This window comes from Macaca fascicularis, chromosome 6, assembly GCF_037993035.2.
Source record: "Macaca fascicularis isolate 582-1 chromosome 6, T2T-MFA8v1.1".
Lineage (NCBI taxonomy): Eukaryota > Metazoa > Chordata > Mammalia > Primates > Cercopithecidae > Macaca > Macaca fascicularis.
In genome coordinates this window covers 100,360,386-100,432,474 of record NC_088380.1, presented here as the reverse complement: position 1 = coordinate 100,432,474, position 72,089 = coordinate 100,360,386, and the positions used below count along the sequence as shown (strand labels likewise).

At 39.3% G+C, this 72,089-nt stretch overlaps 1 protein-coding gene across 2 annotated transcripts; it reads left to right on the top strand.

Annotated features, from left to right (window-relative positions):
* Positions 1-21,032: 21,032 nt before the first annotated feature.
* On the top strand, positions 21,033-63,678 carry PCSK1 (proprotein convertase subtilisin/kexin type 1). Of its 2 annotated transcripts, none has more exons than XM_005557414.4 (14): positions 21,033-21,417; positions 24,992-25,096; positions 28,877-28,987; positions 31,506-31,652; positions 32,975-33,051; positions 38,778-38,866; positions 42,046-42,218; positions 43,600-43,812; positions 46,267-46,367; positions 53,762-53,995; positions 54,908-55,065; positions 56,492-56,625; positions 58,948-59,109; positions 60,649-63,678. In XM_005557414.4, exons 1-14 carry the CDS (start codon positions 21,238-21,240, stop codon positions 61,012-61,014), a joined length of 2,250 nt encoding a protein of 749 aa, XP_005557471.3. In that variant the 5' UTR covers positions 21,033-21,237; the 3' UTR covers positions 61,015-63,678. The 2 variants fall into 2 exon arrangements, with proteins under 2 accessions (XP_005557471.3, XP_015307198.3); XM_015451712.4 differs by lacking the exon at positions 21,033-21,417 and adding an exon at positions 21,825-22,021.
* Positions 63,679-72,089: the final 8,411 nt, after the last annotated feature.

Genomic DNA, 72,089 nt, shown 5'->3' with positions numbered 1-72,089 from the left:
GTTCCTGTATTAGTTTGCTGAGAATGATGGTTTCCAGCTTCATCCATGTCCGTGAAAAGGACATGAACTTATCCTCTTTAATGGCTGCATAGTATTTCATGGTGTATATGTGCCACATTTTCTTTATCCTATCTATCATTGATGGACATGTGGGTTGATTCCAAGTCTCTGCTATTGTGAACAGTGCTGCAATAAACATCCATGTGCATAATGTCATTATAGTAGAATGATTTATAATCTTTTGGGTACATACTCAGTAATGGGATTGCTGTGTCAAATGGTATTTCTGGTTCTAGATCCTTGAGGAATCACCACACTGTCTCCCACAATGGTTGAACTAATTTACACTCCCACCAACAGTGTAAAAGCGTTCCTATTTCTCCACATCCTCTCCAGCATCTGTTGTTTCCTGACTTTTTGATGATCGTCATCCTAACTGGTATGAGATGGTATCTCATTGTGGGTTTGATTTGTATTTCTCTAATGACCAGTGATGATGAGTCTTTTTTCGTATGTTTGTTGGCCGCATAAATGTCTTCTTTTGAGAAGTGTCTGTTTACATCCTTTGCCCACTTTTTGATGGGGTTGTTGCTTTTTTCTTGTAAATTTGTTTAAATTCTTTGTAGATTCTGGATATTAGCCCTTTGTCAAATGGATAGATTGCAATACTTTTCTCCCATTCTGTATGTTACCTGCTCATTCTGATGATAGTTTCTTTTCCTGTGCAGAAGCTCTTTAGTTGAATTAGATCCCATTTGTCAATTTTGGCTTTTGTTGCCATTGCTTTTGGTGTTTTGGTCATGAAGTCTTTGCCCATGCCTATGTCCTGAATGGTATTGCCTAGGATTTCTTCTAGGGTTTTTATGATTTTAGGTCTTAAGTTTAAGTCTTTAATCCTTCTTGAGTTAATTTTTGTATAAGATGTAAGGAAGGGGTCCAGTTTCAGTTTTCTGCATTTGGCTAGCCAGTTTTCCCAACACCGTTTATTAAATAGTGAATCCTTTCCTCATTCCTTGTTTTGTCAGGTTTGTGTGACAGGATTTTTTCTGAAAGGCAATAGTTTTCTAATTTCTTTTATGTATTCCTTATGTATTTATTAATTCATTCAACAGATATTTATTAAGAACTGCATAGTGCTAAGTGCTGAGTTAGATTCTTGGGGGTGGTATGGAGGTGGTAGATAGTACACAAAGATGTATAAGACTAGGTATCTGCCCTCCAGGAGTGTACAGTCTAAGATTACATAGAATTAATATAAGCGATTAAACAGATACCACAAGAGCAAATGGTAGGTGCAATTAAGCGCTGCAAGGAAAGACTGGAAGAATCGAAGAGGGCATAGGTCAGATCTTGGTGGATGGGCAGAATGTCACCTTATGAAGATGCTGTAGAAGCAGGGCATCCCAGGAGGAGGGAATTTTCTTTATATGAACTCTTACTCGGTTTAGTCTGATTCAATCATCATTTATTGAGTGACTGCTAAGATTAGCTACCTGGGACTCAGAGATAAAAATGAGCTTCTAGATTGAAAGATACCCTAAATGTCCAGCACAGAGGATGAAAATAGACCTGTGCTGAGGCTCATCATTGTGAAATTTCAGAACGCTAGGGGAGCATTTTTTAATTATTGAAAAACCTTCAGAAAGAAAATACAGTAGATAGTTATGAACTTCTCAACAAAAAAAAATTGTCAGCAGTAAGACATTGGAGCAATGTTTGCAATTATTCAGGGAAAATTATATTTCTCATGTGGAATTGTATATCTAGCTGAGCCCTTAAGTAACTATGAGGTTTTATATGGGTTTAGGGGGACAAGTGCAGTTGTATTACATAGATATATTGCCTAGTAGCAAAGACTGGGCTTTTAGAATATCCATCAACTGAATAACGTACATTGTACCCAATAGGTAGTACTTCAACCTTCACCTCCTTCTCACTCTCCCACCTTTTGGAGTCCCCGATGTCTGTCATTTCATTCTGTATGTCTGTGTGTACTCATCATTTAGTTCCCACTTGTGAGAACATGAGGTTTTGAACTTTCTGCTTCTGAGCCATTTCACTAAGAATAGTGATGTCCAGTTCTATGTATGTTGCTGCAAAAGACATAATTTTATTTTTTTGGCTGAGTAGTGTTCCATGATCTATATATCTATCTCCAGATACAGATATATAGATAGATAGATATCACGTTTTTAAAATTCAGTCGCCATCTCTTGATGGGCACTTAGGTGGAATCCATGACTTTGCTGTTGTAAATAGCTCTGTGATGAACAAACAAGTGCATTTGATAAAAATGATTTATTTTCCTTTGGGGAGATACCCAGTAGTGGATTACTGGATCAAAGGGTAATTCTACTTTTAGTTCTTTGAGAAATCAAATATGGGGGTATATTTCAGGCATTTTCAGACATACACTGTTTCTCAGGAATCTGCTAAAAACAGTACTGCATAAAAACAAGTGAAAATACCAAGATGGCAGGAGATATGGGGTCCAGAATATTGGCTCCATCTTAAGAGAGTGGTAAGAGAATCCATGATGATGATGAAGGGTTCTCCCACCAAGGTGCACCAGACATAAAGAGAGTCCTGTCCAGAGAGTCCAGGCCAGCAGGCTCTGGAAAATGTTCCCAGGAAGATGGCATTGATGGATTACCTAATGCATTTGAACATAATGAGAGAAGATTGGACAAATGGGTGAGAATTTAGGGATGAATTGGTGAGAAATACATAGAAAACTAAGCAAAAATACACATGGCAAAGTATTTTAGAAGAAAAAAGCAATCATAATAGATTATATACCTCAAGAGTGAATAGGCTTTGCATACCTAATCATGTAAACCAGCGGTTCCCAACCTTTTTGGCACCAGGGACTGATTTCATGGAAGACAGTTTTTCCATGGATGGTGCGCAGGGTTGGGGGTTGGTTTCAGGATGAAATTGTTCCACCTCAGATCATCAGACATTAGATTCTCGTAGGAGCATGAAACCCAGATTCCTCGCATGTACAGTAGGAGGCAGAGCTCAGGCGGTCATGCTTGCTTACTGGCGGCTCACCTGCTGCTGTGCAGCCCGGTTCCTAACAGGTCACGGACCTTTACTGTTCCATGGCCTTGGGGTTGGGGACCCCTGATGTGAACACTGAGTATGTGTCTATACAGAGTTGTGACATAACTATGAAGTGGAAGAAGTTACTGTGTATGGCAAGATTGCATTGATGGTTAAGGAGAGAGATGCTTTTAGACTACATAATGCCTAAAACTAAAAGTTATCAAGAAAAAAGAGAATGGCATTATTTAGAGATACGGAGGCAAAGTACGGAAAGCTATGAAAGTGGGAAGATTGTCTTGGAGAAGCTGGAAATGGGGCAGACGGGAGGGCAGAGGATTGTTGTTTTTCGTAATAAGCCTAGCAGAAGTAATTGATCTAACTAGGTGTATAAAGTAAATAAATAAAACACTAAGTATTTTTAAAGATACTATTTTTCTTCACAATTTATCTGGGGAGTTTAAGTCTGGGGGATGGTTGCATTTTTAAAATGGCATATGATCCAGTTAGGTAGCAAATAGAAATGCCTTTGAAGAGCTCTGCTTGACTACATTTTTTGATCAGTGATACGATATTTATGGTCCAGTATATTAGACCGGACTCCTCCCTTATGTGAATATAGTAAACCTGGGCATGCTCTAGCTATTCAGAGTTTTTGTATTGCTCTTCCTGAAAGTGACTAAACCCACCAAGAACTTCAAGAGTTTGCACACTAGCGGAAATGCATTCAAACATTCAGTTTGCTCTGTTCTGAAAAGGCAGCAAGTAGCAGAAACATTATAGTTCAAAGAATTCATGTAAAGCTATAACAGTCAATAGGGGGCAGGGAAACTGTTTCCATTGCAGCTAGCACAGTGCCTACTACTTGATAAAAGCACAATATACATTTGTTGAGTGAATAAATGAATGAAATACAGCAAGTTGGTTTTTGGATAGCTGACAGGATGGTCTTCATACGCCAGAGCAAAACATTTGGTCACTTGCTTTCACTTATCCTTTAAATCCAGCATTGCAAACACTTAGCCTCAAAACCCCAAGGGACATAATTAGAAACATTTTATGCATAGATTTCCTGTTCCATTTGGAGTCAAACCTAAGACTTTAAGATTTATAGCCCCCACACACGTTAATATGCTTTCTGGAATTCACCTAGGACAGCAATGAGTACGGCAGTAGCTTTCAAAATGCCTTTCTTTGTAAGGGCATTTCAGTGCATAAAAATATTCCAGACAGATGCCCTGAGCTGGTTTTTTTTTTTTTGAGACGGAGTCTGGCTCTGTCGCCCGGGCTGGAGTGCAGTGGCCGGATCTCAGCTCACTGCAAACTCCGCCCCCCGGGTTCCCGCCATTCTCTTGACTCAGCCTCCCGAGTAGCTGGGACTACAGGCGCCGCCACCACGCCCGGCTAGTTTTTTGTATTTTTTTTTTCGTAGAGACGGGGTTTCACCGTGTTCGCTAGGATGGTCTCGATCTCCTAACCTCGTGATCCGCCCGTCTCGGCCTCCCAAAGTGCTGGGATTACAGGCTTGAGCCACCGCGCCCGGCCCCTGAGCTGGTTCTTGTCCCTCATCTCTGCGCAGCCAGAATGGTCCTGGCTTTATCTTTTTTTTTTTTTTTTTTAAACATATGAGAGTTCCATCCAGAATGATGTCTCTAGCACTTAAAATGTTTGAAAATCACTGATGTAGGACAGAGTTATTCTAGCAGGGCAGGTTTTTACTTCTTGTTTTATGTTTTCCAGAAAGATCAGAGCGGACATGGGGTTTCAACACACAGTGGACAGCATTAGAGCCAATTTAATTAGAATGTCACTGGCAGGGCACCTCAGCTGATATCACATATATTAAAAATATATGTGATATATTTCACACACACACAACTCCTATATGCTTGAGAAGGCATCCAAGGGGTAACGTATACTTTACTTCTCTATAAATAAATGTAATTTTTATTGTAACTCATGTTTCCTTCTAAAATCAGAACCTTTGACCAAGTGTTCCCAGGTAAACCCAGTCAAATTATTCCTCAGTCATTTTCGTTTTAAACTCAGGCAATTTTAAGGTTCTGCCGTTGTCTATTTTCTGCCCATGAGTAACATTTAAATTCCACAGAGGGCTCATGCAGGCATGTATGTGGATGTGTGTGAATGTGTGGATGGGTGTGTGAGCGTGTGGATGAGTGTGTGGGTGTGTGTGCACATGTGTATGTGCTGGTATATGTAGTCAGTGGCTATTCTGTGCCTTCTGCTGGCATCAGCTGCTATTTAACTTCCTAGCCTTTGGAAATCAGTTCTTATGCCCACGACTTCTGCTACTGCCTGAGGTCCTAACATGGGTTTAAGCTTCCTCAAGTCCACTGGTGCTCTCTCAGCCACATCCAAGGCCCCAAGGGCCTGCACGCTTTCAGCTGTCACTATATCACTTGCAAGTCTGAGAGAAACTCAAAGCTGTGTCTCATGGCTTCTCACGCCTGGGCTCATTTTGTTTAATTCCTGCTTTGCCACCATGCTGTGCAGCACCTATCCAAGAGTGCTGCCACACTGAATTCTCCGATGGGAGCCAGGCATTCATGCCCTCTCCAGGTCTGTAATTTAACCAACATGCACCAGAATAATCATTTGGATTAATTGGGCACCTCTTCTAATTGGCCAATGCTTGTGATTTTCTGTTTGTTGAGTACTTAGGATCCTACCTTTCCTCCCATATCCCCCAAATGACAGGAAGCTCAGTCACCCTCTTTCTTCTCTAGATGTTGGTCTGAAGAGGACAGAAACTGAAGTGGCATGCTCATATTCCACAGATGCTTTTTCTTCTAGGTAACTCTTTTTTTCTAGCCCAGGCAACCTTTATCTAGTCTCTAGGATACGGCAGCCTGACTCTTCATCTATTCTCTTTCCATTCCATTGTTTATGGCACAAACCTTATGCCTGACGTCCTTTGGGCTTGGCTTCTTGCTGCTCAAAAGAAACTGGATCTTGAATATCAATGACCTTGACTTTATAGATTTCCGTCTCCACAGTGAGGTTTAAATTTTATTTTTAGAGATTCAAAAGCTGAGCACTGACTGCTTATTTTCTTTTTGTGTTCTTGGCTTAAAACCCTGCATCCTCTCTGAAGCAATTCCTGCTGCTGACTGAATAGGAAAGGAGCTTGGGGAACCCTGGTTAATATCTCAAAATATCATCCTGCCACAAACATACGAGTGATGGGGCTGTCCAGTCCCTCCTTTCTGCAAACACAGAAAAAAGGCCTAAAATTACAGAGACACAATTGGCCATGATATCCTTTAAAGCCATGTTAATGGTAGAGCAGTTTGCAATGTAATACAGGGTTATGAACAAATAGTTCTTGTACCACAGTAAAGTCAAGTTATATTAACAATAAGAATATAGGATTCTTATGTAGACCAAATGAGGGGTTTTCTCAGAAAGGTAATCTATGGAGTTCTCTGATTTTTTTTTTTTTTTTTTTTTTTTGTACACTAAAAATTATTTTGCAGCTGTGCATGGTGGCTCATGCCTGTAATCACAGCACTTTAAAGAGAGTCACTGTATCATTTGGAAGTCTGAGCTTGAGCTGAGGAGTTTGAGACCAGCCTGGGCAATGTAGTGAGACCTTTTCTCTACAAAAAATAAACAAAATTAGCCAGGAGTGGTGGCACATGCCTGTGGTTCCAGCTACTCAGCAGGCTGAAGTGCGAGGATTTCTTGAGCCCTGGAGGTTGAGGCTGCAGTGAGCCCATATCCACCACTGCAGTCCAGCCTGGGCTCCAGAGTAAGACCCTGCCTCAAAAGAAAAAGATTATTTTGCAGTTCTAAGTAGAACACTTCACCCCCACTACCCCCGGCCTTACCTAGATTCACACATACCATAGGATGGACATTGGGCTTCTTTTTGTTCAGAACCCAGCCTCAAAAAAGGCAGAAAAGAGAATGCCAGCGATCTGCCAAAAATGCACAAGACTGAGGAAATTTACAGGACAAGACCTGACTGGGAACTTAAGAATTCCAGAGTGGCGTGCTCCCGAAATAGAAGAGTGGAACATTGAGAGAAAAGATAAGATTTTAAAAAATATATGAGGAAACTGCGTGAAGAAGAAAAGACAGGTAAAGTTAGAAAACCAGGAACCATTTCAGATGACAGCCCATGGAGGTCTAGAGTACATTCAAAAGCGACCCATTATGTATCTGGGCAATGAATCCAGTTCTTTTCTGCATAGCAAGAATATAAAGTCGCTACATAAAGCCTTTCTTTTTCTTTCTTTCATAGCTCACTACTGCCTTGAACTCCTGGCCTTAATGCCATCCTCCCTCAGCCTGTGTAGTAGCTGGGACCACAGGTGCACACCATCATGCCCAGCTAAATTTCACATTTTGTGTAGAGATGGGATTTCACCACATTGCCTTTATTTTTTAATCTTCAACCAACCTCACTCTGCATGTTTTGAATTTACCATTGTAAGTCTGTATACATGCTCAGTTTGGGGACCAACGGCCAAGGTACTTCTTTAGAAAGAAAAGGAAGAGTTTCCTTCCTTCGTGGGCATTGGTAAATGTTTTCATCGTGGACATTAGGCTGTAAAGGACAGACCTCAAGAACAGGGAAACCAATAACAGTGTCCGCTACTCTAACACACATCCTAAGGACAGCTGGAGGCACATTTTTTGAAACTTCAAAAAGAATTTTATATGGGTTACAGAAATAGGTTTCCTTTTATTTTACATGAATTGAATGATATTCTTCAAACTTTGCTTGTTATGTACAAAACAAACTGTGGCAGACCTGTCTGTAGAGAACCACTAAATGCATATAAATGGAAAATTCCCAAAATTCAGGTTCACAATAAAGTTAAGTCACATCAGTGTGCCCCAATAAGAATCTCCAGACCCAGAACCCAGACAAAGACCTGGGTGTCAGAATTACTGACTAGGAGAATTATTACCTTACATGGTAGAATAAGTTATCTTTGGGCAATGAAACAGCCCGAAAAACAGGAAAGAAGGTAAGCCTGACCACTCTTATGGGCCTCTAAAACCTGTCAGATCTCTCACTTTCACAAGCTGCTGACCACCATCTCATCCCTGCGAAGTAGGAGAACAACAGAGCCCGTTCTTGGTCAAATGCATCCTTGTTAATGTTGCTCTCTTACCCGTTTGATGCTTGATACAGCTTATGAACAGAATTCATTGCTACCTGTAAGTTCTATTTCTTTTATTTAGAGTCCAGTGATAGTCTTCTAAAATCTGGGCCACAACACTGTGACCTTGGACAAATTGCTTAATCTCTAAACTCCAGTTTCCCTGTCTATAAAATGGACAACAACAGTAGCTTCTTTATAGAATTTTTCTGTGAGATTAAGTGAAATAATCCATTTAAGGTACTTAGCAGAAGGGTGAGGACAGAGACGTTGCTTAGTTTGCTACTATTATTAATGCTATTAACCTATCACTTTCCACTTAATGCATCAATATATTTCCATGTCATTAACTATTCACTGGCATAATTTATAATGGTTGCATAATTTTCCATTAAATGGGTTAAATATACTTTAACTTACCAAATACTGGGAGTCACTTAGAGTATATCTATTTGTTTGGCTACTATACTTTCAGGTAAAGTTGGTTGATTAAATATATGTGTCTCCTTTTATGCCCCACTAAAATCCCTCAAAAACTACAGAGAAGGGATTTTGTTAAGGACATAAACTTATGAAATGGGGAGAACAGGAGTGGAAGCAATCACAAAAATTATGAAAGCAAAAAAGCAAATAATTTAGCAGACCCAAGAAAATGAAATGTTAATCCAGCAGCAGGGAAAGCCAAGAATTAACCCTTTCTATGCCTCAGAATTTCCCCTGACTTAGGAATTGGCAGGCTCACCAAATAGCTTGAAATTGGGATGAAAATAGATGGGAAAATAAAAAAGATTGCTTAAAGGTCTATTTCAGAAGCAATCTTCCCCAGCTTCTCTCATCACTTTTTATTGCCAGAAAACCATCCCTTTGTCACCCAGCAAAGAGACTGAAGGTGTTTTCCCCAAAGACCAGGCACAGTTAAGTGTGGAGGCTTCACACCGAAACATGGAACTAAGTGAGGCACAGTGAATGCGGTCCTCAGGGTTCTTGTCCTTTTCTTCTGGTGGCTGGCCCTTTTTACTGAAGATGCAGGTCAGGGAGTCTTCTCTCTGGAATCCAACTAACCTAAGAGGATACATGTAAAGACTCTGGCATTGAGGTTTTCTCAACTCTACCTGGCCAGGCCATTCTGCAGCAAAACTCACAGTTGCCAGTTCCCATTTAAATGATTACAGCTTTTCTTTTCTCGCTCTCAAATGCGATCTACCAACATGGATAACTGGAAATTTGAGGAATGTCTTTACCATGAGAAAAGGGACTGAACTATACAGGAAAAAACATTATAGTGGTCTCCTTATTTTTGCCAAAAAAAAAAAGCAAAAAATAATAAAAAACAAAATAAGCAAACAAATAAAACCCCCTAGCATTAATATTCTCAGACATGAGAAGATATTGTAACCATGAGAGAAGAACAGGAAGAAATTAAAAGGAACATTTCTAAAATAAAAATGATATTTTAGAAATGAACAATATGATGGAGAAAATAATTCCAATTGAGAGAAAAATTTCAGAAATTTTGGCATAAAGAAAAAATGTAAATAAGAGAAAGGATAATTTTTATCTGTTATAGACAATGATTTGGTGGTAATATTTGAAGGCAAGAGGATATTTAAAATTATAGAAACCAGCAGATTGTACAGCTTGAGATAAAAAGAGAGAATAATTCAATTTGTAAAGTTCTTTAAACACCAAAACATAGAAAACAGTAAAACTTTTTAAGTACCAGAACATCAAGGCAGGTAGCAAGTTCTCAAACACTAAATTAAATGAGTCTTACTTCCATCATCAATACAGTGAAAAATCTGTTACATGAGGCTTATTAGCAAGTCATGATCTCAATGCACCTATTTTCGATGAGAAGTGAAGGCATAACCTAGACTCAGAGACTAGTGCAAAGAATGCCCCTTTATGTGAATTGGTCTAGTTAGTCTTTACAAGCTCCATAAGGGACAAGGTGGGGTGGACTCTCAACCCCTGTGGCTGCTTTTATGACAACTCTGATTCAACCGAAAGAAATTGTTGACCAAACTTAATTTGCTTTTACCTTCGTTTCTTATATTGCTGTGATTCATTTGGAATGCCCTTGAGGTTCTACATGTTATTAGATGCAGGAAATATTTTGACAAGATCAAGTATACCCTAGCAACATGAAATAGAGAATTGAGATAGTTAAGAAGAAATGCTAGACTAATATTTCACTTTCCCTAAAATATGCATGTAGTTGAGACTGAAGTAATCTTAAAATTCTCTGCTTCGTTTTACTTCTAGGCTTAATCTCTGTCCATGAATTGCAGAAGGATATAGAGAGCAGACAATTGTTAAACAAATTTGATTCATGTATATCTGCCCAGTAGAATCACCCGGCATGACCCATGCCACACCAATTAAATAACAATCTGTGGACTTAGGGCCAGGGCATCAGTGCTGTTTTCAAGACACTAAGTGCAGCAATAATTGATAACCACTGATAAAGTGACTTCAATGCCCATTCTTACTTTCTAAAGTTGGTGATTACAAAATATCTACTTTCTTTGAAGCTATACAGATATGGTATCTAAATTGGTGATCACAATTGGTTAGTTTAACTAGCTTCATAACTGGCACTTGGCTTTCTTGACTAGGTTCCCAGAATTTAGATGCAATAGGTTGGGTGTTGGGACAGGATGTAGAAACTGTTAACATTGTTCTTGGAGTGCCTGGCTGGCTTGAAACAAAAGATTGACATACATAATTTTCATTGGATTATAAGAATAATGATCCTGTATCTAGTAATACATCTTGATAAGAAAGACTTTAAAATGTACTTTCAGGGCATTATATTTGAATCCAGCATTAATAAGCTCTGGAAACAAGAATGGGCTATTTTACTCTTGGTGAGAGGGCCAGAGCCTTACGGTGATGTGTGAGCAAACGATCACCTGAACCTAATTATTATCTTCCTAATTGGCTCCTAGGAAGTTATGTATAAACATATTTTCTTTGAGTCATTACTCTGTTTTTTTTTCCCCAGGTTCAGCAGCATTTTCTCTGAAGAGATAAAAATAGAGCTACCTTAATAGTGGAAAATAACCTCAAGTAGTCTATTTGAAATGGTTACAAAAAGGAGAAGAAAAAAGAATGAGAAGAAATTGGATGGGAAGACAAAGAGAATGAAGAGAATGATGGTGACAACAATAATAAAGAAGGAAGAGGAAACGGAGAAAAAGAAGCAGGAGGTAGATCAGGAGGAAGAACAGGAGGAGAAGAAAGTGAAGCAGCAGCAACAGCAGCAGCAGTGGTAGGATAAGGGCCAATGCCAGTTAAGGCTTTTCACAGTGCTCCTTATGACCTCCAAGGGTATCTGTAGAAGTCTGTAGATTCCTGGGCCTCAGGCCATTCCAGAATCAGAATGGGAGGAGCAATGCTTAGGAAGCTGCATTTTAAACTACCTTGATACTTACTCCACGTAAGCATTATGCATAGTAAACCATTTGAAAATGATTGTCCTACAATACGCTGGGCATTAATGCCAGGGATACTGTCCATTTAACTCACTTAGTTTCCAAGTTCCTACTCTTACCAAAGCAACAAATGGTAATAATATTTTAGAATAACATAAACTTAGAAACATAGGGCTTCTGAGTGTAATCTAAAATCTTAGACAGTTCTCTTCAATGCAAAGCAAAGAAAACGGCAGAAGACAGACCAATCATAATGACAGCTAGATTTTGTTGAGTACTTACTATGGGCTAAGCCATGTTCTCAGCGCTTTACATAATTTAGTCCATTCAAATCTTATAAATAGTAAGCAGTATTATGTCCTGTTTCATGAGGAAGCTGAAAATTCAGGAGCTATTCCAGGCAACAGTACTGGTAAGGGGTAGACAGTACTCAAATACTTACCTGCTTAAAATATTAAACATCAAACTACTCCACATAAGTGGAAGGTAGAAGCACTGCAGACCTGAGTTAGCTCTGTGAGATTATCTATGCAAACTCTGGTAGCCTTATCCCTCAGTGGCACCTGCTAGAAAGCAACCCCGAGGTGATCAGATTATCTATGAAAACTCTGGTAGCTTTGCTTCCCTGTGACTCAGTTTACTTGTCTGTGAAGTGGGAATGGTAATAATGGTGTAGTGAGAAGCCAATACATGGAAATCTTTGTGAAAATTGTAAAGTACTATATGAACATCAGTTGTCATTATACTCCTACAATCATGGCTCTTGTAGGCTGGATCCAAACCTTCCCACAGGAGGTTGGGAAATGAAATGAAGTCATTGTGTTACTAATCAAACACCAATAGGCATAATCACAGAAAAAAATTGTTTCTAATATCAGGAGGCGAGCAAGGTGGAGGAGCAAGCACATTATTAAAAAGTGCCCCTTTTGACTATTTTCTTGGTGTGCCTCGTGATCTGACCTCTACTACGTTGAATGTCAAACATACTAATGCCTGCTTTCATACTTTATACATTTCCAGCATACTTAATAAGTTTACATAGTCCCTTTTTTCCTAAGGTGCCATTTTCAATAAATGTGTTTAGAGAGGGCAACTTTCTAGTCTTCCCAGAGCCCTTAACCCCATCGTTACTGATATTCCACCAAGAAATCAGATGCAAAGTGCTCCAAGAGGAAGGATCAGGTCCTCAAGTCAGACATGTGAAGTTCACTCTGTGAGACATGGTAAACCACTTCACTTGTCTGCATTTTAGTGAACTGGGGTTAATAAAACCTGCTCTGGCTCTCTCAATGGGCTTATGGGAAAAGCCAATTGGGAATGTATAGAATTATGAGAGAAAGAAAAAGAGAAGAAGAGTAACACACTAAAAATTAGTGAGTAGGAAAAAAGGGAGAAAGAGATGAGAATTGAGTGCCAGAGCTAGTCGGTTTTAGACTTTGAAATCATGTATCTGTCCAAGATGCCTCCCCACTCCAGAATTTGACAAACTTGTGTAACAAACTAGTATGTAACTAGGGTGCTATTTTCTCAATAATAATAACTATGATTTACTTGCACCAGACAATGTTGTAAGTATGTTATGCATAATAACCTCAATAGGTAAATTACTATTATACCCTCATTCTGTAAGTGAGGAAACCAAAGCAAAGACATGTTCAAAATGTGTCTGGATGTTCCCAGTTAATAAGTGGCAGAGCTGAGAATCAAATCCAGGTGGTCTGTTTTGAGTCTGCTCTTATATCTGTGTTTAATGCTTTTTGAAATAGTGTTCACCTAGAGTTTGGGCACAGTTTATCAAATAGTGCCAGTTCTTCCATCGACTCTTAACTAGCCTTGCAAATAGAATTAAAGCCATTGCCTCTGCTTTTTCCAGTTGTAGAGCACTAGGAAAGTAAATGCTGGATCATCAACCATTGCACTCATGAAATAATTTCCCATACCTATTTCTTTCCTAGCTTTCTTAACTCTAAACCCTGACATTTCCATGTGTATGTATGGCCCTACCCTGAATTACTGAGTAATTCTGACTGGAGAGTCAGAAGAACTTGAGTAGCCTTAAACAGACCCCCCTCACCCTGCTGCCATTTATCCTACCCACCTCCCCTACTCACAAGTCCATCACTTTCTCAAGTCCATGGGCTTAGAATAAACTTTTGCTACCTGCTCCTCGCCTTGGCATGTAACAACTCAGACCTGGCCAATACATGTTTGCTTGAGATGGGGAACCCACCAGGCTTGCTGGTCTTAGCTTCTCTCTCTTGCAGTGAGTAAACAGCTACAGCTGCAGTGTGGCCAGGTCTGAACAGCAGAGGGACAAGTCTACAGCAGGGTCTAAGGAAAGAGCTAGAGACACGGATGCATGCAGATACCATAACTGAATGGAATAAGGCAGGCATAAGAGAAAAGCTACAAACCCTCAATTGTCTCTGCTATTTTCCCCTTAGAGAGTTAAGGATTTCTGAACTCCATTGGAAGAAAAAAAAGGTGGGGTAAACATAATTGCAGAAATTCATACTTTGTCTCAGTGTCTGAGAATTGTAGGGGTCACAGTTTCCAGACTAACATTTTCTAGTTTATAAAGATAAGCCAGAAAACCAGATTTTTGTCAGGCATTTCCTGAGTTTCAGTATCAGAAGCTTACTTAGAACTTTTAAAGTAACGTGCTGTGGGCCAGCTCTGCTGTAGTAGCTTTGTTTTCTCTTTCAGTTTTACTGATTGTACAAATCTTTTGCCTGTCATAATTGCCTGTCATAACTGAAATCAAGATTGGTCCCTCTTCTAACCATAATTAAAGACAATTGTTGAAGGTCTGCTTTCCTCCACTTGTTTACAACAGCTTCAAGATTATATTATTTTAAACAACAAGCAGATTAATCCCTGTGTTCACTGGAGGGAGGTGAGAAACAAAGGGGAAGTTAGGGTCAGTCCATTATTATTTATCCTTCAGTAGCACCTGCTAGCAAGCAACCCCGAGGTGACCCGTCTCTTACAGTTGGTTCGGGGGTGTGAAGCCTCCACCTTTAACTGTGTCTGATTTCTCTGGGGAAAACACCCTCAGTCTCTTTGCTGGGTGACAAAGGGATGGTTTTCGGCAATAAAGAGTGATGAGGGAAGCTGGGGAAGATTGCTTGTGAAACAGACTTTAAAGCAATCTTTTTTTTATTTTCCAACCTACTTTCATCCTAATGTCAAGCTATTTGGTGCCTGCAAATTCCTAAGTCATGGGGAATTCTGAAGCATAGAAAGGGTTAGTTCTTGACTTTCCTTGCTGCTGGATTGACATTTTATTTTCTTGGGTCTGCTAAATTATTTGCTTTTTTGTTTTCATAATTTTTTGGGATTGCTTCCACTCCTGTTCTCCCCATTTCATGAGTTTATGTGCTTAACAAAATCCCTTCTCTGTAGCTTTTGAAGGGATTTAGTGTGAAGTAAAATAAGGCACATATATTTAATCAACCAAATTTACCTGGAAGTATAGTAGCCAAACAAGTAGACACACTCTAAGTGTCCCCCATTACTTGATAAGTTAAAGTATGCTTAACACATTTAATGGAAAATTATGCAACCATTATAAATTAGGCCAGTGAACAGTTATTGACATGGAAGTATATCAGTATATTAAGTGGAAAGTGACAGGTTAATAGCATTAATAGTAGTAGCAAACTAAGCGATTTCTCTGTCCTCACCCTTCTGCTAAGTATCTCAAATAGGTTATTTCACTTTATCTCACAGAAAAATCTCCTGACATGTGGAATGAGAAGTTATGAATATCACAAACATAAATGTCTATGAAAGTAAAATTATTTTCATTTTCTCCAAAAATATAAATTTGGAGAATATTACTACATTATGGCTGTCTGCATCATGAGTTTGTCAATCATTTTTGAACCAAAATATTATTTTTCAAATAGTGACTTTATAGTGAAGAAATCTGGTTGATGTGATACCACCTTAACCAACTGATCAGAGATAACATCACTAGTAATTAGACATATGGACACCATGTACCTCCTGATACAAGCCAATGAAAATGACATAACATCACTTATTCTTACAAATGTTTGATCCCAGCCTAATCATTAGGAAACACCAGGCAAACCAAAATTAAGGACCATAATATAAAATAACTGAATAGTACTCTTCAAAAGTTTTAAGGTTGTGAGAGACAAAGATAAAATATCCCAGTTTGGAGGAGACATAATAACCAAATGCAATAGGGAGTCTTAATTGAATACTGGACCTTAAAAAAAGATGTATTAATAGAACAATTGGAAAAATATAAAGGTCTATAAATGAGTTAAGGATATTGTATAAATGTTAATGTTTTGGTTTAACTAATAGTACTATGGTTGCACAAGATGTAAACCCCTTGGAAAGGCGCATGAAAGGTATGCACAAGCTTTGTGTACTGTTTTTTCTTAATTTTCTGTAAATATAAAGTTATCTCAAAATAAAAAGTTGGAAATATAAATTATCCTTTTTTTAGTTGGCCAACTATACTATATTCCATTCTGGGTGCCCCATTTTAAAAATTCTGTTATAAGATCCTATCTGGACAAGAGCAAGCAGAATGCCAAAGTCTTAAAAAGGTTGGGGATGTTTAACCTAGAGCAGAAAGAAGTTAGGCAAGATATAACAATCTGCCTTCAAAGTATGAATGGCTATCATGTATAAAAGAGATTGAGACTTGTCAGTGTGGTATTAGAGGGCAAAATTAGCATGTTTGACTGGAGGTAGTAATGAGGAAAGGTTTTATAGTATCATTATAAGGAAGGACTTTGTAACCATTTGCGCCAATCCAAACCAAAGAATGGGTTGCTTTGGGAGACCGGGAATTGCCTAACGACTTGATAAAAAATATCACAGAGGAGTGTCATGTATACCAGGTGTGTTAACTAGATCAGTGCTTCTCAAACTTTAATTGAGTATGAATCACTATGGACTCATTAACAATGCAGATTCTGATTTGGTAGTTCTGGGGTGGGGGCTGAGGGTGTGCATTTCCAGCAAGCTTCCAAGTGATGCCTATAATGCTGATATGTGGAGAAGACTTTGAGAAGCAAGGAGCTGTAAAGTATTCAAGGTCACTTTTCAGCACTAAAGTCTATAATTCTCATAGAAAGACATACTTCAGGAGCAGAGAAAGGAGTTACGTGCTGAGATTTTAATATGAAAATGACAATGTTTGAGAGCATAAAGGAAGCAAGAGCATTGCCTGCAAGCAGAAGCAGGGATGCTCTGAAACTCAGTAAATGCATATTTTAAAAGAACCTGTTAAAGCAAGAACCTAAATACTTGTATATGGCAACACTTAATTATCCATTTTCATTAGAAAAGATCAATTATTTCTAGCAAGTGGAATTTATGGCACTCACTGCTTCAATTTCAATAATTCAATTCAATATTAAATTCAAGATTTTGTGTTTATCTAGTTCATTGAGCAAAAGTCCTTCATAATTATTCATCTACCTCAAAGTCTTGGCAGCGTATAGACTTTGCTTTGTTACTCTTTTACTTCCATTTCTATAGGTCAGAGCGTCCCAACCAGTACAGTTAAAGATGTCCCTCAAGATATTTGGTCTTCTCATCACTTGGGAAGGCCTGGTAAGTAGCTTGTTGCTGAACTCTTGGAACTCAACCAAGCCGTGTCCACCACCTTGATGCTGTATTTACTTCAGCAACCTGCTGCAAGCATGTCTATTTCCATCATGTGAAAAGTGTCTGTGGATCTGGTGGAGGAGTTCATATTCTAAGTACTTACTTAGCATGGCACGTCCGCCAAAATTTGGTCATGGGAGGAGATATCATGAGAAAGTAATTCAGGGAATTCTGGCAGGTATATCTTTAAGTGACAACCCCAATATCAGTTTTTTGTGTATACCAGATACTTTTCTCAATTTGTGGTAAAATTGGTAGATGATAACTTCTCTAGAAAGTGTGTGTATTTTCCAACTTATAATTTCAATATTATTTTGTCATAGTTGACCTGTAAAATTTAGGTGGATTCTGAATCTATATGCATTCTCATATAAAGCTCCAATGATAAATTTGTCAAGAAAATAAAAAGAAAGACTGTTACATTATTTAAAATAGAATCTTACAAAAAAGTTTCATTGACAGCAGCTATTAAGAGTATAAAAAGATCATTTGTAATTAAAATGTTTTAATTAGAAATGATATATAGCCTTTTAAGCATAAAACTTCAAATAAAAACTGATATTGGTGAAAGCATATTCAGATTTCTCAATTTAACGTTATTAATATGCAATTTAATGTACTGCCCAAAATGTTATATTTTATTTTGTTATATAATTATAGCATATAAAGAAAATGTTATGAATTTCTTCACCCAGCTCCATACAGTTGTCTTCAAATTTCCTCCAGTTTACCTCAGTGTGCCACAGAAATGTTGTTATTTTCTATGTTGGAAAACACTGCTATAGGTAGATTTGCCCGTATAATATGTTCTGCTACCAAAAATCTAGTTTAATTACAGACTAATTCGTTACACCTTTGAGTTAATGTGCATTTACTGTTACCCACAGCAAACAGGTAAGTCTACATGACAACTGGAAAATATTAAACCTACGTTATTTCCTTATCCATTCTTTAACATCTCTTGAAAATCTAGGAATATTATTCTGTTATTCTGTGGGTCTAGAAATGCTCTTTTTCTTGTCCCAAAAGGTTACACTGTGTCCACTTTGTGATAAATATTGAGTACATTGTTTAGTATGCTCAGGAGTATATGTTTTATTTCATAATAACAAAATGTTTTAAACATCTGTTTCCTAAGACTGAAGAGATATGGTGATCTATAGATCTCCTTTGAGCATATTCTTACATCCTGCTCATAGTATCTTCTTTTATTCTCCAAGAAACCTTAATGAATGCTTAGCTGTATCACTGGGCATTTGTGAGCATCATGAAAGGCATGGCACTCACTTGATAACTTATAATGGAAACACATCCTCTTTAGTTCCTGGAGTATCCGGTTTTCTATATGAATTAATCACATGAATCAAATGCTATTAAAACCAACTTAAGGTGATAATTGGCTCTTCCAATTTATAATATGAAGTATAATACTGATGGGCCTGGAAGTCACTACCATGATCTACAAATCAGGATAGGACTAGTCCTTGATAAAAAAGTTAAAAATAGATTCTAAATCTACTTGCACCTCTAGTCTTGGTAGAAATTTATTTCTTCTGCATGCCAGAAGTTCTGGCAAAGAGGTTCATAGGATAAAAATCAGACAATAGCAGATTAAGTTACTGATATATGTATTGTGTTGATGAGGATATTATCTTTTGTGAGAGTTTACTTTGCCCTATTAGGTATATAAACCAAATGGTTATTCCAGGCTTATATGGTGCTCCATTTAAGAGAAATGTCTCATTAATGAGAGAAACACTGACCTTATTGCCAACACTCTGCCAAACTGATTTACTTGAACAATAATAAGAAAGGAACAAAAATATGTTCCTCCTCTGACACATCTACCATTATAAAACATTTGCCCTGGGCTTCTCTTGCCTTGCTAGTGCACAGTTAGCATCTGTCTGCTGTGAGAATGAAACACCCTTGAGAGCTCAAGGCCACAACTCGGGCTGAGGTGTGAAGGGAAAAGAAGACAGCTTACCCAGCCATCAACATTCACACATGTAGATTTACAGAACAGACAACAAAGTTATCAATCGGAGCCCATTCCATTTCATCTCGTGTGAGTTACATTGTTGTAAAACACTTCACCATATCACATGGCTTACTAACATTGGCATTTGTTTTTGTAAAGATGCTTTATGTTTAAATAAATTATCTAGTGCATATTTCTGCAAACGTGGAGGCTAATGAAAAATTAGCGCTACGGAGCCCCATCCTCCACCAAGTCTTGTCTCATTTGCTTCTTGTAAGGAACATCTCTTGTATCCTTTCCCCACTTGTTCATATGCTTTCTTTCCAACCTTCTCCCCTTTCTTCTATTTCTACAGCATAGATCGCGCCCTCAGGCGGTTGAGCTTAAAAAAAAAAAATCTTCCCAGGGGCAGCAGGCTCTCTCAATTTCACCGCCTGGCGATTTTACTTTTGGCCTGAGTCCAACACGTTCCCAAGAGCTGGACACAAGTTGTCACGATCATGAACCTAACCACACTCCCCTCTGCGGCCAATTTCCTATTTTGCTGTTCAAAAAAGGGAAAGGCACATATCAAAAGGAAAACAGCTTGGTGCTGGCCAGCTACAGAAGAGTGGACGTCTTTGGTGCTCAGAAGACAGGACGTCTTTGGTGGTCAGAAGACAGCAGCTCCTGCTGCAGTCCTGCGCGTGTCGCTGTCCAGACCTCGGTGCTGAATACCAGGCACTGGTATCTCCCGCCAGGTTCAATCCCTCAGGGCTCGAATAGGCTCCACCATGGGAGACTGAACTCACTTCCCTAGGGTGAGGGGTGGAGAATTCATTTAGATGTTTGCTTGCTCTCCTCCCACAGGAAACCATTTTTCCACAAAGAGGCATTGTGCATTTTATGGGAAAGTAATGGCACAGCTCCAGCTCAGCACCAAAGTGAAGAGCTCTACTGAGGCAAAATGGAAAGTCGAGGTAAATAAAAACTGCTCTTTCCCTCCCTGAATCAACACAACAGCTTTTGGGACCCTAGATCCCCTTGTTGACAAATTCTTAAAAATGTTTTTTTTAAAAATCACATGATTAATCATTTTACTGATAAACACCGTAAAAGGTGGTAGTGGCGCTGGCTTTGCAATATGGGAGTATAATTATTGATATCGTTTCACTGAGGTTGAGAAACAAAGGGGAGGAGGAAGTAAACCTGTAAACTAAAGTGTTTGGTTAAAAATTCATTTTTAAAAGTATTGCTTTAACATTGTCTTGGAGACATGCTCATTTTCTTAGGCAATTTAGAACAGAATTTGGGCAGTAGTAGCTTCCCTTCTTCTCCTTACCCTCCTAGCCTCTCTCTGATTTGAAAGACCTAAGAGTCTTGTTCTTCATAGCAGGTGCTGATACCCAAAAGGCCATTATAAGAATCCTATCGCCTCCCCCCTCCCTGCCACACACATGAGATAATAAATACAGAGAAAATGGATGGAAGGGTGGGAAAGCACTCCCAGCCTTTTATTCTTGGTAGTTATATTCAAATGGGGGCACTTCTCTTTGAAAAGTGAAGATGTTTCTCACGGTACAAAATTTATGGGCTGACAAGGAGCAGACTTAACTGATCCCAGCAAACAGTTCCTTCCTTTTCCTAATCCCTGGCTGCTTATTTTAGCCGCTTCTCCGCCCCGCCGGGAATACCATTCAGATCTTAGTCCAGGTAGATCTGACGTCAAGAGATGGCTTTCGTCGATTTGACGTGTAAACACTCATTTCCATTCTGGCTGGGAAGGGCTGGGGCTCCACTCAGCCTGGAGACCGAAGCGCTTCACTGAGCGCTCGCAGCCGCCCAGCCTCTCCTCGCGCTCCTCCTAGCTCTTCGCAGAGCAACCAGGAGCCAGGAGTGGTCCAGAGCCCGAGGGTGGGAAGGGGGAGTCTCTCTGGCTTTTCTTCTATCTTGCTTCTTTTTCCTCTCCCTTCCCACTCGTGTTGAAGCGAGTGTGTGAGCCATGGAGCGAAGAGCCTGGACTCTGCAGTGCACTGCTTTCGCCCTCTTTTGCGCTTGGTGTGCACTGAACAGTGCAAAAGCGAAAAGACAATTTGTTAATGAATGGGCAGCGGAGATCCCCGGGGGCCCGGAAGCAGCCTCGGCCATCGCCGAGGAGCTGGGTTATGACCTTTTGGGTCAGGTAAGAGTTTCCACTTTCAAGAAACTTTCTGGGGCCCCAGGGGACTGGCGGGACTGGAGCACGGTCTTCCAAGTGGGAGCCCCAGGTTACACTCTCCGGAGCCCAGTGTAGCAAAGAACAAGGAGCTGCTCCCGCTCTAGCCCCTGGCGCGCTTGGAGAGAGAGAAAGCTTGCATTATTTACTGTTTGGGCTGGGCGCAGCCAAGCAGAAGGAAGCCACTGCAGCTGGGTAGGGCTTAGGCTTACTGTTGGCCGCTCTAGAATTGAAATCCATTCCCGCGCGGTTTGGAAGAAAAATCCTTCCACGCTTGTTCAGAGAACTTGAGATGCACTCAAGCTCTTACCAACCAAGCGCCCCCGGGAGAATCAGTGCGCTCCCTCCCCCGGGACTGAGGCGGTCTGCGTCAGGAGCCGGCTGTTGCCTTCTTTTCAATATGGCAGCATCAGATCCAAGTCCTGATGCAAGGGGCTAAGCAGGCTTGGGGCTGTCCGCCCTGGCAGCCTGTAAGGGCACGCCCAGGGCATTGGAAGAGTGCCAGCTGCTGGGACTGGCGACCAGGAGGTTGGGAGGCCGCGGAGTAGCCTGGGAAGCTGGGGGAGAAATGGTGGGTGAGAGACACGGGACCATCTATCTCCGTACCCCTCTGGGGAGCTCCGGATTTTCACTGGAAACTTACAAAGTCCAAGCTTCATAACTTTGCCCGACCAGTCCCACTGCAGGGTCGAGATGCCGAACTGACTGTGGGAAAGGGATCTATTTCTTTCTTGTTCTTCAGCTAAGTACGTAATCGTTTTCCCGGGAATTTCAGCTTATTGTTGCCTGTCCAAGTGAAGGCTTGGTCAATAGGTAGCTGGTTGGAGGTGAGTGAGCGTCAAGACATTAAGTGGGAGACTGCTAATAGCTGAGCGATTCCGAGAGGACCCTAGGGAGTGTGACTTCTAAGCTAGAGCTTTCCTTTCCTTGGCTCAGAATCAAGCCCTAGCCCCCTGCTTGGGAAGTTGGTCTGCATTGAAGCGTGGGAGGAGGGAGTTGTAAAACATTTTGGCGCGTTTTTTCTGGAGGTGGTGGTTGAGACGCCGCTGGAGTCACGGATGAGTAATCGGCGGGGGCGTTGGCGATTTTGTAGACCGAACCCGCTGGGGAATTCTCCTGCTCTTGCTGGAGGCTTCATTCTTAACTTTATAAACCAAATTGTCTTTGAAATGCCCGGCAGGAAAATCTATGCAGATTGGCTTCCTGGTGTCCCAGCAGCAGATGAGTCTTTTGATTTTGGCCAGCCCTTGCCCTCTTGCCAGGCTCCGTTTTAGGGGCTGAGGAATAAGAGGGGGGAAAAAAACGCTCTCAAGTAATCAAGAATCTAGAGGAGACTAGCTTAGAGATTAATGATTGCAACTGATTGTAATTTGTGTAATAATAAAAGTTGTTCTTGAAGTCTCAATATTCATTGGTTGAAGGAATGAAAGTAGTAGGGAATTTGAGAGGGGTGAATGAAAACTGCCCAAAGGAGGAAACATTTGCACGGGGAAGAGGAGTCGGAGATTGCCAGGAGAACATAATGAGATTGGAGAAGACAGTCTAGGCATGGAAAACAGCTTGTGGGAAAACAGTGAGACATAATACAGTTTAGTAGTAAGTCTGGGAATCGCACGCAATTATTAGGAATTTTTGAGACCCAAAGAGAGCATGAGTAGCAGATGACATTGTGCTGGTGAATACTGTGGGCATCATAAAAATTATGTATGTCCTATAGGGGTAGACACTGGGGATTTAACTGTGTATTCCTTGAGCAGCTACCAAAAGGCTAAATAGCACTGGGAACTGTGTAGGAGGAGACTGGGGAAGACAGCAAAAACTAAATCTCTCTTCTTTTTCCCACCTGTTAGCTCTAGGCATGTATCTAAACCTAGACCATTCAATGTGAAAATTGCTTTTCAAAACAAATAAACAGAAATCTTAATACTAAAAAACAATACATCATCATTCCTGGGAGGATCTTTGGGTAAGGAATAGCATAGTCACAAAAGCATTAACAAATAGTGGGGAAAAACCATCCATATTTATATGTGATTTACAATGCTATATTTCCTCTATCCATTTTTAGTTAAAATGGTATTACTAACAAAAGTTTTAAAACAAACTTAACAAAAATTATTTTATTAGAATAATAATTATTTGTAGAAGACTGGTAGCACATTCCTGGTTCTGCTTATTTCTCTTTTTGTTTAATATTACTAAAATTACACAAATTTAGCATTACTATATTGGGTACCTTATTGCCTCAGGATAAAGCTTGGATTAAGATAGTGACAAGAAGAAAAACTAGTTGACAGCAGAGAAAACAGAGCTAAGCACTGGTGATCTTTTCCTATGGCTGCTGATTTCTCTCCCCAATTCCATCCACAGCTTATAGGAAGATTCACTGAGATTCAGGCTTGGAGCAGGGCCTAAGCTTCTCTATTTTAAAATTCTCTAGGTGATGAGAATCACCAATTTAAAGAACGTGTTTCTTCAGTAATATACTGTTGTCAATTGTTTGTTTCTTAATTTTTTAAATGTAGGGTTATCTAGAGGATTTGGTAGCTTCAAATTTAGTGCTGAGTAAAGGGAGACTAGCTCAAAAGGATAATGAATATAGTTCTAAATGAACCAAAGGTGTCAATAGCTACCCAGAGAAGTATACACACTCTTAAGTGGAACACCTGCCCTAAATGTAGCATGTTCCTTTCTGAAAGCCTTGAATTAGTGGGAAATCAAATGATCACTAATAGTGGCTAATAACAATTCATCACTATGAATTCAATGGCTACATTTTATAAAAACGATAATTTATTTTAGTGAAAGTGGCACTGACCATAGATAGTATCTAGGTGTTTGCCTGCTTACCACAAATAATTGTTCTTTGAACAGATATATTTGAACAAATGAACATTTTAATATGATATTGTCACACACACAAAAACATGTATTTCCTCCAATGTGTGTAAAATAGAAGCATCACTAGTCTCTTACTGTGAGCTAGTGAGTATACTGTGAGCTCAAGCAATATTCTGAGGGTCATCTTAAAACCTCTACCAGTGCCTTCTTCATGAAGAATGTGGATGAAGCTGGAGGCCATTATTGTTGGCAAACTAACACAGGAACAGAAAACCAAATATTGCATGTTCTTACTCAAAAGTGAGAGCTAAATGATGAGAACACGTAAATACATAGAGGGGAACAGCACATACTGGGGCCTTTTGGCAGGTGGAGGGTGGGAGAAGGGAAGGGATCAGGAAAAATAACTAACGGGTATTAGGCTTAATACCTGGGTGATGAAATAATCTGTACCAAAAAAAAAAAAAAAAAAAAAAAAAAAAAAAAAAAACCATGACATAAGTTTGCCTATGTAACAAATTTGTACTTGTACCCCTGAACTTAAAATAAAAGTTAAAAAAAGAAAAGAAAAATATTAACTTCAGATACAAGGAATGGGCTTAATAAAAGTTGCCTACCTCTAAGTTAGCTGAGTTTTAAACTAGTCCATATATACTTGTTTGGGAAAGTGGATATTTATTTTATTTCTTTCCTTTTATAGATTGGTTCACTTGAAAATCACTACTTATTCAAACATAAAAACCACCCCAGAAGGTCTCGAAGGAGTGCCTTTCATATCACTAAGAGATTATCTGATGATGATCGTGTAAGTGTTGTACATTTGTCTTCAAACCAATACTCTAACTTACCTGCTTTCTTTATGATTTCTAATAAGAACAGAAGCATTTTGCAAATGTGGTTCTTTTTTATTGTGACCAAGATTGTTTATCAGTAATGTTTCTAATTTCTTTCCATAAAATTATAATTGCACACAATAATAACAAGATTGGGTTGAATTGGTTGAGCTAAAGTTAATTTTACACATATATATGCACTTTAATTATATAATTACATATATATCTAAAGTTAATTGTATATGTACACTCACAAATTCAGTCTAAGAGCATGAAAGTGAATGTTTAAAATGAGGGGGCAGCACTAATAAAAATGTTTGACAATACAATCAATCAACAACCTTTTACTAGGTACCTATTATGTACCAAACATTTTAATACCAATATGGGCTCAAAGAAATACATGAGCCTTACTTTCAATAACATTTCAGCATAACTGAAAAAAAGGTCTATTATTTCTATTTGGTTTTGCTGTATAAGGAGCTAGTGTTTATGAGAGAACTGTAAATCCATGTCTTCATGAGACAAATGTTTCCATAAATATTCTATTGTTGGATCCAAACCATTTGATCTCTTTTCATCCTAGTTTGTATCTTGGTTCAATGATTAGGTAACAGCAGAAAATGTACAGAATAAATACAGGTAAATAAGGTAGAGGCAATTTGAATACATAGCTAATGTACCTATTGATTTTGAAGTCTATTTTCAAGGTGAACAAATATATTAGACAATGTTGACTATGTTGGGAGTATTGTAATTTTCATACAGTGTTGCCTTTTCTCAAGGATATGCCATACTGGAAGAAATTTATCCTGATTCCAATTTACACTGATATCTTGATATCTGTGTACATGATTTTTGTTACCTAGGACACCCTGGAGAATTATGGTGAGAGATCCTCTTGGTAAGAGAATTAAAAACTTCCTTTCAACTTCCCGGCCGGGCGCGGTGGCTCACGCCTGTAATCCCAGCACTTTGGGAGGCCTAGGCGGGCGGATCACGAGGTCAGGAGATCGAGACCACGGTGAAACCCCGTCTCTACTAAAAATACAAAAAATTAGCCGGGCGCGACGGCGGGCGCCTGTAGTCCCAGCTACTCCGGAGGCTGAGGCAGGAGAATGGCGTGAACCCGGGAGGCGGAGCTTGCAGTGAGTGGAGATCGGGCCACTGCGCTCCAGCCTGGGAGACAGAGCGAGACTCTGTCTCAAAAAAAAAAAAAAAATGCTTTCAACTTCCCAGGGGGGCAAAAAATATATGTGTATATATGTGTATATATATATACTTATATATGTGTGTATGTGTGTATATATGTATGTATGTATGTGTATATACATATATGTATATCTATTTATATATGTATGTATATATACATATATGTATATCTATATATATGGCAGAAATAAATATATATATTTGACATATATATGACAGAAATATATATATATATATATGAGACAGGTGATAGAACTGTTGAAAGTAGATGGAATTCATGGGCCTGTAAGATAATTTGCTGTTTTATTCATTCTGAAATGGATAGCATTTTAAAAAGGAGAAGAAAAAGACAAATTATGAGGGTGGGGAATGGGAATGACCTGGGTCACCAGTGTTGGAATATAAAAGAAACAACCACATCCTGACAAACAATGCTGTGAAGGGACCACGGACAGTGACCCGATAGCTCATCTACACCCATTGCTAGCTCTTGTCAAGTTATTGCTTGATGTGGAAGACCAAATCAGAGGCCCTGGACCTTATTACAGAAGTTTCTTGTCCACTGAGGTCTTCCCTTACTCACTTCAAGGCAGATGGCTCATTGCGTGTGGGCTCTGAAAAGCAGAACAACTTCCAGCACTCTGGCTAGGTTTAGTCCCCCGGCTAAGCAGGAGAGAGATTTCCTTCTTTGCCTAAATGCATGCCCAAACTGCATGCCCATTAATGCACATAGAAGTCAAACTGACCTGTCTTCTCATTTCATAGGAGAAAATTGGACAGAATAGAGCATACCTAACTGTTCTTCTTACTCAAAGTATCTCATGAAAATGAAGATGGCCCATTCTACTCTTTATACATCCCCTTGATAGCTGATTTTTTCGGGGAATCTCAAGACATTTATAGAAAAAAGCTAAGAATTTAGTCTCCAGCACAGGTATAACTTTGTAAAAAGTTAGCCCAAGAATAATTTTATTTTAGGAAGCAGTCTAGGACCATAGAAACTTGCATTGGAAGGTTGAAGTAGATGATCTTTAATGCTCTTTCCAGATCAAATTATTTATAATTAAGTACATGATACCTATTATGCATAATAGAAAGACACTACCAATTTTCCTCTATTCCATTCAGCCTGCTCTTCTAGAGATTAATATGTGATTCTGAGTTAATGACGTTAATCATAACACTGTTTTCTACAATTGGATGTTTATCTGATCAGATGGCAGAGTGCCTCCTCTTGTATCCCATTTCTAAAAAATTGCTCTTGGTTTTCATTTTATTGCTCTTTTTTGATGGAAGATAATATTCTTTCAAATCAGCTCTGTGAAATGCAGCAATAGTCTATCTTTACAAGTCTATTAATAAAATCTCCAAGTGTAAGTGACCCTCTACCTCAAAGATTAGTACTTATGCCCTAGCAGTCAGCTTCCAGAGATCAACTCAGATGATGGGCAGCATTCCAAGCATTGAGGTATTTTAAGCCAAAACAATTAAGCTTGAAAATACAAGCACTTTAAAAATAAATCATAGTGACTAATTTCTAGCTTTCAAGTTCTTCCCATTATTTTTAATAGGTTTGCAGTACATTTTTAATTGAAAATTCAGGGCAGTCTTAGTGGATGGTTTTATCCTTCAGTTGCAAATTATTTTTCAGTTTTTATTTTTGGAGCTGATTCATGAGTACTCTCACATTAACAATATTCCACCACACACTGAATTGTCATCATGCACTGAGCAGAAAAGATGTGTTTGGGGTATGAAATAGTCATGTTGCCAAGAAAAATAAGAATATAGAATTATCTTATAATGAATATAACTACAAGGCAGTCCCTCACTCTCTTAGGGCTTCAAGTATAATAGGATTATGCTGTAAATATGGGCCAGGTAATTTTCATATTGTCAGATCTCTTTGCATAATACATGAGACTGAATTAATGGTAAGTGTGCGTGGTCAGTAGTGCTATTCATCACCCAGGATATGTTTCTCATATTAAGTACTTTTAAGCAGAGGTCGAAGCACAGGGGAGGGATAGTTGCACATTTGCATGGATACAACGCCATTCTTACTTTATAAAATATTTGCAATTTCTACCTTTTGTACGTAAAGAAAGAGAAATTAATCTATAAGAGCATTATAACAGCAGTCTCTTGGCTTGTTGACTTAATCCATAAAAGCAGACAAATTTTCAGCCATGGAGCCCTGAAACCTCAATATAAAAATGAGTATTATGGTCCATTTGCTGATGAAAGCAGACTGAACTTTTGCTTCCACTGAAACCACAATGTAAATAATTTGAGGGAATTATCATTTCACTGACTGCTTCTCCTCCCCCTAAAGGTGCACTTTACTGTAATAGAGGAAATGTTCATCTCCCCAGTGGGCAATCCCTTCTTCTCTCTGAGGTGCCAGTTTGATCTGTAGTCAAATGAAAATATTGCAGAGCTGCCTGAACTCTGCTAGGAAGGGTACTGGAGATAGTTAGAGGAAAGATACAGAGGTAGATATTTGACTTTTTATTTTCTTGCTATAAAAATCCTTGTAGGTGATATGGGCTGAACAACAGTATGAAAAAGAAAGAACTAAACGTTCAGCTATAAAGGACTCAGCACAAAATCTCTTCAATGATCCCATGTGGAATCAGCAATGGTACTTGGTAAGTACGTACAGAAGGACTGTGTGGGTGGCATCTGGGACCTGACTTCTTTATATTGTTACATTTGCAACAAGAATTTTTTTTTATGATGGAGGATTTCATAGGAAGCTATCTTATCTGGAGATTAGGGCTGATGGGACCTCCTTGATCTGTCTCTTCTGTTTTACTGAGTAAGGATGTCGGAAACAGTTACCTTTAGCTGCTGTGAAAAAATAGGTTGTATTTTTTGTCTTCTTAAGTTTATTTGGGGTAAGTGCAGAAAAATAATGTCTTGCAGGTTAGGGGTTCCAAAAACAGTACTTATGGCAAAAATCTCATTTGGTTAAAGTTATTCTTTAGAACTATTTAAAGCACTCACAGAGTATAGTGAACATAATTTGGCATATACAACCCTGAATGACAATTCTTATATGACACAGATGAGAATCTCTGAAAGAGGCGAAAAGAAGGAACACAAGAAAAGTCTATTGCAAATGTCTGAACTGGCAAACCATTCTACCTTTAAGATAGTTACCAAATCCTTGAGTGGAGAAATTGTTAAGTGTTGCTGTCTACCTGCAGGGTGTCCTCTCTTCTGTGTAATGTTATGTCTGTATGGTAGTAATATAGGCTAGTAGAAGGATCTGTTGTGAGAATGTTATAAAAGATTATTTCTCTACCTGCAGGGTGTCCTCTCTTCTGTGTAATGTTATGTCTGTATGGTAGTAATATAGGCTAGTAGAAGGATCTGTTGTGAGAATGTTATAAAAGATTATTTCTCTTGAAAAACACAAGCTAAGACTTAGATACTTTTGTTGCATAATGGATGGAAAAGGGGATCAGTTTCTTATGACACTATCTTTCTTTCTTTCTTTCTTTCTTTTCTTTCTTTCTTTCTCTCTCTCTTTTCTTTCTTTCTTTCTCTCTCTCTCTTTCCTTCCTTCCTTCCTTCCTTCCTTCCTTCCTTCCTTCCTTCCTTCCTTCCTTCCTTCCTCCCTTTCTTTCTTTCTTTTTCTTTCTTTTTTTTTTTTTGACAGAGTTTTGCTCTTGTTGCCCAGGCTGGAGTGCAATGGTGTGATTTCAGTTCACTGCAACCTCTGCCTCCCGGCTTCAAGCGATTCTCCTACTTCAGCCTCTGGAGTAGCTTGGATTACAGATGCCCGCCACCATGCCCAGCTAATTTTTGTATTTTTAATAGAGACAGGGTTTGTCACATTGGTCAGGCTGGTCTCGAACTCCTGACCTCGGGTGATCCACCCGCCTCGGTCTCCCAAAGTGCTGGTATTACAGGCATGAGCCACCGCACCCGGCCTCTTGCCACTATCTTAAGTATTTGCTCATTGCAGCAGAAGAGACTTATCAGTTAACACTTGTTGTGCATTTCCTGTGTGACGAACACTATTCTAAAATGTTTGATATGAATTAATTCATTTTGTTCTCATGATTATCTGTGTTGTAGAAATAGTACTTATGCTCATTTAACAGATGGAAAAACAGAGATATTGGAAAGTAGAATAATTTGCCAAAATCCATGGCTGCTAGTGGTGGGACCATAATTCATGACTCCAGAGTCTATACTCTTAACAACTACAGTCTAAAATTGCTCCTACAACTGACATAAAGGCCTTCTTCTCTGACTTTGGCCAACAATCTGTTGGCCAAACAGTTCCAGCCTCCTGTGATTCAGCTTCATACCAGCCTGATAAATACCTGTCACCCCACTCCCCCAACCTCTTTATGGGGAGGAGGGCACAACAGCAAGAGGGCAGTTCCTTCACTGACACTTTTGATTGTAGTTATTTATAGATTTCTTATTGACCCTTTCACCAGGTACCTGGCATTCTTTTACTGTCTCTCTCTCACAGGCTTAGAAATGTGCTTGTATCTGTGTTCTCTTGCTACCCAACTTATCTCCTGTACAGTCCCACACACTGACTATCAGAAAATGTATTTGAAAAGGAAAACCCTGAATTTCCTCTCACAGATACTTACCCCCTGAATCACTCATACTTAAAAATAGGCAATTACATTGCAATTCCTGAGGCAATCAAGTCTCCTGAGCATTCCAGGTTCTGCTTTTTCTTTTAGATGAAAAATTCTAAAACATTCATGAACGACTATGCACTAGGCAATATAATGAGAGCTCAATGTGGCAATGGAGAATCAGGATTTGGGGGGAGATGAAAACATCGACTATCAAATAGACCTTCCGTAGATGAAAGGGTTGAGCATGTTATTATAAATGAAAGACATTTAGGGATAAAATTCTTCAAAGCCACGTAGTTCAAAGAGAAGGAGCACAGGTGATTCATCTTTTCAAGTGATGTCCATTTGGGACAATTGGGAGAAGAGCAGCACTCTGGGGGTTCATTTGGCCCTACTCTCAACTTTGTTTTTTCATTTCACTGAATTGGCTTCTTCTAAAGAGTAGAGTGACCCAAGGAAAAAGAAAGATGGGTCTCCAGGTTGGAACTTAAGTGCCCATTTTGTAGCAAGCTAATTATGACTTTACAAATGCTTCTTTGTTTTTCTTTACCAGCAAGATACCAGGATGACGGCAGCCCTGCCCAAGCTGGACCTTCATGTGATACCTGTTTGGCAAAAAGGCATTACAGGCAAAGGAGTTGTTATCACCGTACTGGATGATGGTTTGGAGTGGAATCACACGGACATTTATGCCAACTATGTAAGTGTGTGCCTTCTCATGACTGACTTAGGGAGCTGTCTGTGCAGACGCACAGTTAGGGCTTTCCTTCTTTTCAATGGGATGCTGCTGTGGTGTCAGTCCCTGGGATTATGGGCCAAGGTTTTGTCCCTTCTCCTACTTCCCACTAGCTTACATGAATTTATTTTGTACCAGTAGGCACTGAAATAATTCAGTGGGATCAAAAATTGCACAAAAGTATATGTGTTGGGAGAAGGAGGGGCAGTGCCTATACCAATTAAGTTACCAAAATCCATTGACTTTGAGTTGCTCAGTGTTTGGGGGCATTAAAGTAATCAAATTAAGCCCCTTGCCTGAGATCATTTCCACAGTTTCCCTCCTCACCTCTTTTATGAGTCTATATCCCTGACATTGTAAAATTATATAAATGTGATTTCTTCCATGCAAATCCAAAGTGAATAATACACAATGCACCTATGCCAAGCTGAGAAAGGAAAAGTTTTCTAGAAATGGGAAAATAAATAAAAAAACAATTTGTTTCATTGTTTACGAAGCTTATAATATAATATGAACACCATCATATATCTTAGGTCTTTAGATCAGGAGGCTGGTGTTTCATCTTTAAGATTATCCCTTGTTTTTCTCTCATCCTTTCCACCTATCAAACATTCCCCGGCTATAATGCCAAGCTAAAGAGCTAAGGAAAAGAGAAGGACAAATAGTAGCACAGAGTAGAAATTAGGAATGATTGAAATATACGGAAAGCATTGAAAAGTAACAGTAATGGTATGTGGAAGGCGTTTAAGTGTAGCTATGGGGTTGGAAAAAGGAGTGGAACCTGGAAGCTTGTCTTGAATTTTAAACACCCTCTCTCGAATTAAATTATGTTTATTTAGTGTGCCTGGGAGGCTGAAGGAGAACACCATGGACCTGAGTCCCATCTCCAGCCACCTCTTTGCACCTATATTCATAAGAGAGATGAGTGTCAAAGTATCACTAACTAGCTTTATGGCCTTAGGGAAGTCATTTAACTTCTCTGGACCTCAATTTTCTCATCTGAAAACTGAGGTGACTGAACTAAGTAAACTAATTCCTTCCAGCTCCAATATCCTATGAGTGTCTGTGAACCATAGGCTTGGTAACATTCACTGAGAATTGAATGCTGGTTGTGTTCATCATGTCTGCCTGGTTTGTGGGTATAATAAATATTCAGTGACTCGGCCAGAAACGCTAAAATGCAGGCTTTTGAGCTATCAGCCAGGATGGGAAGGTATAGGGTACCTTCGGAAGTGATGCATTTTTTTTTTATGATGTCACAGTGTTGTTTTTTGTTGTTTCTTTAGGATCCAGAGGCTAGCTATGATTTTAATGATAATGACCATGATCCATTTCCCCGATATGATCCCACAAATGAGAACAAGTGAGTAAATGTGCAATTGGGTGAAATAAAGTACTTTACAATGCTTTTATCTTGTTTGAGAAAATTATACCATACATTTCATCCACATTTCAGCGCTCAGAAAATGTTAATGCACAACATCCATACGACAATATTTTGTTGCTTTTAAAACAGAAACCAAAGTTTCTATTTTTATATTCCCTTTAGTTTATAGAACCATATTTTCATTAAACTTCTTACATTATGAAATTCTCCTCTCAAATGTTACTGAATTGTTGTAGCTTTAGAAAGAATGTTTGAGACATAAAGAGTACACACTTTAAGCCCATCCCTCCCATCAATTCCTCTATGAATCTTTTACTCTTAGCAACATGCTTTATGTTAGTCATGAAAATAAATATATGTAAAGAAATGGATATGAACAATGCCCACAACTTCCGACGGTGGCTACAGTCACCCTCACCAGTTCTCTCAGAAGAGCATGGCCAGACTCCAGACAAGAGAAATGCCTCTGAGTTCTGACCCCTGAATCCAACGCAGTCTCCAGGGCATTGAGCCAGTGGGAAGTCTCCTCCAGAGTTCCTGCTGCTATAAGGCCATAGGAAAGAGAGGAGACAGCACCCGACTCCCAGATTAACTCTCTCTCCCTTGAAGCCACATTGTGGTGAGAGAGGCCAAGAGCCACAGAGGCCAAGAGCACGATCTTCTAAAGTGAGAGGTGAAAGAAAGACCCAGAGGCAAGAGAATTTCAACTTCTCTCCTAGTCCCAAAGAAACTTCACCCTCTAGGCATGTGGACCCTCAAAGTGTCCGTGCCCATGGGAGAAACCATCTTTGTTCATACCGATGTTCTCACAGACATTAAGGAGACATTCAAACTTTCCTCTTCATTTTCTCTACACAGAAGAGACTTGCACCAAAATGATCAAAGCCAAGGTCAAAATTAGGGTTTGCTACTACAAGTGAGGATGGAAAAAGCCAAGCATCTAATAGCTCTTGGTATATGTCACATGAATGCTTCTCTCTTCTCTCTGGATGGCTCTGTCTCTTGGACTGTTACCCAACTTGAGTCAGACAAGTCTGTCTCTGTCTCTCTCTGCCTCTCTCTCACTCCCTCCCTTCCTCCCTCCCTTATTCTCCCTCAGAACTCCAAAGCGGCTGGTGCAGTAATATGGATCTAAAGTTATTTCTTTCTTTGGATAGTCCTGCCTCCAGAAAGCCAACAAACCCCAGGATGGGAGGCTGGGGCACATGGACTTGGCCTCAACTTCTGGGTGTTTATTTCTTCCTTGGGGAGAATGGGAAGCTTGTGGATAGTTCAGGGATACGACTTCTTTCAGTACCATTTATTTCTTTGAGGTTGAGTAAAGGGGTTAACTGCAAATACCCCTTAGAGGTGAAAACATTCCGGTAAAAATACAATAGGAACCTCTGGCAGGGGTACCTTTGGAGGAAAGTGAGAGTGTCTCGAGAGCTTACAGCAGACCCTCAGACAAACTTTTCACTGTATGTCTGAAGCAGGATAATGCAGGACCAGTAGGGATTTCTACTGTTTTGGGGCACAGCCTTGTAATGTAGTTATGGCTTTGCCAATTCCCAGAGGAGAGGGTGACCTGGGGAAATCACTACTTCTCTCTGCCTCTACTCCATTTTCTTCCCCTAAAATGGGTGACGACGTACCTTCTCCCTATGTTTCTTAAATGAACTTCCTGAGGAAATGGGTAATAAGTACTTGGAAGAAAGTACTTGGGAAATCTGTTCCCAGACACTTGAGTGCAGCTGAGGTGACTTAGATGGAGGCACTGGCTCCTTCCTAGGCAGTATACGGTCCTTCCAGGCAGAGCCTGAGTCTGGCCTCAGGATCCAGTGTGGGTGATAACTTGTGTGATGGCTGCATAGTGGGTGAATTCTTGATGAACTGATATTCTCTGGAGTTTCTCCAGTCAGGAGATGGAACACTCAGACCTTCCTCAAAACAAAGGGGATCTCACAGCACAGCATTTATAATAGTTGTTTTATATATATGAATGTAATAATTATAATAAAATAAAATTTCCTTGACTCAGGGAGCTGCAAAGGCCCCAGGGAAGAAGCTCATATAATGCTATTTGTTTTGTGCCTGAAAGCTCTGAGCTTCCAGATCATAGCCTGCTGTGAACCTTCCACATAGCATTGAGAAAGCATGGCATAGCCCAACAGTTAAGAGCAGACTTGGGAGCCAAATTTAGGTCAAATTTTAGATCTGCCACTTAGTAGTTGGGTGATCTTGAGCAAATTATTTAACTTCTTTGTGCTTAAGTTTTATCATCTTTTGAAAAAGAATCTACTTCCTTGAGTTAGAGGTATTAACTGATTTTATATATATATATATGTGTAGAGAGAGAGAGTGAGGTATTAAGTGAGTTTATACATAATAAGTATTACATAATATATAAAATACTTCATTTAGAGGTTTTAAATGAGTTTATATGTGTATATATTAAATGATATATACGTATATATATTAAATGATATATATGTATATATATTAAATGATATATATGTATATATATTAAATGATATATATATATAAACTCACTTAAAACCTCTAACTCAATGAGGTAGATTATTTATCTCTATATCTGTCTATCTAGCATTTAAACAAATTGATTTGTTTAAAAATTATTCCACAAGATAGTTTAAATACTACCCTTATTCTGGTTAAAATATTCTTGTCACACATGCTATTTAAGCCATATATGTGTGTGTGTGTGTATATCTATCTATCTATCTGTCTATCTATGGCTTAAATAACATGTGCGACAAGGATATTTGGCTTGGGCATACATACATATATGGCTTGGACACTGGTACATAAAAAAGTTAAATAAGTGTTTGCTGTGGTGATGATAATGATGATAATGATCACAGCTATTCATTTAGTAACTGAGGTAGACCTCCTTTCAGTGAGAAATCAACATGACAAGAATAATATCATCTGATGGGAGCAGCAGAGACAAGTCAATTTTCTGAGCCAATTCAGAATCTGCTATTTGGAAATGACATAATGAGCAATTCTCTCTCAGGATCCTCTTGACTATCTACCAAAAAGGTGGCATCCTTATCATTTATCAGAAGGTATAATAAAAAGTAGAGTTGCCTCCTAGCATGTTGTCAGACATAAATCCCTTAGGTTTGGAAAATGGATGGCCCCGTTTTGTCTTGGCCTTTACAGCAATTGGAGAGGTATTATATCCCAATTCCAAGAGTATTATCTCTTTAAACTATCTGTATTGCTGTTGTTCTTTATTACCATGTAAATGAGATTAATAGAAGCTGCATTTGAATGCTACTCTGAAAGTCAAAAGAGGAATCACTAAATAATAAAAACTTAACAGTGCAGGTAATGCTTACTATTAAGCTGGCATAAATCTGTATTCAGTATTTCAACACCAATTACAGACTGTTTTTCTAGTTAAATAACAAGTGTGACAAGAATATTTTAACCAAAATAAGGGTAGTATTTAAACTATCTCGTGGAATAATTTTTAAACAAATCATTTTGTTTAAATGCCAGTTACTACCATTGTTCTAAGATAATAGAGAGTTCTTTTACTGCAGCACCTCACTTAGAAAAGAAAAAGAGCTGCAGCCTATAAAGAATGACATAGGAACACTTCTCTTTCTCTCAATGTTTGGAGGTGGAATGTGAGGATAAGAGGAGGAAAACATGTCAACACATATTTGTACCATGATCCTCCTGCAGCTTTCACTAGAGAATAGTCCTCCATATACAAGGAGAGATAAATAATAGGTGCTGTCACACTGCATCATTTTTTAGGACAAAGGCACAATCCTGGGGATGTCTGTCAGCAGGTTGATTCTGTTGGCTCAGGCTGAAGACTTGCGCTGGATTCTTTTGCTGACCTGAGCCCTGTCTCCCATCCTGTATACATGGAAATATATAAGAAGGCAGTGGTAACTTCTGGAAGTACATTTCTTGGAGATGACAACTGAATTACTCCTTCTACTAAGACAAAAAGCGTTAATCCATCCACAAAGCATAAGGTGCCTTCTGTGTGTTCAGATGTGCACACTTTTCTCAGAGAATGGGTGTGGTCAGGACGGCTTCAGTTGCAAATGAAAGAATCCTAACTCAAACATTAAGTAACAAAGGGATTTAAAAAATATTCACTCAAGTGATGTTCTAGTTTCTGATGTTGCAAGATCCAAGAGCTCAAACAATATGTTCTCAGGACATCAAGAACTCTGTTTCCATCTCTAGTGCTGCTCGCCTCCGCTTGGCGTCACTTTCAATAGAATCCTGCCTGGCAGAGCAAGACCCATATGACTCACATGGAACTTAAAGCTCATGATTCCCAAGAAAGAGTAGGGTTTCTTCCCTATAATCTGCATCAGTCCTTGAAAGCTGTCTGAGAGGAGGGGCCCCAAGATTGAAAAAAAATCACAAAAAGTCAGGAGAGTAAGTTTCCCAAAAAGGAAAATTCTAGCATACATAAAAGAAGCAGGTGTTTGCTGCATCGGGGAAGATCTTGAATTAAAGATAATTATAGTGTCCTGACTTAGAATTCCTAGCCAGGATTAACATGAAGGAGCAGGAATTTTATTTTGTGGAAGAAGACCAGAAAATCATCTTTGTTACTTTAGGAAAAAGAGAAGTCAAACAACTCTTCTTGAGGGCCCAGTCAATTTAGGAATTTTATATTCCATGCTATGCTGAATTAATAGATGGCCAGTATAGTAGAACTGAAATGGAACTGGTCAAAATTATTGCTCAGAGCTAACCCTTCCTCTCTTTCACTCTATGTTGGCATATCTGGTAGACTCCTCCAAGCCACCAACAGCCTTCACACTGTTACAGGTTGTTTCCACAACAGAACAAAATCATGAAATAAATGAATTCACATTAATGTGCTTTTGGCTTACTGACCCTCCTGAGTCAGGACAGTGGTGGGAAAAGACAATTATCATCCTCAGAATTTCAGAACTGATGCTTTAATGGTGGAATTTGGTGTTTTGAAGATGCATTTTTCTTCCAAATACTCTGAAATCATAAATTACTCTCTTTGCTTAACTGCAAAACCAATCATGTTCAGGCTTCTGGCCCCAGTTAGGATTTCAGGAGCATCTTGGCTTTCCAATTAGCTGAGAATGTCTTGCAAATATCTCAAGCTCCTCTTGGTACCAGATAATCTTCAGATATTTTAGTGTGCATATATTTAGAGGAGAGGAGAAGGGCTTAATAGGGACTTGTTCTATCATATCCTACTAAGGCTGATCAGGGATAATCCAATCCAAGTCAGTCACTAGGGAGAGAAGTGAGGAGCCACTTTGCTACCAAAAAGTACAAAGCAGAAGTCATTTCTTTGAAATTGTTTCTGAATGTCAGAGTTCTTATAATTGTATCAATAGTTAACACTTACTGGGTTCTTACTATCTGCCATCCACTGTTCTAAGTGCTTCACATATAATTTGTCATGTGACCAAGTCTTTGAGGACAAGTAACTTACCCAAGGTCACACCCTTAGTGAATGGCAGAAGCCAGAATTTGAAACCACATACTTTGGTTCTAGTACTTGTGCCCTTCATTTGAACATAAGTTTTATCTCATAGTGATCTAAAACAAAAACAAAAGCAGTAACAAGGTTGACAAAAAGTTAATATATCTATGCCCCATTAATTCATTCATATGCAAAACAAATGTTTGTTCTTCTGTATGTTTTATAATTCTTATTTTTCAATCCTCAGACATGGGACCAGATGTGCAGGAGAAATTGCCATGCAAGCAAATAATCACAAATGCGGGGTTGGAGTTGCATACAATTCCAAAGTTGGAGGTAAAACAGAGGATTGTCCCTATAGTTTGGCACTTTAATGTGAAGCTTATGTCACCCATTGTGAATGAGGGAGGGGAGCTTTTCTTTTTAACAACTGGAGGAAGAAATTAGCCCCATGCAAAAGTTGCTACAGGACCTGAATATGATTTGCAAGCAAGTCAATAGATATGGATTCCTAGAAAATGGATAGTTGAATATAGCCTACACATCTTTGCAGGAAAAAAAATGTGGAAATGCTGAATAGCATTTGAACCAAATCTAATTTTCTCTATGTTCTGATTTAGAATGGTTTGTTATTGAGTGCTTGCTGAGGAAACAGAAGGAGGAGGTAAATTTAGGCAAAGACTTTTCCTGCCTCTCAATTCTGTAGAAGTTCTTCACTTTATAGAAAAGAACAGCTTCAAAGTTTTAAAAAATACATACTTATTATATTAAGTAGCCAAATTTTATCTTTTATAGCAAGGATGTAGAATCTCTAATTGTTTTCATCAGTGTCCTTATGGGGAAACACATGGTAAATTGCATTAGGGCAACTGTGGACATTTTAATAAAGAAACTATTTACAAGAATTAGAGAAAACCAACAAGGGGCTAAGAAGTGGTAGACAGATGTTACCACCTTTAACCTTAAGAAGCAAAGGGAAGGAGAAGCCTGTAGAAAATAGAGAGGAAAAGCTGTGGTCACAGGAGAGAGCCACTGGATAGGCCTTGAGTACAACAACAGAGCTACTTGTAGGCAAAGGGGATTCAGGCAAAGGAGAGCTACTTCTAGGCAAAGGGGACCCAGGGGTATAGGCACCTCATTCTCCTCTTGATTCCCACCCTCTTGCTGGTGTCTTCAGTTGGCTGAACCCATTAGAAAGAGAGAGCCCATTGATGCAGTCCATGTTCTAATGGAGAAGAGTGGAAAGTGAATCTGCAGGGGCCAACAGAAAAGATAAAAATGGTCTCTCCTCTTTATGCTATCCCTACCTCAGGCTTTCGGGTTATGTTATAAGCTTCAAGTTTAGTTCGGTTTTCAAAAACTATAATCACAAAAATAATCTATTGTATAACATGTCAATTACAATAAAACCCCGTAAACTCTACATGAGTATACCTTGCATTTGGTTGTGCATTCCTTTTTAGAAATCAAATAAATATACATCCTGACATGTAATGCATCTTTCATGAATACAGGGCACTCTTAGAATTTTAAGTGTCATTCCTGATTCCTTTGATACTAACATCTTCAAAGTGTTCTGTTAATTTTTTTAAAAAGTGAAGGGAGAAGCACAAATTATGTAATCAGCTAGTAAAAGAATTCACTCTTTAAGTCATAACGAACTAAACAGCTATTGTTTGTGAAAGAATCATCTGATCCCTTCATTTGGTAGCGAAAGAATCAGAAGCAAGCTTCTCAAGGTAATGAAAGCTAGTTTGTGGCAGTGTAGAACTGAAACACAAGATTCCAAGCCTACTGATGTTTTCCATTACTCCATCCTTTGATGGTCTGGCCCCAAATGCATTTTTTACCAATAATCTTCATTTATTAGGCACCTATTGTATGTCAGTGAATTACTCTACAACATACTATAGACAGTGCATCCTGGTGGTTAACAGATTTAGGGGCTAGGTTTGTAGGGTTCAAATTTTGGCTCCTCAATTTCAAGCTGTGTGGCCTTGAGCAAGTCACTATCCCTCCTGGGCCTGAATCTCTCCATTTATAAAGTGAGGAGAATTACAGCACTCACCTCAAATGGTGGTTGCAAGGTTTAGATGAGTTTATACATGTAAAGCCTGTGGTTTGGTGGCTGCACATAATGAATGCACATGAGCTGTTTTTATCATCCCTATTTTATAGTTGAAGAAACTGAGGTACAGAGGGTTAAGTGGCTTGCCCAAGAGTCCCCAGCTAGTAAGAAGCAGAGCTGGGATATTTTTCCTACATGCTTTTTCTTAGCTCACTGCAACCTCTGCTTCCCGGGTTCAAGCATTTCTTGTGCCTTAGCTTCCTGAGTAGCTGGGATTATAGGTGTACACCACCATGCCTGGTTAATTTTTGTATTTTTAGTAAAGATGGGGTTTCTCCATGTTCACCAGGCTGGTCTTGAACTCCTGGCCCCAAGTGATCCACGCACCTCGGCCTCCCAAAGTGTTGGGATTATAGGCATGAGCCACTGCACCTGGCCCTAAATGCATTTTTAAGCAATTTCTTTTTCACAAATACAACTTTCACTGATCATATCAATTACTTATCATTTTACCTTTGCTCCATAGTAAATAAGTGTGAAAATCTAAGGCTGTGCACTTTATTGCATTACGAGCCTGAAGCCAGAAATAACCAGGTAGCTGCCTGTAATCTGTCCAGATTGCTTTTGCCTTCCTGGCTCTTGAATTCATAAGTCTGATGACTGGTGACAGCTTGTTGGAAAGCACGAAGAGCTACCGCACCTACGTTGTCCTGATGAAAAATGATTCCCCCTTGGGAGTGAAATCCATGGCAATGATTTCATCCTTGAGATCATTTAGAAGAAAAGGAAGCATGTTCCTTGAAAATGTTTCTTAGCAAACACATGAAAGGATGGCCTCTGGGTTATTTTTAATCAGGGCTTAGAAACAAAAGTGCTTCTTTCCCTATTTGTTAGTTTCCTGTTGTGGCTAGATCTTTTGAAGCTACATGTTTCCTGTCCAGAGTCCTTGTGTGGCACAGACTGGGCCACAGCCATTTGGGGGACAGCCATGAGCAGGTGCATCATGGGAGGGCTGCTTGGAGGGTCTTTCTAAAAGCTGGCCTATCATTTAGTTGGGGTGGGAGGGAGGGCAAACATTTTGTAATTGGCAACAATCACTGCCATTTCCTCTCATCCAAGGATGCTGCTCCACTTCAGACTCAATGCCCAGAGGTATCGCTGGGAACAGAGCCTTGAGTGGGACTCCCGCCTCCCTCACAAAAAAATCACAGCTGGCTAAACAGTGCATAGTATTATCTCCAAAGTGCGACAAAAAAGCTTACGGGGGCAGCGACATGTTCCTTCCTTCTGTGGTGTCAGTAGCTGGGTTACAGAAATTGGGGACATCTAGTAGTTACCTGGTTCTTGACTCTTAAAGTCCTTTAAAAATACAAATAGTAAGAGTATTGGGCTTTTGTCCATGTACATACTGACATCAACCTTTGTGCGTGTTTATTTTGTTTCTCAGGCATAAGAATGCTGGATGGCATTGTGACGGATGCTATTGAGGCCAGTTCAATTGGATTCAATCCTGGACACGTGGATATTTATAGTGCAAGCTGGGGCCCTAATGATGATGGGAAAACTGTGGAGGGGCCTGGCCGGCTAGCCCAGAAGGCTTTTGAATATGGTGTCAAACAGGTAAGACACTTAACATAGACCCACATGAAATGAAACCTGACCTTCTGGATATGGGGAGAAGGAAAGAACACTTAGGTTACATGGAAAAACATTGTTGGAGATATCTTAACAAAGTCTTTTACAATTTTAAATGCAGTTAGAGAGCCAAATCATTCTTCAGAGGGATGAGAGTTAAGGCTTAAGAAAGTTTTCCCTATTTGTGGCCAGGCATGGTCACTCACGCCTATAATCCCAGCAGTTTGGGAGGCGAAGGGAGGCAGATCACTTGAGGCCAGGCATTTGAGACCAGCCTGGCCAACATGGAGAAACCCCACCTCTACTAAAAACACAAAGATTAGCCAGGTGTAACTAGGTTGCACTCTTCTGCAACCTAGTTTAGACAGTAAAACCATGGTCTCAACTTAGATGCTTATAGCGCCAGCTACTCGGGAGGCTGAGACACAAGAATTGCTTGAACCCCAGAAGGCGGAGGTTGCAGTGAGCTGAGATTGCACCACTGCACTCCAGCCTGGGTGACAGAGTGAGACCCTTCCTCAAAAATAAAAATAAATAAGTAAAATGAGTTTTCCCTATTTGGGTCTGAGGTTGAATGGAAATGTATTACTTTTAGCATATTTATTTTAAAAGTACTTCTGGACATTTCTTTCTCCTTACTCATTTTCCTACTGCTTTTGGGTTTTTACACTAGTAAAAAAAAATACCAAGACTTCTTCCAAGTGCTCTGGAAATGCTTTTCAAATATAGAAGCGTGCTGCCTTCTGCTCTGCACGTGCCTGTTGAATACCCGTGCCTTGGTTGGGTTGCTCCGTCACTTGGGTTTACTGTATTCTTGCACAGATTCTAAAGCCTTGTGCTCCACAAGATGAAACAAAAGTAGAAACTCTGGAGAGCACAAATTGAAAAATCATAGAAAGGGCGGCTTTGACGAGTTCCATTCAATTGAAGAGTCCCTTTTAATGCAGCTGCAAGGCAGATCTGAATAATTCCTAATTTTGTCATTCTATCAGTCAGCCAGAAGATTGAAGCAGAAAGAAAGAGAGGAAGTTCAAAGATTCAAGTGCAGTGACACAAACCAAGAGAAGGGTGGAAAAATATGAGCAAGTGCAAAACGCTAGATTATGAATCTGCATAAGAATGAAAAGTGTGTGCTCAGCCCTACCCCAGGAGGGCCCAGAGACTGGCAGGGCCAGGGTCCAGTGGCTTATAATATACAGCCTTGTGAGATTTCCAACATTGAAGCCAAAAGATCTGGAATTGAAAATAGATCCCAAAAGGCTGCCTCTGAGAATTTCACACACGTAGTTGTTGGGGGTTTTATTGGGATATAACAGTGACCCCAATAGATGATAACAGATGATATGCATTCTGGCTTTTCCTTTAGGGGAGACAGGGGAAGGGGTCCATCTTCGTCTGGGCTTCGGGAAACGGGGGGCGTCAGGGAGATAATTGTGACTGTGATGGCTACACAGACAGCATCTACACCATCTCCATCAGCAGTGCCTCCCAGCAAGGCCTATCCCCCTGGTACGCTGAGAAGTGCTCCTCCACACTGGCCACCTCTTACAGCAGCGGGGATTACACCGACCAGAGAATCGTATGTTGCTTTTGTCTAATTCTCTCTGCTTAGGTAGGAGAGCGTGGCATGCATGCAAAATGATTCCCCTAACTGACCTTTGGTACGATTGATTTGCTTAAGCTTGATGTCTCAGTTGGGGAGACTCACACTTACTCGCTTAAAAGGCTGGCATCCATCAGAAAGTTTTCTCTCCAGGGATAATGACACTTCTGCCAAGATGATCTTCCCCTCTGTCATTTTTAAACCCAGCCTTGAGAAGCCACCAAACCTGTCATTACACACAGCCGAGACTCCAAATGTCTTTTCTGCTTGTCTGATGCCTCCCTGTAAACAGTCTTAAAGAAGATTTCACCGTTGTAGGGGCCTTATCACCCTTGTACTTGCTGATCCTTTAACAGCAGGGATATAGTCTGACTTGGCCTGTAGCAGATGATAAAAATACAGAGTCTACACCACCTATGTCTCCTAAGAATGGATGACCCACAGGAAAATAGCAGTTTCAGTGTCCCCTGAGGTGAACTGCTCAGCATCTGGGTAAGCAGCTCAGGGAGGTTGTATGCTCAGAGAGCTCCTCCAGCCCACGCTTGCCTGTGCCTTTGCTTCCATGAGTCAGATGGCCAAGGGCAATTATTGGATTTCCCTTCAAGGGCATGATGATGGAGGGGCATTTAGGGGCTTTGAGAACAAAGGGAGGCACTTTTAATTTAAAAATGTGAAGCCCCCAATTTAACTCCTGACACAGAAAGCACCAACTAGCTAAAGTGTATAGATCCTATCTCAATGAAATAGCAGGTCATGATCTAATTAGAGGGTGGGTGAACCCAATAATAATGACCTTGGAATGCATGCAAGATTCCTATTAACGGCATCTCAACAAAATTGTCAGCATGAATATCTTCTTCATACAGGATCACTTCTGCAACCTAGTTTAGACAGTAAAGCTGTGGTCTCAACTTAGAACTGTGGGCCTGCTTCTCATGCGCATCTCTTCAGCTACTCAAGTAATAGACAGTGACATTCCACCCAGGGGTTTTTATGGCAGACATATCTTACAGGTTTTGAAAGGGGCATATCAGACACCTGCCCCACTTGTCTTCAGAGTCCCTGGTTGTTGTCATTCCCCGGGTGTCCAGAGCTCCCTTTAGGAAACGGCCTGTTAGGCATTTCAGAATCACCATTTCGTAGACTGTTCCTTATCTGGAGTACCCTGCACTGAAGCAGAAGAAAGATTTTCTATCTTTGTAAAACTCCCTCGGTAAGAAAGCCAGCCTTAGGAGAGACAGCTGGTGGATTCTATTTGAGACAGCCTCAGTAACATAACCTTTTTCTTACGCAAACCTTTTCCTCAGCATAGTCATCTCTGGGGGCTTGCTTGCGTCAACAGGTAAAAAGGGCAACCTTGCTTCCGCAGCCCTCTGAGGAGCGGAGCCATCATAACTTGAGAAATTCAGCAACTCCAAGCAGGAAGCCAATGGAGGTGATAATAGAACAAATTATTTTTTTACACCTCCCTCCCACACATCGAAATATCGAGCTAGAACTTCAGTGCTGGAGCCTGGGTGGGTGTCTTGTTAGTAATCCCTTGGCCCAACCAGCAGCGCCGTGGTCCTTATGGCAGACAGGAAGTCTTTTTAGTCTCTTCCGTTCATCTCAGCAATCTCTTCATTACCCTAAAGTTAGCTGGGGTAATTCCTTACTTGCAAGAAAATTATGTAAAACTATTTTCACAGAGAACATCTCGGTTAAGTCTCAGCCTATGAGTCAGAAAATATAAATCACATTTTACAAATGGGGAGCCAAATGACTTGCCCGAGGACAAATCTATTAAGTAGCAGTTAGAGAATTTGAACCCAGAACTAAGTCCAGCACACTTTTCATTTTAAAGACCCACCATTTTCCTCAAAGTGCAAATGTGGACACCAATTCACAGGTATCAAATCTAGTTCAACAATGAGTGCAAACTACATACTAAGCATTTTTTGTGCAAGTAGTTCAAATGGCTAAGACCAGGATGGCTTCATATCCTTGTGCTGAAGAGGCAGCCAAACGTCAATCTGAAGGCAAAAGGGAATTTTGTATGAGACAGAATTTCTAAATATGCCAGACCAAACACAATGGACCTGATGATTAATGGGCCAGCATGATTCACAGTGATTTTTGAAACTTTGTTTTTTATAGACAGCATTTCGTTTGGGAATCTCAGAAAAGAAAATATTCATAGTGGGAGTACTTCATCCCCAGAAAAGGCATCTTGCTGCCAGAATTATAGAGGAGTTGCATATAGAGGAGAGTGAACTGAAATATCAGCAGATGGCAAACATCCGCCTGTGGTATAGAGGAGAAAGTAGGCAATCGAATCAGCTGAGTTTCCTGGTCATAGCAGATGCAGCCTTTGGTACAGTTAACCCCCAAGACAGGCTCACACTCCTCACATGTTCTCCCTGTCTTTCTCTCCTTCCTGACGTCATCCAGACGAGCGCTGACCTGCACAATGACTGCACGGAGACGCACACAGGCACCTCTGCCTCTGCACCTCTGGCTGCTGGCATCTTCGCTTTGGCCCTGGAAGCAAAGTAAGGCCTGGAAAGCTTCTAATCACCTTTACAAATGCTGATTCTCCTTTTTAATAACACTTTTTTTTTTTTCTGAATACATGGTTACAGAAGAAATTTTGGAATACTGCAAATAAAGACAAGCTCTTTCCTGCCACTTTGAGGTCACTAACCATAATTAACATCTCAATGTAGATTTAACACACACACATCTTACAAAATTGGGATCTTAATATAGACATTATCTTGTAATCTGTTTTTAAAACCCATTCTACAATATATTAAATGTACTTTCTCCTGTCTAAGTCAATATTCTTTGACCTTTAAAACTTATGCTGTCCCTCAAATCTTCTTCCCACTCAGCTACAATGCCTTTTGTTTATTCTCTTCCAGCAGGATTTTGTTTAAATAGTTTCCAGTGGGCAGTATTACGAACAAGTTTAAAAAACTCCTTTCTTTGAATATATAAGCCTAGTCCTGGAGCTGATATAACCACATCAGGAGACATGAGATTTAAAGGCAGGATTTTTATGTTTTCATAGTGTTCCATTGTATAAATGTAAATTTTGTTAAAATCATCTAATCATGCTTAAACACCATTGTCAGTAAATATTAGTTGTCATCTCTGATAATTTCCTGAGGATAAACACTCAGAATTGGAATTTCTGGGTCAAAGGGCAAGCATGTTTTAATGATTTTGATACATATTGACAAGATGCTACCTTGAAAGACTGTACCATTTTATATTTCCTCCAGGAATATATGTGTGAAAGTGCCAGTTTCCAAAACCCTTGTTAAAACTACTTTTATTATCTTTTAAAATATTTGCTATTTTGATAGGCGAAAACAGTATCTCATTTTAATATGCTTGTATTTAATTACTAATGAAGCTCAATATTTCATACCCTTCAGCTCTTTGTCTTCTGGGGTTGCTTCTTTATGGCCTTAGTTTTGTTTTATGGCCTTCGTTCACAAAAGTTAGATGCTTTATAAGTTTGACATTTACCTTTTAATTTGTTTCCGTGTAATTTTTAATGAAATGTAGTTAATATATATGTAGTTATGTTTGTCAGTCTGTTTCTTCAAGGCTTCTTCCTTTGCTTTTATGTTCAGAAAAAGTTTCACAACCCCAAATTAGATAAACATTTATTTATATATCTTTTGTTATGCTTTCTTTATCATATTTAAATTCTAAATCCCTCTGGAATTTATTTTAGTGTATGATGTTAAAAAAAAAGATTTAACTTTTTTTTTCTCATAATTACCCAATAGTCCGACACTTAACACAAAGGAAAAAATTGAACTGTCTCACACTGCACATCACAGCTTTTTATGTGTCCTCATTCCTGCTTTCTGATGCGTGGTGACAGTGAATCTTGAAATGTCAAGTCAGGTGCTATGGCTGCATATTAGAAGAAGTGATTAAACTTGTAAATTACTATTATCCTTCCTAATAAGGAGATTATCCTGGAATAAATTACATATTCTCTAGAGAGAGAACAAAGCAGTGTCCTTATGTCATGTTCAGTAGACTCAGTTCGTAATAACAGAAGGGAGGAACATCTTGGCCTTTGCCACGACTGGCAAGGCCCTGAGGTTGTTGAGTCTTTGTCCAGGAGAGTCCGTTTATCTCTCGGATCCCTGGGACTTCCTATGGAGATGGGGTATATTCATGGGTATTTCGGCTATGAGATGGCCACAGTGGCTAAGCAAGAGAAGTCTAGCAAGGCTCTTACCAAGAGTCCACCTACCTGGAGGGGCTGGCAAGATGCTTGGTAAGGGAAGAAGTACATTCAGGTGCTCAATTAGAAATAGATATTGGGCTTTCCAGGAAAGCTATGTTCAGAATCTAAGTTCACTTATAATAGGAAGTAGATGGACAAAAGCCAAAAATCTATTAATACAAGTTGAGATTGGAATCAGCAGATCCAAATTAACTTCGAGAAATAATTGTCCAAGCAGTGAAAATTGCAAGGAATACCTGGCTTCGAGTTCTAGCTCTACCACTAGCTATGTGGCCTTAGGCAAGTTAATTTACTTGTGGGGTTCAGTCTTTCCATCTATAAAATGAAGGGGTCAAACCAGACCATTTTTTACAAACTTCTAATCTTCCTAAGATTCTCAGAATTGAGACTGAAAATGTCAGCCTGTATAGGTAATCCAATGTGAATTGTTGGGGTGTGATGAGGGGTCTGGACTGGAAGAAAATAGGGTCCTGTGGATTATAGGATCCTGTGCAACAGACTTATTATATTTAAGATTTCAAAATATAGACTACAATCCCTGGGAGCTGTTAAAAGAAAGCAATCTTAAAATTTTACGTCTAGAGCCTTTTTTCTCTATCCAACACCTATCAGATGTATGTAAATATAACTAGCCATGCCTGGCCAATCCTTGTATAGTGACCAATATAGTAGAAATATCCATCTGCTGAACAGATGTAATGTCAATAATGTCAATTTAATGTAAGAGCTGAAGTTATAAAAGTGCAATCCTTGGTTTCTAAAATCTCAAGTCTTCTTTTTCTGTATAGTAGAAAATGATCCTATACAGAAAATAATCCTTCCCTTTCTTTTTCTTTTGGAGACAGAGTCTCACTCCATCACCCAGGCTGGAGTGCAGTGGCGTGATCTTGGCTCACTGCAACTTCCACCCCTCAGTTTCAAGAAATTCTCATGCCTCAGCCTCCCAAGTAGCTGGGTTTACAGGCATGTGCTACCACGCCTGGCTAATTTGATCCTTCTTTTTTCTATATAGGAGAAAATGATCTAGGAATGATATAGCCTCATTAATCTCAGTCTCTGATGGACAGTCTCTAAAGCAGGGGTTTCATTTCTGTGAAACACTCAGATGGGTTCCAAGGGGTCCATGAATCTCTTTGCAACTAAATGCAGAATTGCTTATAAATGTGTATATGCCATATTTCTGGGGAATGGCTTATAGGTTTCACCAGATCCTCAGTGTTCATGATTTAAGAGATATTAAGAGTCTATGATCTCCCAGGTGCATATCATAAGAATTTAATTCCCTTCATTTTGATTCAATTCATCAGTAAGATAGATATGACTGATCTATCTTAACATTTATATCCTTACTGCCAAGGTACATAGAGATTATTAATATTTCTGTTCTCAATTGAACATTTTTTTGAACTCTATTCAATTGTCTATACCGAAGCTGAATGCCAGAATTTCTAGACATGTGACCAAGCTTTATCCCAAGGCACTCAAGAATGAGAAAATCATTTAATCATGTGCCATCCCATAGGAACAACTATGGAGACTGAAAAGCCCTTGCCTAAACTTATCAAAAATAATGGCATCCAATATTAATTAGGTTCTTACTATAGACCAGACACAGCTGGCCTCTTTGTATACAGTATTAATTATAACCCTGACAACATTCTTATGACATAGAAATTACTAATTTCACCTATAAATGGAAAAAAATAAGGTTTAGAGAGGTTGAGATATATAACCAAGATCCCACAAAGAAATTCAAACTCAAATCTCTCTGATTGCAAAGCCTGTGCTATCAGCAACCACACCTTGTAGCCTCCCACAGCCCTTGGAGGGAGAGGCAATGTTGAATGGCAGCCTATCATCCCCTCAAATAAAGGAGGGTTCAGAAGATTGAGGCTGATAAATGAACACGCATTTATGAGTTTCTCATAAGTTTTCTGTCACAAGCAGACTACTCAATATGCTGTGTTCAATGTTATATAGCCAGAGTGCTGGGGAATGGGAGGAGAAAAGGAAAGGAGAAGGAATGGTTGCTGGCTGAAATATGCACAAAGAAATACTTTCCTTCCCAAAGCAATGTTTCTCAAGCACCAGCACACAGAATCACTGCCTGGGGAGTTTATTCAACATGCAGGTTCCCAGGTCCTTTTGCTGGCAACTATTCAGACTTTGTATCTGCCTAGAAGTTTCTGGTATGCAACCTAGGAATTCCTTTTTTAACAAATCTCCCAGGCACTTTTTAACGCTAGTAATACCTTAACCAAGTTTTGAGAAACAAATGCTATAAAGAGTTACTTTTACCACTATGTTTTCCTACAACCTCATCCACCTGTGTTTGTGTAGAAACCCATTAGGGTAGTTAGTAGGTGTATCTTGGAGATAAATATACTAAGAAAGAAAGGAATTATTTGTGTAAATGTTTGTGGCACTATTATTATTATGTAGTGAGTGTACCTAAGAAAGCTGATAGAAAATAGCCTCAGCCTCTTGAGGAGAGATCAAAAGAACCAGAATAATTTTTAATAGGTGAGGAAAATTCTGAAGTGAACCATTGAATCCCTTCACACCTTTGGAAATATTAAATGAACAAATGAGCCAAACTTCTGGTTTTATTAAAGCCTGGAGAAAGAGAAATGGACTTTCAATGCTACGTGAAGACTTTTCACTCTGGAATTTTGTCTCCAAATTACATTATCTACATCTCTTCTAATGAGAAGGAATGCTTAATTTGGTGTTTAATTCCATACCCTTATTTTCTGTAAACATATCTTTGATTAGCAACTCAATGCAGTGTTTAAAAATTTAATTATTGTGGATGTCATTGAGCACAAATTAACAAGGGAAGGCTGTCAGGAATGAGTTGCACTGTTGTTAGCAGCTCCTTTCCATTCATGAAATACAAGCACACGAATGAAGAATAACTTTGTTAGAAAAATAGGCTTTTCTAATTGCATGACAATGAAGCTCCTTAATATTTTGCAAAGACTAGATAAAGGAAAATTTTAAAACAATAAAACCTGCAACTACATATAAAATAAATGCTAAGCTACAGAAATCTAGGACGTGTGTTCTATATGTGATAATCATGATCATTAGCACCTTGTCTTAAGCCTCCTCAATATGCTTCCTCCTTCCTGCCTCCACACACGCACCTGCACACACTGATGATCCAAATGGAAAACTGGTGTGCTGTCCATTGACTGCCTTGATAAGAGGTTTTACCTAAAACTCCTTTTAAAAGACTGGAAGGAAGCAAGCATTTCAATAAAATGCCCTATTCTATTTACAAGTGTACCAGATGATTATAAGGCAAGCATTCTGGGGCTCACTGAGGATCCTTAAAACTGGTGTCCTTCCAAGGCCTCTGTCAGTCACTCTCTGGGGTAAAGTGGTATGTTTGTCGAGAGCTCAGCTCAGGTGAGCTGAGCTGTCAGGTATGGAGTAGCCTATTAATGCAACAAGCCAAAAATGAAAGCATTGAGCCTTTAGTCACTTACTGCTATGATATAAGCAAGAGTCTGAAACCGGAGAAAACACTGACTCGCCCTGTTCCTGGCATACTGGTTGAGTGGCTCAGCACGGACATGAGGGTCATCTCACTGTTGAGGGAGTCCTGAACAAAAGGCTCTGGCAATTTTATGGACTCTGAGATGTGAGCCAGAGAGGGACCAAGAGAGTACGAGAGTGGAGAAGCACCAGGCACTGAGTCCGAGTGAAGAAAGTGTCTGGATGTTTCCCCTCCTCTCTCCATGAGGAGGCCTGACCGAGGGACCTAGAAAGACTCTCACCAGCTAGGAATATCAATATGGAAAGAACATGAGGGGCCAGGGGGCCTGCGGCCTTCATGGGAACTCCTCTCAGAGGCTGTGAGCCACCAGCTGTGCACTGTGTCTACGTGGGGAGGGCAGCTTCTCCGTGTGTCATGCCAGGTAAAACCTTTGAAATCACCTATGGTCAGGCCTGAAAAATCACACACAATTTTTAACTAGCAGCCAGACTCTTCGGTGTTTAGGAATGTCCACTGCCTCTTTCTTGTCACAGGGGATTACTGAGCCAGTACATGATGGGCTTTGGGGAGAAGGCAGCAAAGTGAGCCAGACTTCCCTGATGATTGTTCTCCAACCAAGTGCTGAGACAGGAACCTTGAGGAGTAAAAACTGGGGCATCTACTTATTACATAATGCTTGATTGGCTTCAGGGAACAATACAGGTCTCAAAGTCAAGGAAAAGTTTCAGAATCTGACTGATGACTGGGAGCAATATGTTTTAAAATTATATTTGGGGCTAGTTAGCACTTAGGCATGTTCGGTCTCTGAACCAACCATATCTTCTTAGCATGTACCCTGTGCCCAGCATTCTTCTGGGTGTTACACATCAGAGAACAAGATAGATAAAGATCTCACCACTTCTCATGGTTAAATTAGAACCAGGGAGACAGACATTAATAAAACACAATACAAATGAGTCTCCCACATGTTAGAAGCCTATAACTGCAATGGAAGGAGAACATGCACATATAGCAGAATAAGAGAGCTTGGGAGCATGTAGGAGAGTGGAAATTTTAAATACGTTGATCAAGGAAGGCCTCCTTATAGTATAATAGATCCAACAATCCCTTATATCTCTGATTTATCTTTAGAGTGTTCTAAATTAATCTTACTAAGACTTATGATTTTACTATTTCCTTGCTCAAAAATTCTCCCTGATTCCCATTGCCCAAAGGATAAAGTATAAGCTCCCTTTCTGGCATGCAAGGTTCTCATCGCTCTGGCTCAGTACTCCTCACTGCCTCTCCCCTGCCCCAGCAAACCAGGCTGTCATCTGGCCACACCTGTACTGTCCCATTTTGGTGCCTTTGCTCTAGTGGCCTTCTTCTCTATCTCTACTTCTCAACACCCTACCCGCTGTCAAAGTCCACCTCAAATATTTCTCCCCCATATAGTTTTCCTAGATCTTTCTATTCCATGGAAATTCTTTCTACTGTATACTCCCGCAAGGCATTAAGCCATGGATATAGCACTCACCAGATAGAATTATAAAAAGACTTAATTATTTTTACTGGATTGTAAACTTCTTAAAGACAAGAACCACATCCTTGAATATCCCCACAGTATTAGCACAGTGCCTTGCAAGAGTGAGCGCAAATAGCTGAGAGTCTCTTGACACTTTTGATAAGAAAAAGGCAATACATGTTTACAGCAGGTAGCCAGTCTCTGTCTTTAACATCTCACTCTTCCTAAGAAGGAAGTCAAGGCCTCATCTGTGGGTTCATAATGTTGAAAGTGCTAAGGCTTTTAATGGACAGAATGAGGCTGGAGGGCATAAAGAAAGTGTTACCATTATAAAATGTTTGCTCAGTTAAATGGAAGTAATTAGAAATTAAAGACAAAGTTTTATACTTCTATATTGCTGAGGACCGAATTTTACTCATAGTAAAAGCTTATATGCTATGGAGAGAAGTCATAACTTACATGTTACAGGGAGAAGTTTTCAGCATGTATTTTGTATTCTGAATGAAAAGATATATGAACAGTAATAGACCCTAGAATAATATAACTACAATAGCAAAATGCACTTCATAATCCCTGAATGGAGATGCTTATTGTTAGCACTTGCTTTTGCAAGGAAACTTCATTTTTCTCTGAAAGACACTTTGGGTCACTTCCCCTCCAGCCCAAATCTCACCTGGCGAGATATGCAGCACCTGGTTGTCTGGACCTCTGAGTATGACCCGCTGGCCAATAACCCTGGATGGAAAAAGAATGGAGCAGGCTTGATGGTGAATAGTCGATTTGGATTTGGCTTGCTAAATGCCAAAGCTCTGGTGGATTTAGCTGATCCCAGGACTTGGAGGAGTGTGCCTGAGAAGAAAGAGTGTGTTGTAAAGGACAATTACTTTGAGCCCAGGTAAATGTCTCCTGGAATTTTAAACACATGTGTGCTCGTGGCACAATTTCATTACTGTGTTTTCCATTCTGCCTGTTTTTTTTTTTTGTACCTACCCTTCTGAAGTAGATGGAGGTGGAGTTTTCTAGTGTTCTCTGTGGGTCTCCATGGGGATTCACTGAGAGACCAAAGCTCTAGAAACCATGTTAACACATTTGCATATTCCTCTTGTAGTCCACCTACCACACAGCACCCAGTCTAAGATGCATCATTGTTTCATTGTCAATTAAACTGTGATCAACCAACCATCAGCTTCAAGATTCATTCTAAATTCAATGTTTAACTATTTTTTAAAATGCATCTTAGGGTTGATGAAATGCAGTACTTGTCAACCAGTTTTACCCAAAATCTGCTTGCAAAATCACCTTGCTTCATGCCACAGTACTGTGTGATTCATGGGGTTTCTTCCATGAAGGATTCTTTATCATACACTTACATAGACTCCCTCTGGCACACCACATCTTGTCACAGAAGAAATTTCTGCTATGAGTGTTTTGTAATTTCTATCAAGGCAATCAAAATAATACTGAAGACCCGCTCACACAAAATATCCAAGGATGGGAGACTTGGGGCATACTTCAGAAAGCTTTCTAGATAAAATTTTTTTCTTAAGAGGGTCTCTTTGACGGGTCTGCAATAAATCTGCCTGAATTTGACTCCACAGCAAATAGCATTGTATTTAAGTATTAGTGTCCCTTACCATTTTCTTTGCATTAAAATTCACATATACCTAATTCTGAATTGGGTTCTACACATCACAGGGAATGACAAAAAGCTTAGTTGATCTAGTCAAGATTGACGTGTACAGATATGCATAAAATGCAAGGAAGTTTGGATATACTTTATTCAATGCTCATTCTTTAATGTATTTAGAGCCCTGAAAGCTAATGGAGAAGTTATCATTGAAATTCCAACAAAAGCTTGTGAAGGACAAGAAAATGCCATCAAGTCCCTGGAGCATGTGCAATTTGAAGCAACAATTGAATATTCCCGAAGAGGAGACCTTCATGTCACACTTACTTCTGCTGCTGGTAAATTAAAAGAAAAATGTTCTAAGCCATTTAAATTTTTAAGTGTAAGTTGAATAATTCAAATAACTTATTGCTTTTGTTTGTTCTTAGAACAAAGTCTCCTAATAGATATTTTCAAGTCTTAAAAAACATGCTTATTTTTTCCTTTTTCTTGGTGTTAGATCTCCCTCTGCCCTGCCCATTCCCACTGATCCTTTGATAAGCAGAGAATGAGGCCCATTCAGATAATGCCAATTATTATAGTTTTCTGAAGTCATACATCTTCAAACTGTGTTTACTTTTCCATTTTACTGACCTATGACTTTTCTCTTAGATAACAAATTAGTGAAAGTTACTCTGATAATTAATCAAACTCAAACTCACAGATGTATCCGAAACATACAAGGAGTCCATTGAAAACTGGGAATTCAGATCCATTAGAGGAGATTCAGAAGATTAACAAATTTACCATAGTACAATGAATAAGGCCATTTTATATGCTATACGAACGCTTGCTTCTTCCTGCAAGGGCACTAATTCAGATAAGATAGTGGATGGGAAAGGGCTCATGAACCATAAACCATAATCTAACCAGGAGGAGCAGTCCCAATACTCCTTTATGTTTTAGTAGGACTCAACTGACTAAATTTGGTTTCTGTGGGTGATATGTGAGGAAAGATGAGCTATCTCTACAATCTTCCTCCTGAATGTTAACTGCTAGAGGTTTGGAATAGGCTCTGTTAATTTTGAAGTTATGCTTTCTAGATGTATTGGAATTAACCTGACATATTGGTGGTATACTTTTTAAATTGATAGACCTACAGTTATTTAACCCTTCCACATAAAACTATTATTAATTGATCTAGAGAGGGCTTGGACTTGAAAATTTACAAGTAATCTTGTGTTTTAATATAAGAGATTGTTAAATTAATATATCTTTAAGGAATTAATTAATATATTAATTAAATAATTATGATTATTAATGATGATATAATTAATTAAATAATAATTTTTATGTCTAAATCATTATGGAGTCAGGTACCTACTAAATTTTCAAGATTTCCTCTCACACTTCAGAAATGATAGTTTCATTAAAATATTTTTAGACCTTTTACTCTCTTCTTTAATTCAACGTGTAAATGTAGTTTGCTGAGTTTTCCTTATTTAAATAAACCTTAGTCAATGTATTCATTCATTCATTATTTTTCCACAATATTTATTGAGGCAAATAATATTATTCATTATTATATATGCCAGGCAATGTGCAGAGTACTATAAATAAAAACATCATATTTTTTCCTTGTGAGTGTCTCTATCCTGGTCTTATACTGAAAGAAAAGTAGGAGAACTCATCTTTTTCAGCTTTTATTTTCAGTTATCAGATGCTAGAGTGTATCCTACAGTCAGAACTATTAGGACATTCATTAAACTTGTATTTGTTTCATAGGAACTAGCACTGTGCTGTTGGCTGAAAGAGAACGGGATACATCTCCTAATGGCTTTAAGAATTGGGATTTCATGTCTGTTCACACATGGGGAGAGAACCCTGTAGGTACTTGGACTTTGCGAATTACAGATATGGTAAGTGTGAATGAGAGGATGAAAAAACATAAGCTTACTTTTAAACACTTTGAAGCACTTTTAAGGGTGATTTCATCATTAATTAGGCCCCTGAAGAATTATACCCCTTCTTAGTAGAAGTAAGGGAAAAGTAGATGTTTCAAGCCCTGACTGCTTGGTTGTGTAGATAATATTCAAAAAGGAAGATTAGGCACCAGCCATACTATAAGAGGGGAAAAAACACTTATATAAACAATGTGACAGACTGTGGGACAAAGCCAGGGGTTCCCATGTCTGCATGCAGCCAGCCATCTGACCTATTCAGCCAACAAAACCAACCATATTCACAAAGATGCTTAAATGTTCAGACCAACTTTGGTGTGACATTCTGCCAGGGTCACATCTTAAAGGCACGCTTACAATTATTCTGCAGTAGCTATTTAGACGTAGCTTAATGTTTGGAGAGATATCTTATTTAATGTGACTTTTTAAAACAGTTTTAGTCATGAAACAAACCGAAAAGCATTTCTCATTTCTTTTTCATTCTGTTTACTAACATTCTTTGACATCCTTCTGTAATTTTAACACACAGTCACAAAAATGAAAGGACAGAGCAAAAGTTAGAAAAAAGCCAAATATAGCTTAATTATTTATTTTTGCATCATTTCTCCAACATTCTCTGTAGGGGAGCATATAAATGAATAATGTTTTGGCTCTGAGTTATTCTGAGACAAAGGTGTAATAAATATCAGCAGTGTAGAATTATACGCTTAAATAACTTTTTTTTTTTTTTTTTTTGAGACGGAGTCTTGCTCTGTCGCCCAGGCTGGAGTGCTGTGGTACAATCTCAGCTCACTGCAACCTCCGCCTGCTGGGTTCAAGCGATTCTCCTGCCTCAGCCTCCTGACTAGCTAGAATTATAGGCACCCACCACCATACTTGGCTAATTTTTATATTTTTACTAGAGATGGGGTTTCACCATGTTGGCCAGGCTAGTCTCAAGCTCCTCACCTCAGGTGATTTACCTGCCTTGGCCTCCCAAAGTGCTGGGATTACAGGAGTGAGTCACCACACCCAGCCTAGATAACTTTTTGAAAAGAAATTATTTAAAGTTCCTGGAAATGTCAATTAAATGAATACAAATTCTATAGTCGTTTGTTACATTTTTTCTCTGAGGATAGCTTTCTCCTAAAGACTGCTAAAATTTTGATTTAGAAATGGAAGTTGTAAAATGTCCTGCTCTCATAGAGCAAAAAAAAATATTCTTAGTATATGGGCCTGTTCTTGAACTTGGCCTCTATTCTTCAACTCAATTTCACCATCAGAAAACCAAGAAAATCTATTTACCAATGCGGGATTTATTTCACGTCAAGTCTGCAAAATCTGACCTTATACTTCTAGATTTTTAAAGATATTTTAGATTTTAACACATTATTTATAATTGTTGAACCTCTGGAAATTATGACTATTCCCACAAATATACATTTTTTTGTAACTGAATTTATATACCTCTTTTATTTATTGTATATTTTGTCATTGAACTTTATAGACCTCATACACACACACACACACACACACTTTAAGTTCTGGGATACATGTGCAGAATGTGCAGGTTTGTTACATAGGTATATGTGTGCCATGGTGGTTTGCTGCACCCATTAACCAGTCATCTACATTAGATATTTCTCCTAATGCTATCCCTCCCTTTGCCCCCTACCCCCTGACAGGCCTCGTTGTGTGATGTTCCCTTCCCTGTGCCCATGTGTTCTCATTGTTCAGCTCCCACTTATGAGTGAAAACATGCAGTGTTTGGTTTTCTGTTCCTGTGTTGTTTTGCTGAGAATGATGGTTTCCAGCTTTATCCATGTCCCTGCAAAGGACATGAACTCACTCTTTTTTATAGCTGCATAGAATTCCACGGTGCATATGTGCCACACAATTTTTAAGGGCTTATTAATGCTGGAGGTTGTTTATAATACTCCATAGAGGCTGAATTTTTCCCCAGTGGAATGTTTCTATAAGTTGATAATTGGGAAATATAATTATATTTATAGAAGGTACAGTCAGCTTTTCAAGAAAACATCCAACATGGAAAAGAAGATTTACACAGAGAGTTCTGATTTTTAAATTAAATGTTTGATTATGAAGCAATCAGTTTTTAAATTGTTGAACCTACAAATTGTCAGTTTTTATAGCAAGAGTGAATCCAGTGATTTCTTTCACATGAAATGCACAGAATCTTAAAATTAGATTTTTACAATGAAATCCTTTTTAGCTATTTTGAATGAGTTCGTTTTATATTATCCAAAACACATACTAAATATAGGTATGCTTATTTGTTAGTCTGGAAGAATTCAAAATGAAGGAAGAATTGTGAACTGGAAGCTGATTTTGCATGGGACCTCTTCTCAGCCAGAGCATATGAAGCAGCCTCGTGTGTACACGTCCTACAACACCGTTCAGAATGACAGAAGAGGGGTGGAGAAGATGGTGGATCCAGGGGAGGTCTGTCTGACTCTGTTCTTGGCATGTTCTCTTTTAAACTGGTGTAGACAATGTAGTCAGTGAAGCTGTACCCAACTTCCAAGCAGGAATAAGTCAAACATGGATGGGGAGTAAAAGAAGTGACAGTGGTAAACTATTTTTTTCCATAGGATAAAACTGTATTTTTTTCATTTGGTATTTTATCCAGAACTTAGAAATCACAGTTAATGAATTCAAAATTATTAAATTTCCTAACATGAATTTTCCCCGCTTATGACAGATATCAAATGGAAAAAAAAAAAGTTGTCTTTATGCACAATCACTATATCTAACATCTGTATTGCACTTTGTTTTTAAGCATTTTCCACATTGTCTCATTACCTTATAATCCCTATAACCTAGGAAGGATGAACATTCGTGTATCCATTTTGCAGAAAGAAAAACAAGGCTCAAATGGCCAAATCATGTAGGCTTCTTTTTATTAATTCATTAACTGACACTTCTTGGCAACACCAAGGGGAGCGATAGATCACACTTTTTCTCAAAAAATTGCAGAGGATAGCTAAAGTAAGTCGTTCACATTCCTGGGTCTCAGCCTGCTGTGGCTCCTGGCTTCCTTCTTTCAGATGGTGGGAAAACCCCACATTTTCTTTGTCTCTGTATCCCAGCATCTAGCACAGTGCCTCAGGTGTAACAGGTAGGTTTTCAGAATTTTCAGAACGCCCTGCTCTGAATAGGTCCAGCTCTGAGCTGGGTGTTTTGGAAGATACAGAGACAAAGTACATATTCAAGAAACTTATACATGAACTGTGAAGGCCTCAGCTTGAATTCTAGTCCCATCTATATTCTTCAAAGCAGCTTCCCTTCAGGACCTGCGTCCTGAGTACTTTTCTTCACAGTCTCGAAGCAAGTTAACCTTGAGAGTGTTTCTCCCTCTGAGATTCCTTAAGGAACATTAACAGGACCCTTCTGTTCTGTTGTTATAATATTGAAACCCTTCCACAGCAGTTGACCAAGGGTTGCTTCTCTGGGCTCTCAGGCTTCCTGCTCCCCAGCCAAGCACCTCAGTCTCTCCCCTGACCACTTCTTACAACTCAGTGACTAAAAGGGTAGTTTTGAAAGCAGGTGCCTCCAGGAAGGCACTCCCATGGTACCGCAACTGGTGGGTGCCTCCTATATGACTTGTTAGGTATTTTGATATCCTCTGCTTCCCAAAATGGATTCCATGACATCAGGCTGACAAGTGAAGAAAACCAATATGTACTGAGTACTTAACCTATACTCTCTCATCCAGTCTTCAAAACCACCACAAATTGAGGTACTCTTATTCCACCTGACAGGTGAAGTGGAGGGAGATTTAAAAGGTTGCTAAAGGTACTCCAGAGGGTAGGCAAAGGAGGGTTGAAGCCCAAGTCCATCTGGCTCCCAGTCTTGAACTCTCTCCCCTCCCTTATTGTCTCTCAAGCAGCAGGCGGTGGTCCTGTGCTAGGGTTGCACCTAGCTTGCCTGGCCATAAATAATGAACCTTCTTCCCTTTGTGGATGGCATTCTGTGTTTTAGGAGCAGCCCACACAAGAGAACACCCTGGTGTCCAAAAGCCCTAGCAGCAGCAGCATAGGGGGCCAGAGGGATGAGTTGGAGGAGGGAGCCCCTTCCGAGGCCATGCTGCGACTCCTACAAAGTGCTTTCAGTAAAAACTCGCCGCCAAAGCAATCACCAAAGAAGTCCCCAAGTGCAAAGCTCAACATCCCTTATGAAAACTTCTATGAAGCCCTGGAAAAGCTGAACAAACCTTCCCAGCTTAAAGACTCTGAAGACAGTCTCTATAATGACTATGTTGATGTTTTTTATAACACTAAACCTTACAAGCACAGAGATGACCGGCTGCTTCAAGCTCTGGTGGACATTCTGAATGAGGAAAATTAAAACAAGTGTGTGGTCCCAATTCGGAAATATTCATGCTTCTTCCTTACCCTGAAATTTTGCCTGTGTCTGAAGTGGTTGTTTTGTCATGAATTCTTATGCTTATAATATCCTTTGTGGTACCTTTTCTTTTTCTCCCTAAACTGTACATGTGAAGGGGATGAGCTCAAGCAGGAAGTTCAACTTCCAGAATTGATCACAGGTATTTCAAAACACATCTTTCCTGTCTGCACAAGTGAAGTGTTTCGTTCTTTCTGGAGTCACAGTTGACAAAAAGCTCTTACACTACATTAGAACACTGCATTAGAGCCCATTTCAATTCTCAAAAGAAAAGGCAAAACCTGGGATGTCAATTAATTTGAAAATAATCTGCAAAGAAGGAGAAGGAGACAGAAACTGTTTCTGTTGCTTGTTCCCTGTCTTGTCCATGTGGTTCTTCAAATTTTGATGCCAAGACAGTATTTGGTAAGTCTAATGAAGGAGTTCACTGTAAGACTCATTCCCTAGATCTTTCTATTCGAAACTGTCGCTCATTCCTGTAGTCAAAATCTGGTCATGTTGGGCAAAAGCTGGATTATTTAGATCTAGAAACAGACCTTGAAATCTGAATGCTCTGGTCTCAGCAATTTTGGAACATTCTTCTTTGCCTGGTGCACCATGTCCGTGGTGCCAGAGGCGTCTGTGGACCCAGAGGCGGCTATGACTTGTGCTGCATGCCTGGTCTTTCCTCTTTCTCCTTCTTCTGAAAGTTTTCTATACCTGTCTCCTTTCTCAGCCACAAAATAAACGTTGGGAGAAATTATTTATACCACTTTCCTAGAAAAAATCTTACACTTGGGACTTGGCAAATTCCTAGTCACAATTTTTTCAACAATAACAGGAAAACACTCATCACGTGGAGACCTAATGTAATAACAGAAAAATACTTATGATAGGGAGAAACCATGAGAAGTTTTGTTTTTGTTTTTATTTTTTTGCAACTGTGTTCATTAGAACAGGGTGTCCTAGGTCATTGAAACTGAATGTTTATTCCTTGATACTAAAAGATCTTCTCCAATCCTATCACTGATAGTGTCCAAATTCTCATCAAATTGCTCCTAAGCTTCAAATCAGAAGACAGAAACTGGCAGGCTATGGACCTTAAATGTCCCTCAGGTAGATTTTGTTTGGTATGCAGAATGTTTTTAAAATGTGAGTGGTTATTGAAAATATGATGTTTCACATAAAACCTGATTCTCGGACCCATCTTTGCTCATGGCAACAGTTAGCCGGAGCTGAGTAGCAGCTGCCTGATTAGATGAGCTCTGGGTCTCCATGGCATCCTGCTCCATGCTACCTAGAACAGGCACTTGATTCCTTGCTGGGCAGTATCCAATAGGCATTTGATTTTGCCCACTACTACACTAAGTGAATGTGTACAAAGTGTAAATGCATTAGGAAAAAACAAACTACCCGCATCTTCTGTTAGGCAGGATCTGTACAATAATAATTATGAGTTTGCTTGTGTAATCTCACCTCACCTGGATGCTCACTAATACTAATTCATTTATTACTAACCTTCTAGCTTCCTTCTTTCAATATGCTCACAAAGTCTCCAGTCACCTACAATGCTGGCTTTCTCTCACTGAGTTTGCTGTGTGCAATTCTTCCGTGGAAGTTTGAACTTCATAAGGCCATTCATGGCATTGAACTGCTTCATGAAAAGAACACTAGAGTCTGTCATTTGCTTTGGTTTGAAGTATGGTTGGTAACACAAACTTTCACCTGCTCTTCTACCATTTGAATTTGTGTAGAACAAGGGTGTTTCCAGAGCAATGCCCATAATGCTTAGAGAATGTTCTCCTAAAAGACTTGCAGAATCACTCTGTCCTTGGAAGTTTCATATATTGTTTGATATAAAGTGTTAGATATGATTTCCAATATTGGAGCATATCAAAAAGTATTAAAACCAAAAAGGACCAGAAGATTCTTAGATTGGCCCGGAGAGACCAATAAATGAAAGAGTTAGTATTAAAACTCATCACTTTTCCATTCCCAATCTAGTGCTAGATGTGTACATCTTTCTTTTTGATTCTTCCTAACAAAATATTTTCTGGGTTAAAACCCCAACCAATTCATTGGGTTGTAGCCAAAGGTTCACTCAGAAGAAGCTTTAATATTTAAATAAAATCATATTGACTGTTTCCAACCTGGAATATAATATTCAGATATAAAACAGTTTTGTCAGTCTTTCTTAGTGCCTGTGTGGATTTTTGTGAAAATGTAAAAGAGAAAACTTATATACTATTTCCCTTGAAATTTTAAACTATATTTTCTTTACAGGTATTTATAATATGCCAATGCTTTTATCAAACAGAATTTTAAAGAGCATAATAAATTATATTAAAGAACTGAAAGTTTTCCTGAGAATAAGAAAGTTTCATCCAATAAAATATTTTTGAAAGGCATGTTCCTCTGTCAATGAAAAAAAGTACATGTATGTGTTGTGATATTAAAAGTGACATTTGTCTAATAGCCTAATACAACGTGTAGCTGAGTTTAACATGTGCGGTGTTGGTATTCTTAAGGGAACTTCCACATTATACATTTGATGTATTGACCAGAATATGTAAAATATGCTTATAAATCAGAAAAATAAATTGTTTCTCACTAAGTCAAAAGAAAAAAGCTCATGTTTCCACCACAAACAAGATCTCCCTCTTTTATTGTGTTTCCCAAAGGGACTATACAAAAGAAAAACTGAAAGTTTACATTAAGGAGTTAGTTCCTTTTTAGGAAATTGGGCTTTCTAGGAGTCAATTTAAGAATCTACCTGAACAAGGTGTGTTTTATTTTCCTCTCTAGCCCATCCTTCACTTTCTTGGCAACATGCAGAGCTGTATGAATGAGCCTTAATTGGAATGTTGAGAAATGAACAAACTATCTAAACTAAACTAACGGGACTTACTACCTGTAAGAGAAATGATTTCCAACAGTTCACCAAATACGACTTAGTTTACAGGCCAGAGGAAAGCAGCTAAGTGTGAAATTCTTCCCAGAGGTTCTCTCATTAGAACCCTCAAAGCCCTAACTTTTTTTTTTTCTACAGAGTCTCACTCTTTTGCCCAGACTAGAGTGCAATGGTATGATCATGGCTCACTGCAGCCTCCACATCCCAGGCTCAAACAATCCTTCCACCTCAGTCTCCCTAGTAACTGGGACTACAGGTGTGCACCGCCACGTCCAGCTAATTTTCGTGTTTTTTGTAGGGACAGGTTTCATCATGTTGCCCAGACTGGTCTCAAACTTTTGGGCTCAGGTGATCCACCTGCCTCAACCTCCCAAAGTGCTGGGATTACAGGCATCAGCTGCTGTGCCAGGCCCCAATTCCCAACTTTGATTTCTGAACTTCAGGCCCACGTCTCTCTCTTGCTTCAAACTTCCATTCCCGGAATTTCGACCCACCATCTCAGAATCTGACCTTTCTCCCCTTGGGGACTGGTTTTTCCCCAGAATCCATTCATTTGTCCTAAGTCATAACCATTCAGTCAAACTAGAATGATCTTTCAGAAATTCCAGAAGGACTTCTTTCCCTCAGGATTAGTTGAAGATGTATCTCTATTTTCATTTCATTGATTAATCGATTAATTGATTGATTGTATATATTTAAGGTGTACAATGTGATGTTGTGATATATAAATACATAGTGAAAGGATGATTACAGTCAAGCGAATTAACATATCCATTCTCTCAGTTGCCTTTTTTTCTTTTTTCTTTTGTGGTAAAAGCACCTAAACGCTAAGAAAACTCTTTAAGCAAATTTCCAGTATGTAATACATTTTTTATTAACTATAGTCCTCATGCTGTACATCACATCTCTAGACTTTTATCCTACATAACTACAACATTATACTATTTCACCTATATCTCCCCATTTCCCCCTACCTCTCCCACCCCACTGCAACCACCATTCTACTCTATGTTTCTATCTATTTGACTTTTTAAAAATTCCACATATAAGTGACATTATGCAGCATTTTTCTTTCTGTGTCTGGCTTATTTCTCTTAGCATAATATATTCTAGGTTCATCCATTTATTGCAAGTGGCAAGATCTCCTTTTAAAGGCTGAATTTCATATACGTGTGTGTGTGTGTGTATACATATGTATACATATATATACACAGAAATATATATATATATATAGAAATAGTCGTGTGTGTGTGTGTGTGTGTGTGTTTGTGTGTATATAAAACAATTTCCATAGATGGTCTCTACTTTCTTTTGAATGTCCATCTGGTAGCTGTTGGATTAAGCATGTACATGCTGTGAGTACAAACACAAATACATGCACGTGTACAAAGGATACACATTAATTCTTAAATACAAGTTTAAACTCATGAGGAGGAAGAGAAGTGCTTTCCAACTGCCTTGTAATTTGCAAGGCTGTAGTATTCATATAAATGATTGTTTGAATTATCCACTCTGTTCCCTCCGCCCCTGTGGACAGAGTATACTTTCCTGGACCACTGATGTTGACCATGCAATCTACTTTGGCCAATGGAGTATTAATGAATGTGAAGCAAGCAGAAGCCTCAAATGTGCTTGCACAGTTTGGCTTGGCTCTTGCTTTTCAGTGACCAGCGCTGTGAGGAGAGTGTGCCCCAGGAGCTACTGCCCCTTAAGCCTGGTTTCCAGAACAGATGTATATGAACCAGATGCAAATCAAAACCACATTCTGGAACCAAGCCCAGCCAACTCATAGCATGAAGCAGAGCCATCCTGAGGAGAACAGTCTAACTAGCCTGTATGTTGTTGCTATATGTACATATTTTATAAGCTTTACTCTATCATTAATGTGTCAGTAAAAGGAGGTAACTGAAATCATTATGTGCCCTTCATTCTCATGGCATGTGCCAGGGAGGCAGAGACCACTTTCCTGGTTTCTATACTGGTTCTCTCTACCATGCATGCCACTTTCAGTCAATTTGCCTAGAATGCCGTAAAGCACTTTCTGTCTCCTCCAGATCCATATGCACCCCATCTCTATACACCCCCATATTGAGAGTATCTTCATTAAATATGTATCTGAACAGGGACCCCAATCTTAAAAGGAATTCTTGTTCTTAGAAGAGGATAGAGGAAAATATCCTCAAATTTCTTCCTGCAGGGTTGTCATGATTGATACCTTCATTTCCCATATCCCTGTCCCTAGTAGCCCCAGTGGCAGGTGATTTATAAACCTAGATGATGTCTCAGTGAGAGGAGAGTAGCCTTCGGCCTTAGTTCCGTCTTACATACTTTACAATACTTCTTGCATCATCACGTCTCCTATTCCAGGCACCACCAGGGCTTAGCCCCAAACTCTTCCTTGGGGAGGGTCCAGTGCTCCCCACATATCATGCATAATTTTCAGTTCATAGTCACATTCATAGAAAAGAGTGTCATTTGAGTGTTCCATGGTAGGGTGCCTAATGCCAGTCTGTTTTGGATAAGAAAATGCTTATTGAATAGTATAAGTTTTGAGCCCAAAATGTTAAGAGAGATTTGTAATAATAAAGAAATTTATGGGCTGTTTCAATTCTCTTGCCAGAGAGAATTAGAAGGAAGAAAGCCCACCAGCGAGATCCTATCCATCCCATCAGTCCTCTCAGGGGTGGATCAAATCCATCTTGTTTATCTGAGCATCTAGGCCCTTGGCTCTGGTCATTCTTTACTAGCATTTACTAAACTTTCGTGACATGAATGAATGGCCATGAACCTGCTGATGTTATTTTTACCTACAGAAACCAAAAAGGCACAAGCCTTAGCTTTTCTCAATCAGTTGCTGTAAATGATACCATTCTAATCATTAAAGGGCCAAAAATGTCTGAAAATGTATTAACAAGTTAAAGGCTAGAGGAATCCAGGCTCACCACCTTCTAACTATGTGCCATTGAGTGGGTTACCTCACCTCTCTGGGCCTTATTTACTCATCTACAATAATTAAGTCTACCTCTTATGCATTTGCTGTTAGGATTAAATAAGATAGTGCAGAGAAGTAATTTAGTTTTTTGTTTGTTTGTTTGTTTTTTGAGATGGAGTTTTGCTCTGTTGCCCAGGCTGGAGTGCAGCGGTGTGATCTCGGCTCACTGCAGCCTCTGTTTCCTGGGTTCATCTGATTCTCCTGTCTCAGCCTCCTGAGTAGCTGGGATTACAGGTGCCCACCTCCATGCTCAGCTAATTTTTGTATTTTTAGTTGAGACAAGGTTTCGCCATGTTGGCTAGCCTGGTCTCAAACTCCTGGCCTCAAGTGATCTCGCCTTGGCCTCACAAAGTGCTGGGATTACAGGTGTGAGCCACCGTGCCTGGCAAAGTATGGTTTCTGTAGAAAGTAAATATTCAGTAAATGTTAGTTTTTATTATTTGTGAGATTGTTGTTTTTATTGTGGTGTCATGAAAACAAAATGGACTTTAGAACCAAACAGATTTGAAATTGTAGCACTTATCTGCAAATCTAATAAAGGAGAAAATGTAAGAATTTATGAAGAAGATGAAAATACTGTTAAATGTCTCTGGTTAAGATCATGTGGCCTCATGAATTGTCATTCCAATGTGAACCTTCCTTTCCTAAAGCCACATTGGAAATGGTTAATCATCACCAGTGTAGACTGAACTGCAACGAGGAGTCCTTGAAGTGACAGTGAGACTCAAAAGACAGTTCCCCAGGACTAAGGAAAGCCAGAGGCAACAAGTGAGGGAAAAGAAGATATTGAATAAAGAAAATCATTGTTTAATTTTGTCTTACATCCAGTTGGTAAGGATTTCTCCTAACATCCAGAAAGAAATTGGAGTAACAATTTTCAAACAAAAAAAATTCTAAAGCATAGAGTTGCCAATAATAACAATATAAAACAGCTTCTTGCTTAACTATATTCACAGCACAGTGCATTGTTTAATTAAATTCTCACAAGAATTGTAAAACAAATCTGAGATAAATAATATTATTGTCCTTATTTTGAGGATGGGAAAAGTGAGGCACTGAGGGATAATGTGTTTCATTTGCTTGCTTAAGGTCATACAGATAGCAAGGAGTAGAGCTGAGATTTTAACCTGGCAGTAATTCCAGCATCCAAGATATGCCTCATATTAGCAAGACAAAAAAGGTGACATGACACTTTAGAAGATATTTATAGCACGGAATAAATGTTTGTTCTTAAATACAAATTTAAACTCATGAGAAGGAAGATGAAGTTGTCCTAACTGCCTTGTAATTTGCAAGGCAATAGCATTAATATACATGACACTTTGAATTATCCACTCTGCCCCTTCTGCTCCATGAACAGAGTATGCTTTCCTGAACCATAGGAATCTACTGTAGATTCTTTTCTGTTATTTGAAATAATAGGAATAGCTTTTGTTAACTAAACGTTTTCTTTGCATTAAGCACACATTTTCTATATTTTCACAATGATAATTCATGAATAAGACATGTTATTTCTAATGCTTGCATTATCCTACAAGTGAAGTATTTTTACATATATGGAAACTGAGATTTGGAAAGGTTAAATCATTTGCCAAAGGTTGTACAGTGAAGCCACAATTTTAAAACTGGTTTATCCAACCCCATCTTTTTGCTCTTTCACTCTGTTTCACTTTTTAGCTTTACTTCCAAATTTTGCAAACTGGTGCCTTAATAAGCAATCTCCTGCTTCCAGGAACACTTAGATAGAGTTTATACCACTTCTTTACTTCAAATTTTGGAAACCCCAATAAATTTAAATGTGAGAGAAGTTGTCCTTGTCAATCATCACTCCTTGACCTATTTTGAAATGAACCAAAATTCTTAGGAGGCAACAGACCAATCCAATAACTCAGGCAACATTTGGATGAAGAATTAATCCCATGAACTCATGTGTAGCTCAGCCCCAGGGATGCTAAGATATATTAATAACCAGCACATTGACTCTAGGAGTATTCTAGTATGTTGGGCCATTCTATTTGTCTCTCCATTTCTTGGCCTTCCTGCCTTGATGTTAATGTGTCTTCTTTTTAACAAGTTTCTTCAAGTCTATTCTTCAGGATATTTATCAGTGGTGTGGGGTGTGTATGTTTAGAAAGGAAGCCCTGGTCTTGCATAGTTGTGGACAAAATCTGATTTTTGCATTTTTTTCACTGTAGGACTTCTCAATAGACTTTTAAATATACTAATGTGCACTAAGACTCTTTAGGAGTGCATTTTTCAGCATTTGTCCAGACAGAATCTGTTTCTCCTGGAGCATATTCAGGGACCAGCGTTCTCTCGGCTCACTTGGAAAGACACTATCTCCCAGCCAACTACATCCCGTCAATAATTTCCTAGCTTGAGTCTGGGTTCCGTCAGAAGCAATCCCCATACTCCTGATTATTTCTGAGAGCTTACAGCTCATGCCTTCTCCTTGCCCCAGTGGAAATTGCTGCAGTGCCAGTCAGCTGACAGAAAACAGGTGCCAACTGTGGTCAGTGAGGAAGATGAGTCATAGCCCAGCAGCAGGGACACACGGGCAGGGAAGACTGCTCAGAGGTGGGAAGAGAGGGAACTCACCCAGTCACGTATGTCCATAACAGATAGAGTGGTCATTGTTCCAGTTTGTCAAGGACAGCTTTCGCTTATCCCTGTTGTCCCAGCATAATTATATCAAAAGTATCTTATTGAACAATAATTATATCTTGTCACTAGAGCACATATGTGAATTGTCTTCTCAGCTTGATGATAAGAAATTGTACTTCCTAAAATGTTTTGTTCCCACCACAATCACTGAGTCTCAGAATTGGAAAGAATCACCTATTTCTCTACCCAATTTCCTAAGCATGAAAGGAATGCTGGAGAGGATTCTGAGAAAAGTGCTGCTTCTTAATAAAAAGAGATGCAGAGAAGAGAAACCTCCTCTTCTTTGTACGTATCTCACTGTGCCTGTATGAAATGCCTAGGACTTTGATGGTCATCCTAGGACCTTCCCATATACAGTATCCATTTCTGAAAGAGCTCTCCAGTTCCAGGAGCTTCAGACCCCATAAAGCTCAGATCTGCCTCCTGCTTATCTCCCTCATCTAAGTCACAAGTCTATGAACTCAACATCTTGAGTATCTCTCAAGCCTGCCCACTTGTCCTCAGTGTTACCATCCTGGTCCACAATGCCATCTTCTTTCACATCGCTAGTGCAACAGAGTGCTCCCTGGTCTCCATTCATACTGTGATGTTTCTAAATTGTGTATCTTATCACATCACTCTCTTCTTGAAAACTCACTGAAGAGTACTTAGGATAAAACCAAAATGCACACCTGTAATCCCAGCACTTTGGGAGGCCAAGGCAGGCAGATCACGAGGTCAGGAGATCAAGACCATCCTGGCCAACATGGTGAAATCTCGTCTCTACTAAAAATACAAAAAAAATTAGCTAGGCGTGGTGGCCTGTGCCTGTAGTCCCAGCTACTCAGGAGGCTGAGGCAGAGAATTGCTTGAACCCGGGAGGTGAAAGTTGCAGGCAACCGAGATTGTGCCATTGCACTCCAGCCTGGCGACGGAGTGAGACTCCATCTCAAAAACAAAACAAAATAAAATCAAAATGCTTAGCATGGGTCTGAAGCCCTGGGGAATTTGTCCCTAACCTGTTTCCATAGCTCCCTGTCATCTCCCTGTCCACTCAGTCTCTGGGTATAGCACACTGGCCTTCCTCCAGTATGCTACTGCTCCAAGTTCTTGAACATGCTATTCTGCTAGAAATGCTTTTCCTGCACTTCTTTTCTAGTTACTTCTTTCCTACTTACCCTTCAGAGCTTAGTTTACAAATCCTATCCTCAGGGAAGCCTTTCTAACCATCATACCAGCTTAAGTCAGAACCTCTGATATATGTGTCTACATAGTGTTTATCACAAGGCAACCACACACATAATCAGTTGTTTCATAACTGTCTCCTCAAATGGAATGTAAGCTCCTCTAATGTCTCTCAGGTTAACTTGCAATATCCCAAAGATTGGCACAGTGTCTTGTACCACAAGGCGGACATCAATGAGTACTTTTGGAAAGTGTTGTTGGGAATTTAGTTTATCTGCAGGTCCGTGATGTGCTTTGGAAATTAGAAATTGGGAAGTCAGATTAACCCTTCTCAAGCAGCATGAATTGGCAGTGTTAAGCATTTTCTTCCTAGATCCCACTGGAGGGATTTTGTGACTAGCTACCTGGGTGTCACTGAATGGATTACTCTTCCTTTCTAAGTCTCAGTTTCTTCATCTGTAAAATAGGAATAAAAATTTCACTTAACTCTTAGGGTTGGTTATTTGCTTATATGGATGAAACACATACTCTCTGTCAGACACTGTGATAGAGGCCAGAAATAGCATAATGTATTAAATACTATGTGGACATGCCCTCTGCTCTCATGGGCACTGTTTTTATTCATCGTGTATCCCTCATCCTAGCACAATGCCTGGTATGCAATAGCTATTAAATATGTGTTTGTTGAATTAATATAGTTCTTTGTGCAAATGAGATGAAAGTGCCAATGAGTAAAAGTAGAGAAGAATAATAGCTGATACCCAGGGAGGATCCACTGGGGGTGGTAGTCAGGATGCTAAGCCCAGTAGATGGATGGTTTCACTTATTCTTCATTCAGTGATGTGGATACACTTATTTTCATCCCCCACTTTACAGAGAGGGAAATACAATAGTAACACAAACAGCTGAATTCACCTGATCAAGGTCGCATAGCTAATACGTGGTGAAGATGTGTGATAAACTGCGTGAGCACTAAGACAGAACCCTTAGGTGGTATCAAACACTTGCTGAGAACAGAATCCTACAGAAAGAGGAAATGAGGAGAGAAATCCAAAGCTTAGAGAAAGTGAAGTAGCGATATTAGAAAAGCAGCAGGGAAATACCTTTCTGTATTTTCACTCAGCTGCTTAGTTATCTATGAAGACCTCATACACCTTTTTCACTCTTCTGTTTTTATGTTCGATGTCAGGTAATAATACACTTAACTATGTCAGGCTGTATAGTTTTATTTAACGCTACATTATATGCCATCAGTTGAAGCACTGGATCATAAGAATGCCATACAACTCTATGTATCTTGATAAGAAA

Bases quoted from the DNA above. Each gene is read 5' to 3' on its own strand.
- PCSK1 (XM_005557414.4), top strand. From the start codon at position 21,238: ATGGAGCGAAGAGCCTGGACTCTGCAGTGCACTGCTTTCGCCCTCTTT. The intron at 42,219-43,599 runs GTAAGACACTTA...CTTTTCCTTTAG, and splicing joins TTGAATATGGTGTCAAACAG to GGGAGACAGGGGAAGGGGTC. The intron at 55,066-56,491 runs GTAAATTAAAAG...TTTGTTTCATAG, and splicing joins CACACTTACTTCTGCTGCTG to GAACTAGCACTGTGCTGTTG.